Source organism: Emys orbicularis, chromosome 11, assembly GCF_028017835.1.
Source record: "Emys orbicularis isolate rEmyOrb1 chromosome 11, rEmyOrb1.hap1, whole genome shotgun sequence".
Taxonomy (NCBI): domain Eukaryota; kingdom Metazoa; phylum Chordata; order Testudines; family Emydidae; genus Emys; species Emys orbicularis.
The window spans coordinates 589,462-659,803 of NC_088693.1; the positions used below are offsets into that span (position 1 = coordinate 589,462).

At 53.8% G+C, this 70,342-nt stretch overlaps 2 protein-coding genes across 3 annotated transcripts; one reads left to right on the plus strand and one right to left on the minus strand.

Moving 5' to 3' along the window:
- Positions 1 to 699: 699 nt before the first annotated feature.
- Positions 700 to 18,354, plus strand: CHPF (chondroitin polymerizing factor). 2 transcript variants are annotated; one of them, XM_065413639.1, is made up of 4 exons: positions 700 to 953; positions 8,134 to 8,698; positions 12,556 to 12,738; positions 17,092 to 18,354. In XM_065413639.1, the coding sequence occupies exons 1-4, from the start codon at positions 700 to 702 to the stop codon at positions 18,352 to 18,354; spliced, it is 2,265 nt and encodes a 754-aa protein (XP_065269711.1). The 2 variants fall into 2 exon arrangements, with proteins under 2 accessions (XP_065269711.1, XP_065269713.1); XM_065413641.1 differs by lacking the exons at positions 700 to 953; positions 12,556 to 12,738 and having other exon boundaries at positions 8,291 to 8,698.
- Positions 18,355 to 38,750: 20,396 nt separating this feature from the next.
- Positions 38,751 to 41,100, minus strand: LOC135885913 (apolipoprotein L6-like). The gene is made up of 2 exons (XM_065413841.1): positions 41,032 to 41,100; positions 38,751 to 39,474 (listed from the first exon to the last, which is right to left on the minus strand). Exon 2 carries the CDS (start codon positions 39,462 to 39,464, stop codon positions 38,751 to 38,753), a length of 714 nt encoding a protein of 237 aa, XP_065269913.1. The 5' UTR covers positions 39,465 to 39,474; positions 41,032 to 41,100.
- Between the last annotated feature and the right edge of the window lie 29,242 nt (positions 41,101 to 70,342).

Genomic DNA, 70,342 nt, shown 5'->3' on the forward strand with positions numbered 1-70,342 from the left:
TGCTCTGCCCCAAGGGGCCCACTCCCACCTGGCCCCTCTGCCCCCCCAGCCAACCCCCCACTCTGCCCCCAGCAGCCCATGCCTGGCTAGCCCCTCTGCTCCCCATCCAGCCCCCCCAGGCCCACCCCCCGCTCTGCCCCGAGCAGCCCATGCCCGGCTAGCCCCTCTGCTCCCCATCCTGCCCCCCCAGGCCCACCCCCCGCTCTGCCCCGAGCAGCCCATGCCCGGCTAGCCCCTCTGCTCCCCATCCAGCCCCCCCAGGCCCACCCCCCGCTCTGCCCCGAGCAGCCCATGCCCGGCTAGCCCCTCTGCTCCCCATCCAGCCCCCCCAGGCCCACCCCCCGCTCTGCCCCGAGCAGCCCATGCCCGGCTAGCCCCTCTGCTCCCCATCCAGGCCCACCCCCCGCTCTGCCCCGAGCAGCCCATGCCCGGCTGGCCCCTCTACCCCCCCCCCTCCCACGGGCCCATCCAGACCCACCCCGCTCTCTACCCCCGAGGGAGGAGCCGGGAGGAGCCTGCGCGTTGCGGGACCCCCAGGCAGCGCGGCCCCGCCCCTCCCGCGCAAGCCCCGCCCCTAGCCCCGCCCGCGGGGAGCCGCCGGTGATGCCGCGCCGCGGGCGCGCGCCGGGCGGGGATTGGCGGGCGGGCGGTGACGCGGCGCTGCTGGCGCGGGGCGCGCGCGGACACGTCGCACCCGCCATGCGCCTCTCGCTGCTGCTGCCGCTGCTGCGGCCCGCGGCGCCCGTGGCCCTCGGGGTGTCGCTGGGGCTGACGCTCAGTCTGCTCAGCGCCGGCTGGGGCCAGGCGCCCTGCGGGCCGCGCGCCGCGCGCCGCCCCGCCTCCCCGCCGCGCGCCGGCCCCGCCCGCCAACCGCCGCCCGCCGCCGCCTGGGAGCCGCGCGTGCTGCCCGCCCGGCCCGCCGCGCCCGCGCGCGCCGCCAGCAAGGCCGTCAGGTGCCGGGGGGGGTTGGGGGGGCTGTGGGGTGAGTTGTTGGGGGGGTGTGGGTTGAGGGGATCTGTGGGGGATGTGGGTTGAGGGACTGAGGAAAAATGGGGGGCTGTGGGTTGGGGGAGATGTAGGGTGGGGGGGCCAGGGGACATGGGGGGGCTGTGGGTTGAGTTGTTGGGGGTGTGTGGGTTGAGGGGATCTGTGGGTTGGGGGGCTGTGGGAAGATGGAGGGTTGGGGGTGGGGGGGATGTAGGTTGAGGGGCCATGGGAAGATGGTGGGGGAGATGTGGGGGCCAGGGGGTTGTGGGGGCTGTGGGAAGACGGGGGGAGCTGGGTTTATGAAGTCACAAGTGAGGGGGGCCAGCTCTGCTCACCATCCGTGTCATGGATGGAGCTTCCCCTGCCTGGCGTCCTGCAGCCCCCATGCACCCAGTGCCCCCAGGGCTGCCCCCCCCCCCCGTATACGAGCCAGGCTCTGGGGCACTGGTACCTTCACTTACCATCCAATGGCACCTGCTGTGCCTGGCGCTTGCGCTGGGGTGCTCCGTGCCCGGGCTGGGCAAGCCCAAACCCCATGGGGCAGAGGGCACAGCTTGGGATGCTGAGGCGAATTGGTACAGGTGCCTGATGAGTCTGGCTCCCCGGTGCGGTAGGGTGGGGAGCGGGTGTGCCAAGCACCCTGAGGCTGCCTTCCTTGAACGGAACAGCCACTGCAAGGAGACGGAGCTCACCGGGAGAGATGAGGGGTGGTGGTGGTGGTGAGTGACGGGTCTGCCCCCTGGAAAGTAATTGGCAGCAGCCTGGCCCTGACCCTGCTGTTCCCCAGCCCATTTCATACCAGCTCCACAGCCAGACACCCAGCAGCTTTCGTCCCGTGTCCCGCGGCCCATCATAGTACAGGGATTGGGGTAATGGGGAGTGACCTTAAATGGGAGGCCTGGGGCAGGGGGAAGCTCAGAACTGCTGCACTGGGCAAGGTCTGTTACAGAACCACGGTACAGCTGCCTCTGGATGTGAAGCGCAAGGGTGATGCTGTGGGTCTGGGGGAGAAGTGCCTAGGTGGTGGCATGTAGCTTGTCCCTAGGGCAGTGGCTGCTGTGGTGGTTCATACTGGTGCAGCTTGCATGCTGTCTTGGAGCAGTCAGTGGGGACACCATGGGCAAATATGGGGCTCCGACTTGATGCAGAAGGGGCCCTGAAGGGGTTGGGCTTCAGCTGTGGCTCAGCAGGGTGAGTGCTGCTGGCTGGCCGGATGTGCTGCCTCCATCTGCTCAGTGAGACTGACTGGTTCAACGGTTTATTGGCCCTTCCAGGAGAGCGCAGGTCTCCGCTCCTGCCGCGCAGGAAGTCTTTCTGCAGAAATAGTTTCCTTTGGGAGCAACCTGGCGGTGCACAGCCGCTGCTGGCCGAGCTGGCAGTACCCCTGTTCCCAGTGCTGCTCCTCTGCATTCTCAGACTGTTCTTGCCCCCGTGCCTTGCCTTATCACAACATGTTTCCTGGCCTGGCGCCCGCCCCATTGTTGACTTGTTCTCGCTATTAGGAAGCTTTTTCTCTATCTAATGTCAACTTGCCCTGTGGTGGTTTGAGGTCATTCCACCTAGGGCTGCAATATCCCAAGCTAAGCAGGGTTGGCCTGGTCAGTATTTGGATGGGAGGCCTTTGTGGATATCCAGGTGCTACAGAGAACAGGGTGAGTGACTGCAGGAGCTGGTCCCTGGGCTCAGCGCTTGGCAGTGCTGGGGCCCCGGCAGGGTGCAGCACAGAGCGCCCAGGGAACGGGCCAGAGAACGAGCCCTCTTGTCCCCTGGAGGAGGCGAGAGGGCGGGAAGTGGAGGGGCTGAATGAGGCCACTGTGCGGGAGGCAGCAGCACGGGGTGGTTTCCTGTCTCTTGGCTGCACTGCATTGATTAAAACCCGAGTGATGTGAGAATCACGCAGCTCTGGCTGGGGCTGCTGTGAGTGGGGTTGGGCCCCCCAGCAGCCAGCACTGAGACCAGCTCTCTCTCACCCTCTTCACAGGCTTCAGGCGCCTTTCGTGCTGGTGCTGCCTTTCACAGCCTCCCACGTTTGGGCTCTGGGTCCGGTGCCCTGGGCTCAGGAGCTGAAATCCTCCCGCTTGGAGAACAGCAGAGGCCCTGTGATTGGGTGGGTGCTTGGGGAGAGCAGAGCCCAGCTGCCCCCCTCCATGGGCAGGAAGGGGCTGTCAGTGACTCACACTGCAGGAGTGGGTCTCTAGTCTCTCCCCCAGTGCTGGTGCTGCGTGGGCAGCGGGATGCCGGAGCTTGTCTCTTTTGAGCTGTAGGACTGTGACTTGACACAGCTCACTCTGTGTGAGGGATGGGTCTCCTAGCAAGGGGGAGCTGCAGCAAAGCAGGTGCCTGGATGGTGGGGGGCAGGAAATGCATGGGGCAGGGGTAGCAGAATGGGGGCTCTGGGAACTTGCTGTGCGCAGATCCTTTCCATGGGCAAAAAGCTGCCCTGGAGCTGGGATTCCTGCCTGAAACGTGGGCTTAGTGGTGAGGAGGTGCCATTGCTGCTGGGCTGTGGAGAGCCCCTCCCCTCCCTGCCCCTCATCAGGGGTCTGCCAATATCTTCCCACCAAGCAGACCGGGTCCCATCCCCAGCTGCCCCATCTCTGCTGCAGCAAGTTTCATAGATTCTAGGACTGGAAGGGACCTCGAGAGGTCATCAAGTCCAGTCCCCTGCCTCATGGCAGGACCAAATACTGTCTAGACCATCCCTGATAGACATTTATCTAACCTACTCTTAAATGTCTCCAGAGATGGAGATTCCACAACCTCCCTAGGCAATTTATTCCAGTGTTTAACCACCCTGACAGTTAGGAACTTTTTCCTAATGTCCAACCTAAACCTCCCTTGTTGCAGTTTAAGCCCATTGCTTCTTGTTCTATCTTTAGAGGCTAAGGTGAACAAGTTTTCTCCCTCCTCCTTATGACACCCTTTTAGATACCTGAAAACTGCTATCATGTCCCCTCTCAGTCTTCTCTTTTTCAAACTAAACACACCCAATTCTTTCAGCCTTCCTTCATAGGTCATGTTCTCAAGACCTTTAATCATTCTTGTTGCTCTTCTCTGGACCCTCTCCAATTTCTCCACATCTTTCTTGAAATGCGGTGCCCAGAACTGGACACAATACTCCAGCTGAGGCCTAACCAGAGCAGAGTAGAGCGGAAGAATGACTTCTCGTGTCTTGCTCACAAGTTAATGCATCCCAGAATCATGTTTGCTTTTTTTGCAACAGCATCACACTGTTGACTCATATTTAGCTTGTGGTCCACTATAACCTCTAGATCCCTTTCTGCCGTACTCCTTCCTAGACAGTCTCTTCCCATTCTGTATGTGTGAAACTGATTTTTTTTCCCTAAGTGGAGCACTTTGCATTTGTCTTTGTTAAACTTCATCCTGTTTAACTCAGACCATTTCTCCAATTTGTCCAGATCATTTTGAATTATGACCCTATCCTCCAAAGCAGTTGCAATCCCTCCCAGTTTGGTATCATCTGCAAACTTAATAAGCGTACTTTCTATGCCAATATCTAAGTCGTTGATGAAGATATTGAACAGAGCCAGTCCCAAAACAGACCCCTGCGGAACCCCATTTGTTATATCTTTCCAGCAGGATTGGGAACCATTAACAACAACTCTGAGTACGGTTATCCAGCCAGTTATGCATCCACCTTATAGTAGCCCCATCTAAATTGTATTTGCCTAGTTTATCGATAAGAATATCATGACCGTATCAAATGCCTTACTAAAGTCTAGGTATACCACATCCACCGCTTCTCCCTTATCCACAAGACTCGTTATCCTATCAAAGAAAGCTATCAGATTGGTTTGACAGGTTTTGTTCTTTACAAATCCATGCTGGCTATTCCCTATCACCTTACCACCTTCCAAGTGTTTGCAGATGATTTCCTTAATTACTCGCTCCATTATCTTCCCTGACACAGAAGTTAAACTAACTGGTCTGTAGTTTCCTGGGTTGTTTTTATTTCCCTTTTTATAGATGGACACTATATTTGCCGTTTTCCAGTCTTCTGGAATCTCTCCCGTCTCCCATGATTTTCCAAAGATAATAACTAGAGGCTCAGATACCTCCTGTATTAGCTCCTTGAGTATTCTGGGATGCATTTCATCAGGCCCTGGTGACTTGCAGGCATCTAACTTTTCTAAGTGATTTTTAACTTGTTCTTTTTTTATTTTATCTGCTAAACCTACCCCCTTCCCATTGGCATTCACTATGTTAGGCATTCCTTCAGACTTCTCGGTGAAGACCGAAACAAAGAAGTCATTAAGCATCTCTGCCATTTCCAAGTTTCCTGTTACTGTTTCTCCCTCTTCACTGAGCAGTGGGCCTACCCTGTCTTTGGTCTTCCTCTTGCTTCTAATGTAGTGATAAAAAATCGTCTTGTTTCCCTTTATTCCTGTAGCTAGTTTGAGCTCATTTTGTGTCTTTGCCTTTCTAATCTTGCCCCTGCATTCCTGTGTTGTTTGCCTATAAGTTCAGGCCTCTCGGCCTCACCTCCTTTGGGGCTGCCTCATGTTCATCACACCTCTGCTGCGCCAGCCTTACCCGCCGCGTCTCGCAGAACCTCTCCTTGCCCTGCCCTGCCCGGCATCCTCCCGTCAGTGCCCGCCAGTGGTGCAGCTGCCCTGTCATGGGCCTGCCAGTTGGTGTGAGCCACGCGGCAACCAGGAGAGCTGGGTTAATAGGTTTGGGACCCTTGAGCTGAGCCTCCTGCTACTGCCACCCTCCCCCATTGCACACCCAGCTGCCTAATTAGACTGAGCTCTTTGGGGCAGGGCCCACCCAGCTCTGGGTCTGCACAACCCTGGTGCACTAATCAGGGCGCTCTCTGCAGCCATCCATAAGGGACAGCCCCCAGCTGAGTGGGCGGGACTGTGGAGCTGTGACCCACCCTTGCCCCTGCCTGAGTGGGGCTGGCTGGTGTGCAGGGCCCACTGGAATCGGGCGCGTAGGCCTGTCCCTTACCAATGCCCTGGGGCAGGTGGGGGGCTGTCCCAGAGCTTCCCCTGGGCCTTGTGTCCGCCCTGGCGTGTGCTCCATTGAATGTGGGAGCCCTGGTGCGGTGACCAGGGGGCAGCTTTGCTGCATGTAGACGCCCTATCCAGAGACTCTCCTGGGCTGCCCCATGTTGCCAACAGGAAACTTCTGCACCCACCGAGGCCGGTGGGGGTGGGGGTCTCCATCCCAGGACATGCAGCTGCTTTGCTCCACTCAAGCTGCACCCTGCTCCCTCCCAAGAAGGGTTTGTTCGGGGTGCTGTGGTGCCCTGTCAGTGGGGGAGCATATCCCACCCCTCCTGCAGTCCAGTGGGCTCTGCATAGCGGCTCCCTGGCACAGACGGGGACCTGGCTCGGGCCCCCCTGGCACAGTTGTGGGTTGCAGCATGTGTCACAGGCCAGGCCCGTGGCGGCAACGGGAAGCCTGGGTTAGCAGTGGCTGGGTTGGTGCTGCCCGGGCCCATGGTGTCTGTGTCGCCCTGTGTGTGGCACGTTCCTTAACCTCTGGGGCCAAGGCAGGTCAAGTCCCCCTTCCCGGACGCTGGTTCGGGGGAGGGAAGGAGAAGCGTGGTCAGCAAACTCCCTTTCTCTCCACCCACGACATATATCCCGGGGCCACCGCTGCAGAGCTGGGAGGACACATGCTCACACACATCCCTCTCCCGGGCCCCACCCTGCCTTATCCTGCTCCTGTGTGGGGGATTAGGAATTAGCCTCTTTAGAGCACCACGTGGCTGCTGGAGCTGCAGAGGGCTGGGATGTCCCCTGGGCAGGGGAGGGGGTTCTGGAGGACCAGAGAGGCCCATCTGAAGGCTGGCTGTCGGCTGTTCTGGTCTGTATAGGTTTTATACTGTGCTTGTCCCTGCTGCATCTGGGCCCCTTCCAGTGGGGCATTCAGCCAAGTGACTCCACATCTGCCACGTGTTCGTTCTCTTGTCCGCTCCCCAAGGGAAGGGGCACGTGCTGCGGGGAGTCTGGATTTGGGTCTATTTTAATAATATAAATGTGCCTGTTGCTGTGTGTGCATTGGAGGAGGCGGGTCGAGAAAACATGCCTGATGCTTGGAGGCTTGTGAGAGTCCTTAGTTCATGGGGGTTCTGCTGGGGTTCCCCATAACCTGGGATGTCCCCTCACTTACTTCTGCCCTAGCTATTCACCCCCGCAATCCTCTTGGTGCCATGACATTCTCTGTGGGGAGGGAATCTCCATGCTTGGAGCTGAAGCTGAGACCTGGTGAGGGCACGTATTGGGTATCTGTGCTGGGGCAGTCTCTGTGCCGGGCTGGTGGGAGGGACCATTGGCTGCCCCTGTGTCAGTGTGGGAGTCCTGGGGGTCTCAGACACACGAGGGGCCCCTGCAGGCGTGGCTGGGGGATTAGCGGGTGTGGCCCAATGTGCAGAGCACTGGACTGGGATGCAGGAGCTCTGGGTTCTCTTCCTGGCGCTGCTACTGGCCTGCTGGGTGCTCTGGGGCCAGTCACTGCCCATCCCTACGATGGGATTGGTGACGCTGACGTCCTTGTGAACCGCTTTGAGAGCTGTGCAGGAAATGTGCCAGACAGGAGCAGGGCTAGCCAGGGCGGCGCTCTCTGCAAACAGGAGAAGGTGGCGAAGGGCAGCCGAGGTCACAGCGGCATTGGGGACTGCGGGAGGGGTTCTGCACCGGGGCGGGGCTGTGAGAACAGGGTAGTTCGCTGGTGATGTGAGGGGATGCCATGGGGGGAGGGGGCTTGTGGCTCCGGCTGGGGACTTGCTGTGTATCCTGCCCCACCCAGCCCCTGTCTCCCGCTCCCCAGCCCTTGCCCTGAATCTATCCTGCCCCCTGCCCTGGAAGGACCCCTGCTGGGCAGAAATGGGGATAGCTGGTCATCACCTACCCCTCTGCCCCGCACCCCTGCATCTCTGCAAGCTTCCTCACAGCAGTGCCCTGCCTGAATCCAGCCCTACTCAGTGGCTCAGACGCAGCTCATCTGTGGTTTGGGGAGAAGCCCAGAAATCCAGAGCTGTGCCTGGGTGCTGTGACTCGCATGGTCAGCGGGATCAGCCCTGTGGGGCTTGGGCAGGTTTGAGCCTGGCTGGCTGGTGGCAGGTTCCCTGGGCTGGGGAAAAGGTTCCCTGACGTGCACTCTCTGCCCTTCCAGGACGCGGTACATCAGTACGGAGCTGGGCATCCGGCAGCGGCTCTTTGTGGGCGTGCTCACCTCCAAGAACACGCTGAACACGCTGGCTGTGGCCGTGAACCGCACACTGGGGCATCGGCTGGAGCGGCTGGTGTACTTCACGGGCACGCGGGGCCGCAAGGTGCCGCACGGCATGACAGTGGTGACGCATGGCGACGAGCGGCCCATTTGGAACATGTACCAGACCATCAAGTACATGCTGGACCACTACGTGGGCGACTTCGACTGGTTCTACCTGGTGCAGGACGACACCTACACTGAGGCCCATCGTGTCAGCCGCCTGGTCGCCCACCTCAGCATCGACACCCTCCTCTATCTGGGCCGGCCTGAGGAGTTCATTGGTGGCGACACCGAAGGACGCTACTGCTACGGTGGCTTCGGCTACCTGCTCTCCCGCAGTCTGCTGCTGCGCCTGCAGCCCCACCTGGAGAACTGCCGCAACGACATCCTGAGCGCCCGGCCCGACGAGTGGCTGGGGCGCTGCATCATCGACTACACGGCAATCAACTGCGTGGAGGAGCACGAGGTCAGAGTGCCCCCCTCGCCCCCACCCTGGCCCCCTTCCCCAGTCAACCTCCACCCTGACCCCCTCCTCCCCATCAACCCTCACCCCTTCATTGATTCCCTGCCTCCATCAACCCCTGGCCCCTCACCCCCACACTGACCCCCCTGACCCCATCAACCCCCACCCTGGCCCCCTGCCCCAATCAACCTCCACCCCCACCCTGGCCCCCTGCCCCCATCAACCTCCACCCTGGCCCCCTCCTCCCCATCAACCCTCACCCCTTCATTCATTCCCTGCCTCCATCAACCCCCTGTCCCCTCACCCCCACACTGGCCCCCTTCCCCCATCATCCCTCACCCCCACCCTGACCCCCTCTATCCCCACCCTGGCCTCCTGCCCCCATCAATCCCCACCCCTACCCTGCCCCCCTGCCCCCATCAACCCTCACCCCTTCATTGATTCCCTGCCGTCATCAACCCCTGGCCCCTCAACCCCCCACTGACCCCCCTGACCCCATCAACCCCTGCCCCCTCACCCCCACACTGACCCCCCCTGACTCCATCAACCTCCACCCCCACCCTGGCCCCCTGCCCCCATCAACCTCCACCCTGGCCCCCTCCTCCCCATCAACCCTCACCCCTTCATTCATTCCCTGCCTCCATCAATCCCCTGTCCCCTCACCCCCACACTGGCCCCCTTCCCCCATCATCCCTCACCCCCACCCTGACCCCCTCTATCCCCACCCTGGCCGCCTGCCCCCATCAATCCCCACCCCTACCCTGCCCCCATCAACCCTCACCCCTTCATTGATTTCCTGCCGTCATCAACCCCTGGCCCCTCAACACCCCCCCTGACCCCCCTGACCCCATCAACCCTTGCCCCCTCACCCCCACACTGACCCACACTGACTCCATCAACCTCCACCCCCACCCTGGCCCCTTGCCCCAATCAACCTCCACCCCCACCCTGGCCCCCTGCCCCCATCAACCTCCACCCTGGCCCCCTCCTCCCCATCAACCCTCACCCCTTCATTGATTCCCTGCCGTCATCAACCCCTGGCCCCTCAACCCCCCACTGACTCCCCTGACCCCATCAACCCCTGCCCCCTCACCCCCACACTGACCCCCCCTGACTCCATCAACCTCCACCCCCACCCTGGCCCCCTGCCCCCATCAACCTCCACCCTGGCCCCCTCCTCCCCATCAACCCTCACCCCTTCATTCATTCCCTGCCTCCTTCAACCCCTGGCCCCTCAACCCCACACTGACCCCCCTGATCCCATCAACCCCTGCCCCCTCACCCCCAACCTGACCCCCCTGACCCCATCAACCTCCACCCCCACCCTGGCCCCCTGCCCCCATCAACCTCCACCATGGCCCCCTCCTCCCCATCAACCCTCACCCCTTCATTCATTCCCTGCCTCCATCAATCCCCTGTCCCCTCACCCCCACACTGGCCCCCGACCCCCTCTATTCCCACCCTGGCCGCCTGCCCCCATCAATCCCCACCCCTACCCTGCCCCCATCAACCCTCACCCCTTCATTGATTTCCTGCCGTCATCAACCCCTGGCCCCTCAACCCCCCCCTGACCCCCCTGACCCCATCAACCCCTGCCCCCTCACCCCCACACTGACCCCCCCTGACTCCATCAACCTCCACCCCCACCCTGGCCCCTTGCCCCAATCAACCTCCACCCCCACCCTGGCCCCCTGCCCCCATCAACCTCCACCATGGCCCCCTCCTCCCCATCAACCCTCACCCCTTCATTCATTCCCTGCCTCCTTCAACCCCTGGCCCCTCAACCCCACACTGACCCCCCTGACCCCATCAACCCCTGCCCCCGCACCCCCACACTGACCCCCCTGACCCAATCAACCTCCACCCCCACCCTGGCCCCCTGCCCCCATCAACCTCCACCATGGCCCCCTCCTCCCCATCAACCCTCACCCCTTCATTCATTCCCTGCCTCCATCAACCCCCTGTCCCCTCAACCCCACACTGACCCCCCTGACCCCATCAACCTCCACCCCCACCCTGGCCCCCTGCCCCCATCAACCTCCACCCTGGCCCCCTCCTCCCCATCAACCCTCACCCCTTCATTCATTCCCTGCCTCCATCAACCCCTGGCCCCTCAACCCCACACTGACCCCCCTGACCCAATCAACCTCCACCCCCACCCTGGCCCCTTTCCCCAATCAACCTCCACCCCCCACATTGGCCCCCTCTGCCCCATCAACCCTCACCCACTCATTGATCCCCTGCCCCCTTTGCCCCCACACTGACCTCTCTGCCCTGTGACGGGTTTCCCCCAGGGTGCCGCCTGGAACTGGGGTACCACTGAGCCCGCCTGACCCACCAGCATGGGTTCACTTTGCACTATACTGCTGTGCAGCCTGGCAAGCCCTCCCCCAGGCTTCAGCCTGCACTTTACCAGCACACACACAGGTAGGGACACACCCGCTGCAGGAACACACACACGCCGAAATCAGCTCTGCGTGGGAAGGCTCAGCTAAGAACATAAGAACATAAGAACATAAGAAAGGCCGTACTGGGTCAGACCAAAGGTCCATCTAGCCCAGTATCTGTCTACCGACAGTGGCCAATGCCAGGTGCCCCAGAGGGAGTGAACCTAACAGGCAATGATCAAGTGATCTCTCTCCTGCCATCCATCTCCATCCTCTGATGTACAGAGGCTAGGGACACCATTCTTACCCATCCTGGCTAATAGCCATTTATGGACTTAGCCACCATGAATTTATCCAGTCCCCTTTTAAACATTGTTATAGTCCTAGCCTTCACAACCTCCTCAGGTAAGGAGTTCCACAAGTTGACTGTGCGCTGCGTGAAGAAGAACTTCCTTTTATTTGTTTTAAACCTGCTGCCTATTAATTTCTTTTGGTGACCCCTAGTTCTTGTATTATGGGAATAAGTAAATAACTTTTCCTTATCCACTTTCTCAACATCACTCATGATTTTATACACCTCTATCATGTCCCCCCTTAGTCTTCTCTTTTCCAAACTGAAGAGTCCTAGCCTCTTTAATCTTTCCTCATATGGGACCCTCTCTAAACCCTTAATCATTTTAGTTGCTCTTTTCTGAACCTATACTAAAGGAACTGCCCAGTACTCAAGTGAACACCCCCCTCTAGAGGGTAAACCCAAAAATATACCGGCTTGCACCGCACAGAGATCTGTACAGCGTAAGCTCATGAAATTCGCCCCCTTCCTCAATGTGGAGAGGAATATACACAGCTTTCTGCCCCAAGTATGATTTCCCCACACTGGTTTTAGACAAAACAAAACCAAGTTTATTAACTACAAAAGATAGATTTTAAGTGATTATAAGGGATAGCAAATGGATCAAAGCAGATTACCTAGCAAATAAAACAAAAACACAAACTAAGCTTAATATACTAAAGAAATTGGATATGAGTAGCAAATTCTCACCCAAAGGGTATGTCTACACTTGCAGAGTTTTTGCGTTGTCAGTTTCACCGGTGATAGGGAACCAGTGAAAGTAAAGCGCTGGTTTGTGTACTCACTTAATTCCTCAGGCATCAGAGTGTTTACATTAGCAGCACTTCCATCGCTCCTCCCTGCTGTCTGGCTGCTTTCCCCGCCACATCTACAAGCAAAGGGAAAGGGAGTTTCAAACTTCCTGGGGCTTACAGGGGGAGGGGCGGACGTCCCTTTACCTGGCGTCAGAGCAGTGGAGATGCTGGCCAGAGTGGTCACTTTTGGAACTGTGGGATATCCTCTGGAGGCCAAAAAGTGTTTACACAGGTAGAACCCCATCTCAGGGCCTGCAGTACCAGTACTTGGAGCTGGGATTAGGGTGTGATTTGGGGCAAGCATGACCCCCTCTCTCTCCGGTTCAGGGCCTGCGGTACCAGTACTTTGAGCTGGGGAAGAACACGGACCCGGAGCGGGAGAGCGACCCCCGTTTCCAGAGCGCGTTCACTGCCCATCCCGTGCTGGACGCTGTCCAGATGTACAGGTTGCACAAGCACTTTGCCCAGGTGGAGCTGGAGAGGACCTACCAGGAGATCCAGCAGCTCCAGGTGAGGCCTGGCACCGGGGGAGGGGAAGTGTAGAGGGGACGGGCCCAGAGCTCTGAGTCAGATGGGCAGGGAGCAGCCTGGCTACGGCTTGTGTCACCTTGCTCCAGGGAGGCGTCTCATTCAATCTCAATCTGCTTTACCTGCCTTAACGAGGCAGCCAGAGCACAGAATCCCCACGGCCTGTGCCCTGGCGCAGGGGCCAGGCACCTTCCTTCACCCTCTGTGCTGGTGATCGACCCTGGCCGAGACGGTTCTGCCAGGAGAATGGGCCTGCCAGGGTGGCGGAGCATGCTCTCTGCGGGCAGTTACTCTGATGGATCTGGGCTGGCCTGATCTCTGAGCTCAGCCTGGCACTATTGCCCGGCTCAAGTGCACCCACTGCTGGCTGCCCTCCTCCTGCAGGGTTTCATCCGTTTGTTTATTTTAAAGGCAGAAAGGATCCCTGTGATGGAGGTTATGCTCTGACCTCTGCATAACACAGGCCGAGAATGTCCTCAAAACAGTCCCTGGCTGAACTAGAGCAGATCTTCTAGGAATGTCTAGTCTTGATTTAAAAACTTCCGGTGCTAGGGAATTTTCCATGACCCTTGGTAAAGAGTTCCAGTGGGTAATTACTGTCACTTTAAAATGTGCACCTAATTTCTAGGCTGAATTTGTCTAGCTTCAACTTCCAGCCATTGGATCATGTTAGACCTTTCTCTGCTAGATAGAAGAACCTTCTACTATCAAATTTCTGTTCCCCGTGTAGGTACTTGTAGACATGATCAAGACACCCCTTAACCTTCTTTTTGTTAAGCTCCTTGAGTCTGTCACTATAAGGCAGGTCTTCCAATCTGTTAATCATTCTTGTGGCTCTTCTCTGAACCCTCTCCAATTCATCAACACCCTTGAATTGTGAACAGCAGAATAGGACACAGGATTCCAGCAGCCATTGCACCAGTGCCGAATACAGAGGTAATATAATACCCCTTCTCCTACTTGATATTCTAAGGATGGCATTAGCCCCTTTGGCCACAGCATTTCACTGGGAGCTCATGTTCAGCTGGTTATCCACCACGACCCGCTGCTTCCCCAGATACAATTCCCCATTCTGTAAGTATGGCTACATTCTTTGTTCTTAGATGTATGTCTTTGCATTTGGCCGTACTAAAAACGCATTGTTTGCTTGCGCCCAGCTTACCAAGAAATCCAGGTCATTCTGTATTGATGATTTGTCTCTCTTCTTTCTTTATTTTCCCCCCAGTCTCTGTCATCTGCAAACTTTTTCAGTGATTTTGTTTTTTCAAAGCCATTGATAAACATGCTAAATAGCATAGGGCCATAAACTGTTCCCTGCAGGACCCCATTAGAAACACGCCGGCTCAATGGTGATTTCCCATTTACAATTACATTTTGACCTAGTAGCCAGTCTTTAATCCATTTAACGTGTGGCCATGTTGATTTTTTTTTGTATTTTTCTAGTTTATTAATTGAGTTGTCACGTGGTGCCAAATCAAACCCCTTACAGAACCGTGTAGATGTAATATATTTACTAACCGTTATCAACCAAGCTTGTAATCTCATAAAAAAAACATCGTTATTCTGACAAAATCTATTTTCCATAAACCCATGTTGATTGGCATTAATTACATTACCTTCTTTTAATTCTTTATTAATGGAGTCCCGTTTCAACTGTCCCATTATTTTGCCTAGGGCTGATGTCAGACAGATAGGCCTATAATTCCTCAGGTCATCCCGTTTACCCTTTTTGAATATTAACACAATAGCTTTCTGCCAGTCCTCCGAAAATTCCCCAGGGTTCCATGACTCGTTAAAAATCAACATTAATGGTCTGGAGACTTTCTGTGCCAGCTCTTCTAAAACTCTTGAAGGCAGGTTATCCAGACCTGCTGATTTAAAAATGTCTGAATTTAATAGTTGCTGTTTAACATCTCCAGAGTTACTCTTGGAATGGAAAGTATTTTGATCATCATGTGACATGACGACGACATCTGGCTTTTTTCCACCTCCCGAACAGAAATATTTATTGAACACTTCAGCTTTTTCGCATTATCATTGACAGTTCTACCATTTGCATCTAGTCATGGGTAGGGTTCCTTTGGCTCTTGATATACTTTAAACCCCCTCCTTTTTATTGTCTGTAACTCTGCTGGGCGGGTGCCACCTGCACTGAGCCGGCTGGGACGGAGCCGCAAGTCGCTCTGGTAACAGGAATCGCGACTGGGTGTCCGTCTGTACCGAAGCCAGAGCTCTTGGCCCTGGCCTCGGGAGATAATGCCCTGGCCCCTGACCTTCCCGGTGCCTGTGAATCCCCACGGCCATGTGGAGGCCCCTCTGAGTGTCCCTGTTGTTAGTGTTTGACGTGTAACAAATCCTGGAGCCCCGAGTAAGTACCTGGGGTCTGGAGAAAAGCCAACATGGCGCCAGCCTGCGAGTGTGTGTGGCTGAATCACAGGTTTCGATGATAAAGGTAACTGTGTTACCATGATATACCGAGATGCTGTAAGGCATGTTTTAGCCCCACATGGTGTTTTTGATTAAACAAAAAAACTCAGCACTCCACAAAATCAATGCAGCCTGTCTGAAATGGATTAAAAACCGGTGAACAGATCTCCAGAAGTCATTCTAAATGGGAAATTGTCATCCGCTGGGGGTCTGTCTATTGGGGTCCTGCAGGGCTTTGTTCTTGGCCCAGTGCTATTCAATATCTTTTATCGGTGAAGTGGAATTCAAATAAAATCACTGCTGGTAAAATCTGCAAATGACACAAATTGGTTGAGTTGTAAATAAGGATGGGGACAGGTCTGTGACACAGCCTGGCCTGGATCATGAACAACGTATGTTTTAACACCACCAAATGCGAGGTCATACACCTAGGAAAAAAGACTGTAGGTCACACTTACGAGATGGGGACTGTATCCTGGACACATTGAACAGGATTTAGGGGTCACGGTAGGTAACCAATTGAACGTGAGTGCCCAGTGCAGTGCTGTAGCTAAATGGGCGAACGTGATCCCTAGCTGTATAAGCAGGGGAATGCCAGGTGGAAGCAAGGAGGTGGTATTCCCTCTGTGTATGGGCGTTAGACAGCAGGACTGCATACTGTGTCCAGTTCTGGTGTCAACCCTTCAAACAGAGCATTGGAAAAACGGGGTCTCGGAAAAGAGCTACAGAAGGGATTTGAGATCTGAAAAGCTGCCTGACAGGGAGAGACTAAGGCAGCTCAATCTATTCAGTTCATCCAAGAGAAGGCTATGAAGTGCCTTGGGCACACGCACTGTACAAGTACTGACGCAGGTAGATTTCTCCTGACCGAGGTCTCTAATCCAGCAGACAAGGCAGAGCGAGACCCAGTGGCTGGAGCTGAAGTGAGACCCGTTCAGAGTAGAAATGAGGCACAGATGTTTAACGGGGCGGGGAATTAACCACTGGCACAGGTCACCTAGGGACCAGACTGAGTTCTAAAGGTCCTGCCCCAGCTCAGCCAGGAGTGGGAGGCTGGATGCAGGAGTTGCTGGGGAGGATCTCAGACTGGGAGAGGGGGTTGGACCCTTCTGGCCTGTCTGTGAATTTGTAAACGTTTTATGATGGTAGCGCCCACAGGCCCTGTCGTGCCGGGTGGGCATGGTCAGAGCCAGTCCCTGCCCTGAAGGGCTCAGCCTGAAGACCCAGCCGAGGGGGGGAGGCGGGAGCCGGGCCCAGGACGGCCGAGGGGGGGAGGCGGGAGCCGGGCCCGGGACGGCCGAGGGCGGGAGGCGGGAGCCGGGCCCGGGACGGCCGAGGGGGGGAGGCGGGAGCCGGGCCCGGGACGGCCGAGGGGGGGAGGCGGGAGCCGGGCCCGGGACGGCCGCGGGGGGGAGGCGGGAGCCGGGCCCGGGATGGCAGATGAGCTGGGGGGAGGCGGGAGCCGGGCCCGGGACGGCAGATGAGCTGGGGGGAGGCGGGAGCCGGGCCCGGGACGGCAGATGAGCTGGGGGGATTGGCCAACCAGCAGGGGTCACTGTAGGGTTTGTGTAACTTTGGGGAGAGCCGGCTGAGGAATAGTCGCAGCTCCTTATCGGAAGGGTTGGTGCTGCCATCTGGTGGGGGAATGTGTCCTTGCATAGCTAACAGACTGCGTCCCCGTCCCCTGGAGTGACAAGGTGGGGGAGGTCATATCTTTTATTGGACCAACTTCGTCTGGCGAGAGAGACGCTTTCGAGCCACACAGAACTCCCCTAGAAACTCTGGGATTTGATAGGAAACCGGGAGTGACTGTGTGCCTGGGAGGAGCTAGGCCAAGCCGTGGAGGGTTGGTGTGGGGGACTGGAGGGTGTCTTGTTCCTGCTTCAACTTCCCTCCCTCCTCGTGCAGCTGGAGATCCAGAACACCAGCAGCCTGTCTGCGGACGGAGACCACGGCGCCATATGGCCCGTGGGCATCACACCCCCGTTCCAGCCCAAGACGCGCTTCGAGGTTCTGCGCTGGGACTACTTCACGGAGGAGCAGTTGTACTCGTGCGTGGATGGTTCCCCCAAGTGCGAGCTGCATGGCGTGGACATGGCTGACGTGGCCGACGTGGTAGCCATGGCCATGGAGGAGCTGAACCGCAAGTACCAGCCCGTGCTGCACATTCGCAAGCAGCAGCTGGTGAACGGGTACCGGCGCTTTGACCCCACACGGGGCATGGAGTACACGCTGGACCTGCAGGTGGAGGTGGTGACGCAGAAAGGGCACAGCCGCTCGGTCGTCAAGCGCGTGCACCTGGTACGGCCCCTCAGCGAGGTGGAGATCATCCCCATGCCCTACGTGACTGAGGCCAGCCGCATCAACGTCATCCTGCCGCTGACGGCGCACGACCGGGACCACGCTAGCCACTTCCTGGAGGTGTACGCGGCGGCCGCCTTCGAGAGCAGTGAGAACGCCGTGCTCACCTTCCTCTTCATCTATGACCCCTTCGAGGCCCAGCAGGTGGCACAGAACGACATCTTCGCCCCAGTCAAGGCCAGGATCGCAGAGTACGAGCGCAAGTACGCCGAGTTGAAGATCCCCTGGATCAGCGTCAAGACAGACGCGCCCTCCCAGATCAAGGTCATGGACATCATCTCCAAGAAGCACCCCGTGGACACGCTTTTCTTTGTGGCCAGCGTGGACACCGAGGTTACCACTGACTTCCTGAACCGCTGCCGCATGAACACCATCAACAGCTGGCAGGTCTTCTTCCCCATCCACTTCCAGGGCTACAACCCGGCCATCGCCTACCACAACCAGGCGCCGCCCGCCACCCTGGATCTGATGCGGGACGCTGGGCGCTTCGACCGAGACATCTTCCACGAGGCCTGCTTCTACAACGCCGACTACATGGCTGCGCGCACCCGCATGGCGGGCGACGTGCAGGAGAACGAAGACATTTTGGAGACCCTGGACATCTACGACATGTTCATCAAGTACTCCAGCCTGCACGTCTTCCGAGCCATGGAGCCCGCCCTCCTGCAGCGCTACCGGCAGCACGTCTGCAACCCCCGCCTCAGCGAGGAGATCTACCACCGCTGCATGCAGAGCAACCTGGAGGGGCTGGGCTCCCGCTCTCAGCTGGCCATGGTGCTCTTCGAGCAGGAGCAGGGCAACAGTACCTGAGCTGCAGGAGGGGCTGGCTCGCCCAGCCTCCCCATGGCCTGCCCCACCTGCTCTGGCTCTGGTTGTTCTCCCCCTCCCACGTGGTGCAGCAGGCACTCTGCTGGTCGGAGGGGAAGCTCCCTGCAGACAATGGGCTGGATGGGGGCGGGGGAGTGTGGGGGATGGGCTCAGACCATCAGCTCTAGACTAGTGCTGGCACTGGCTGGGCTGGGGCACTGATAGGGGACCTGTGATCTCCTGGGGCTGGGGAGACTCACCTGGGAGCTGGTTAGAGGATGGGGCTGGGAGCCAGGCCGCCTGGGTTCTGATCCCAGCTCTGCTCTGGACCCTGTCTGGTCTCAGTGTCTCCCTCTCCCCTCTTTTCATGGGGCAGTGATACTGAGCAGCCCCTGGGAGGGGGGGTTCATGGGGGCTGGCACTTGCACTTGTCCTGACTCTGGGCTGGGAAGGCCCCCAGGGCAGGTCCAGGGTTTGCTCCAAAGTTTCTGCTCCCATGAAATGCCCTGGAAGGCTGAGAGTGGCTGGTGGAGGAGGCTGGAGACTGCAGTGGGGCTGGGGTCTCTCCCTGTCTCCTCCACACAGCGCGTCGGCCATGTTGGGGCTGCTACCTCCTGGAGCAGCGTGGACCCACTGCTCCTGTGTGCACAGGATGCCTGGCCCTGCCCCGCAGTGTGCAGCTTTGCCGGGCTTTGCGTGCTGGTGAGTGTGGGGCGTTGATGTGGGTAGAGTGACTCGTGGGGACAAGGCTGGCCATGCGACTCCATCCCACAGCAAGGTGCAGTCTGCCCCATGGACTCCGCTGGCTCCGGTGGGCTGAGGCTCCCCTCCCCCTCCTGCGGCTGGCAGGGTGGGGGGCTCCGGCCCTGGAGCACGTGGCTTTAAAGAGTAATTGCCTGGCTTTGCCCCCCAGGTGCTGGCCACTTGGGGTTGGAGGCTCTGAGAGCCCCGTTTGGTACGTTGTGGGGTGCTCCTGCCCTGTCACTCAGCCCCGCACCCACGGAGTCCCTGGGGTGCTGCAGGCCCGATCCAGGGCTCTGTGTCCCAGGGAGCTCAGGGTGCCGGCTCCTGGCCTGAGTTCCTGAAAGCGCAGCGTGGGCTCTGGGCAGGGGGGAAGGCTGGAGACCGGGGGGGGAGGGTTTCTCTGGTACGTATGGAGCAATAAGGCATTAATGTCAGTGCAGGGCAGCTCTGGCAATAACCTGCTGGCCTAAGCACTCCAGGCTTTGGGGGGAGGGGGAAGCCTACAGGGCTCGGGCCCCAGGACGTGTGGGTGCAGGGGAGACCGGGGGTCCCTCTATTCATTGACTGTGTGCTGCTCCCCATGGGAATCATGACCCAGGCTGGTTTGGCCTCAGCAGTATTTTAACAGGACGGGAGGAGGCTGCAGTCCTCGGACAAGAGCTTCCCATGGGAGGTTTGAGCTGACTGTGCCGCTGACCCAGCTGGCCTGACGCAGCTGCCCCTGCTGGTGCTGTCAGCCTCAGGGCTCTCCATTTCTCTGCTCGCGGGGCTGCATAAGGGGACGGGGTCCTGTCCCCACTGGCCGCAGGCAGAGCCCTGTGCAGGGACACGTCCGCTGGGATCGGGCCCTTCTCCGAGCAGGCATTGACTCCTGGCTTCTCCGTGAAGCTGTGCTCTCTGCACTGAGCTCGCTGGGTGGCCGTGCCCGGGGAGTGGGCAGTGCCTGGGGCTGCCAGAAAAAACGGGACAGATCGGCTGCAATGTGAGTCTCCAAGGAGAAAGTGACCGAGGGCCAGACTCGGCTCCAGGTTTATATTTAATGGCGGGGTTGGGTTATTGTGTGTGTTTACACTGCAATAAAACGGAGAGGACGAACTAGTCTGGCTGCGAATTCTTCCCTGCGGGAGGGATGGGCAGGGCAGCAGGCACCAAAGGAGGGGAGAGAGGGAGTTGTATCTGGGTGTCAGAGCAGGGCAAGGAAGGGGGGCCAGCGCCTGGTGGGGGAGGGTCCCAGGGCAGGGCTGTCCCTCCTTTGCTGTGCAGCTGAGGGGTGACTGGCTGTGCAGGGAGGTTGGGCGCCGATGCCCCCGTGTGCTGCCCTGGCGGGGGAGCCTTGGGGCTCTGCAGCAGAGCCAGGGTGAGGCTGCTGAGCTCTGCCTGCTAGGGAACTCTGGGGGCACAGGACGAGAGGTCAGCTGCTTCTGGGCTGCCTCACCCCTTCTCCCTGAAGCCTGACTGCGGGGAGCCACTCCTGGCCCATGCTCCTTTCTGGCTGTAATGGCCACTCCTGGTGCTGGGATGGGCCTGTCACCTCCCAGGGGGCAGCTTGGCGCTGGGTCGCTCCCCACGGCTTGTTCTATGTCCAGTCTAGTACTAAGGGCCCCGCTCACAGGGCCGCCGCCCCCCAGCCCCTGGGCTCTCAGCGGGTTCTCGCTGGGGAGCCTGGCCTAGTGGGTCTGACACAGGGACAGGTTTGCTGCGGGAGCTGAGAGCTGGGGAAGTGCGCACTGCTCAGCACGCTGGGGTGTGGAGCATCTGAGCGGGCGAACCCCGGGGGACGGAGGCTGGCTCGACCGGCGGAGAGAAGAGAACAGCTGTGCCTGAGGGGGATGCAGCTGATTCCAACCTCTGCCCTCCCAACCCTTACCCCCACCCCCCAGCCTGAAGGGTGCACCAGCCAGTGTCTCGACCATCTCCCCACTCCCCGCTGCCTGAGGGGAGCATGCCCCCCCCACTGACGGTCCCCCCCCACTTGCCTGGGGGGAGCATGGGCCACTCTCCCAACCATCCCTTCCCTGCCTGAGCCCCCTGACGGTCCCCCCCCGTGTCTATGAGGTGCTCTGCCCCACCCCCACTGACGGTCCCCACCCCCACCTGCCTGGAGGGAGCACCGGCCACTCTCCCAAAACCAGCAACTGTCTGAGAGCCGTCGGGCCCTCACACCTCGACGTGCAGAAGGCATTCCTGGTCAGACAGTCGTTTTCCCTTCCATGTGCCAGGGGGATTGGCATGCAGAGGCTGAGCAAGCTGGTGCTGTGGCCCCTCCACCTTTTACTGGGCTCCACAAGGACACATCACCATTTCCCCAAAGGGAAAACGGGACACTGCGTGGGGCTAGCCAAGGCCCCCCTCCCTGAGCCGCTTGTCCAAGCCCTGCCCCCTCCTTTCCAGGTGGGGCTGGTGTCGCTGCTCACCTGTGCCCTGCCTGCCCCCCCCCCCATATGGGGCTGGGGGTGGCATCACTGCTCCCTCGAGCCCTGCCTGCCCTCTGCCCAAGCCCTGTCTCCCCCCTGCGTGGGGCTGGCATCACCACTCCCCCTGGGCATTTGTCCCTTTGCTGTTACCAACGGATCCAGTCAGCAAGCGCAAACGGGACAAACGGCTACTTTTGCTAAAAAAGACGGGACGGCCAGGACAGGGCTTAAAAGAGGGACTGTCCCGGCCAAAAGGGGATGTCTGGTCACCCTATCTCAGATTCCCACTCATCCGAAAGCACCTTCCTGCCCTAATTCTTAGCAAGACACCAGCCTGCCCACCACAGCCCCCTCCATCCCTGGCTGTGAAAAGGGGGCCTGTGCTTACCTAGAAAAGACTACGGCCTTTAACAAAATCTAACGGGTTATTTGCAGCATGCGAGGAGCTGTGGCAGGGAGAACCCATCGCCAGGCAGGATGAGGAAATGCACGAACACTGTTACACCCAAGGCAGAAAGCCGGTTCCCCCCTGGATACAGATGGCTCCGTAAGAGCCACCGCTGCAGCCGTGCTGTGCTGCAGGGAAGCTCTCTCGGGAAAAACGGCAAAGTGGCATCTTGGACTGTGGTGCCTGTTTTCACTCTGGATTTAGCATCGTGCGCTGATGCTCAGTGTAGGAGTGCGACGTGCCAGCCACGCTGACCTAGAGCTCCCTGCCCACCATCCGTCGTGTGGGGCACTGCTTGCTAATCTCCCTGCAGGGGGAAAGCACCTCAGCCCCCAAAGCAGAGAGGCTCCTCGCCCCGTGCCCCATCCCCTCCCTCTCTACCTCAGTGTTCTCGTCAATGGCAGGACTCTGCAGTGGGGGAGAAAGAACGGAGCCGGCTGCATGGTAACGCAGACGTCCTCCCTTGTATCGAGTAGGGCAGTGACGTCGCCCTGGCAAGAGCCCGCTGGTGACAGGGCCCTGAGGACACTGTGATTTCACGGCCTGCGTGGAAATAGCGGCATTAGTGGAATTCCGCAGCTTTTTCCAATGCGGGGGAGGTGGAAGTGCACATCCCTGCTTTTGCACTGGTGCTGAGGCGGTGGCTGCTCGTGGAGCGTCACTGGGCTGGTCCTGTCCTGGAGGGGACAGGGAGGGGCAAGCGGGTCCTGTCCTGAGGCGTGGGGGCTGAACCCCACCTGGACGAGCAGCGAGAGCCAGCGCAGTGCGTATGTAACCTTTCTGCCCCTCTGAGTTGGCAGCAACAAGGGCCGGGTTCAGTATCTAGGGGTTCCGTTTCAATAACACAATGCAAAACCGTCTCAAGCCCCCACCCAGTGACCTGGGACAATTACATACCACCCCCCCGGGCACCTCTAGGAGGCAATACTTCCCCTTTCGCAAGCACAGAGTCTGAGTGTAGCAAAAGCCTTTTAATAAAGGAGGGAAACAATGCGGCATTATGTTGGGGAAACACCACAAACAGGATTTATAACACAAACCATGAGCAAAAGACCCACCTCCAAGTAAGTTTGGCAGTGTCCTTTTCCCCTTAGGGTCTTAAGTCCAATCACCCCAAAGTGCCGCCCCAGAGTTCAGAAGTTTATCTGCAGAGTTTTATCCCCCCAGGCTGGGCGGAAATGGGGGGGGCACACGGGATGTTAAGGGGCACTTTACGTGGTCCGAGGCTGACTGACCCACCTCTCTGTGGAGTTTTGCTGCAGCCTTTACCATGAATGGCTCCGCTCTACCAGCCGCGCTGCTCCGCTCCTCCAGCCGTCCCCGCAAACTGCTCCGCTCTGCTCCCCGTTTCGTGGGCCACTCCAACCGTCCCACAAACTGCTCAGCTCTGCCAGCCGCTCCACTCCACCAGCCATCCCATGAACCACTTCAGCTGTCCCCACAAATGGCTCAGCTCCGCTCTGCACCACTCCGCTCCGCTCGCTGTTCCATGGGCCGCTCCAACCATCCCACAAGCTGCTCAGCTCTGCCAGCTGCTTAGCAATATATCTTCAAGCTCCCCCACTGGTTAACACAGAACTCAGTGATCTCAGCTCAGCAATTTCAGCTTGTAGTAGGGGAACCCCAGTGCTGGTGCACCATTGGCCCAAAGTGAATTCAGTTCAGCCACTTTGAGCTAGACTTCTAATGGAAGCAAACATAGCTCTGCTATTCAACAGGGGGAGGGGGAGTGTAATACAATTGGTGTGCTAGACCCACAAAAGGGGCCCATACTGTCAGGTACACATACCTGTCCCCAACCTCTCTCAAGTCACTGGGTTTTGTAACCCATGCCCCTTGTCTAGCGAGTGCTACTTAGTTACTGGTGAGTCCCTCTGTCATACAACAGTTCCACTGGCCTTGATTCACAGAATCAGGGTAACAACACTTTATTCTTCCTGCCCCAATAACAGAGAAACTGGGGATCCCACACCAGCCAAAGTAACCACTTTTGGTTGTTGTTGTCCCAGGCTAGGCAGGTGGGTGTGCCTATGCAAACAAGATCAGGCTCTGAAGTTCTTTTCCACCCTCGCCATAATTCACCACCAGATGTCAGGGTAGAGCTCATCCTGACTCTGCTTACACGTACATCAGCAACATGGTGCCGGATGGGCCAGCCCGGGGCAGGGATCAGGGCCTGGCTCACCCTGCGCCCAGCTCCCGCTCAGGCTGCTGCTGCTGCTTCCTGCCCAGCTGGGGGGGTTCAGGGATGGCTGACGGCACAGAGATTCGGGGCCTGGCCTGGCTCACACCAGTGCCTGCAGGCCGGGGAGACACTGGAGCGCTGGCTGTGAGGAGCTGAGACCCTGCAGAGACAATGGGCACCCGCTGACCAGTGACGAACACCGAGCGGCAGGGGCAGCTGAAGTGTGACCACGGCAAGGCTGTGTCAGGAGAACAAGGAGGTGAGAGGTGTCTGTGCTGAGAACTGGGCTCACAGACACGGCAGCTCCCTGAGGGCACAAAGCCAACGGGAACGTACGTTTCTGAAGCCTTGTTAGGTTATTTTTAGCCAAGTTGCAGGTTTTTGTGCTTAATGGGCTGCTTGTCCTCTGGCCGCTTTTGTGTGTGTGCTTCGCTAATGCCCTGCCCCCCACCCAGTGTGACTGACTGACGTCCCCCACCCCTTTGCCACTTTCTAACCCCACCCTCGCCTCTGCCTCCCAGCCAATGGGCTGCAATGATTCCTTTAAAAAGTGAGCAGAGGCACATGATGGGCCATCCCACTCGTTTAAAAGAACCCATTAATTTCATGGATTGGTTCAGTGCGGCTATTTAAAGAGCAACGTTCTTCTCTCTTGGATATGGTGAGGTGGTGTAGTGGGGCAGTTGCCCCACTTTGGCAGAGAAGGGGTTAAAGCAGGCTGGAGGGAGCCTGTGCAGAACCCGGCCAATCAGAGAAGGGAAGAAAGGCAGCCAATCAGGGCCAGGCTGGGCCCTATATAAAGACTGCAAAGCAGAGGTGACAGAGAGTCTCTCCCTGACAAGCAAGGGAGGAGAGGGACTGGCCCCCAGGGATAGCACCTGAGATAGCGCAGCGCTGGGCAGGCTCAGGGGAGCGGAGGGAAAGCTCCAGCCTGATCCCTGCCGGGCTGAGGCCCCTGGAAGGAAGGGCCAAGAAAGTCCCAGGGGAAGTGGCCCAGGGAGTGCGAGCAGTAGGGGGGAGAGAAGCAGGGCAGGACATGGCTGCTGCCAGAGGGTCCCTGGGCCGGGACCCAGAGTAGTGGATGGGCTTGGGTCCCCCCCCCCTTACACTGCCCCTGGCCCTATACAGACTGGGGCTGGCCCCTCAGGCCAGTGGCTAGACTCTGGGGCTGCAGTTGGCCACGAGGGCAGGGCCAGGCTGAGGACTGCGGATGCCCCCGGAAGCGGGAGAACCGAGCGGGGCACGGCCGGAGGGCTCTGTCCAGAAGAGGAGGCCGCAAGCCAGGGAGCAACGTGGGTCCCAGACAGCACCGCAGAGCAGACAACGCGTGAGACGCCACCTGCAGAGGGGGCTCCACGGCTGGACAGAGCTAATTCCTGGAGCAGCCAGCAGGAGGCGCTGCGGTGGTGAGTCTGCATGCGTTACAGGTGGGTTGGGACTGAGGCGTCGCTGCTGCTACCCTGAGTAAACTGCATCCGCGCCCCTGCTGGGAGGAGTCACCTGGGGCGGGTGGGGGGTGGAATATGTCCTCAGTGCCAGCGCTGCCGTGAGCGCTGCCAGACAGGACTCGTGGAACGGTGCCCTTGGCACTTACACTTATGTACTTACAAATACGGGGACAAGTCTGGTGTGGAAATCGTGTTGCTTACGTATTTATATGTAAAAGTACAAGTGTGTGTGTGTGACGCTATAGTGCACAGACCGCATCTCATTCCACGAAATGGGCATTCTTCTTCAATAGCATGTAGTCTCCAACAGATCATCCTGAAGATGGTTCCTTCTTGGCAAAAGGGCCGAAGCTGAAGTCCGAGCCCCACCGCCCGAAGCGTGAGCCCCACCACCCAGGGCGAAAGCCCAAGGGCTTTAGCTTTGGCCTTCCTGCCTGAGGTGGTGGGGCACAGGCAGGCTCGGGCTTCAGTCCTCTGTCCAGGGGTCACATCGCAGTGTTTGTTGGCAGAAGGGGGTCGCGGTGCAATGAAGTTTGAGAACCCCTGGACTAGAGCATCCCCATTTCTGTTTGTTCTTACCTTGGCCTGCATGCCCCTAGTCTGTCTCCATCCAGCCCTTCACTTTCATACCTGTTCTGTATCGCTCACCTGGCCCCACCCCCTCCCTGCAGTCTTGTATTGGAATCAAATGTGACTGACTGGAAACCCTCTGCTCTTCCCCCGTCCCAGTGCTTGTCCCTCCAGAGCGATGAACGGTTCGAAAGCCACTCGGCTGCTGGCTCTCATGTTGGCACAGCTAATGCAGGAGGAGATGCCTGTCCTGTTCTCTGCCTGCCTTGTTCTGCTGACATCAGCCATGTCTGCGCTGAGCCCTGCTCCTGCTCTGGGCTGCTGATCCCTGGGTGACTGGGCCTGCCCCTGGCACCAAGTGCTGGGGATTTCTGGTGCCCAAGGGGTTCCCAGGAGTGGGTGGAGTAGCTGGGTCCATCCAGCCCCAGGGGTCTCCCTCTCCCACAGTGTTCAGTCAGAGGGGGAGGTGGGGTCCTACCTGGCCAGCTCTCACCCCGCCCATGGAAACGGCTTACCTGTGTCTTGCATCTGGGCCACAAGTACAAGAGCCCTTGCATGTGGGTGCCTGAGGGCACAAGGCCTGGCCCTGCGGGGAGCCGGGCTATCGTAGGTCACCCCATTGTTCCTGTAGGCTCATCAGCGGGGATCAGCTGGGCCCTGGGGGGATGGGACAGGCACCCACTAAATCTATCACTGTGTTTATGAAGTGACTCCAAATGTGAACATCTTACTGCAAAGCCAGTGACTGAAAATCACCCGGATCCCAGGTCTGGATCAAGCCAGAGTCGTGTGCCCAGGCTCAAAAGGCCTGCTGGGCTGAGGGACAAGAGACTTTCCAGTCCTCTTCCCTTCTCCATGAACTACCAAGATTAACCACTGCCACGGACAGCGGATTCTCCTCTTTCTGGGGAGAGGCTGGGAGAGCAGTATCCTTGGTAGGTCATCAGATATCGGCCCTTAAAAATCAGTCTGATTTACATCTCTCTCGCTCCCCCTCCCCCCGCCCGGCAGGTTCTTTATGGCCTTTAGCAGCTGTTGAGAAAATCGCTGCCCCTAGAAAGCAGAGCTCTATGGCACTGGAGCAGCTTGTCACAGGGTCCTTAGGGTGGAAGGGCCCTAAGGACGTTAGGTGCCACATTCAGAGGTTCTAAGGCCAGAAGGGACCATTAGACCATCTGGTCTGACCTGCTGTCTGGCCCGGGCCAGAGAATTTCACCAGTCGCCAGGAGTGCTGCCAGCCGCCCTAGGCGGCGGAAGGTCCCGCCCCCGAAATGCCGCCCCCGGCAGAGGCAGCGGAAGGTCCCACCCCCGAAATACCGCCGACGACCGGGGCGGCCGAAGATCCGGCCGCCGCGGTTGCTGCCCCCCAAATGTTAGCGCCCTAGGCGACCGCCTAGGTTGCCTAATGGGTTGCGCCGGCCCTGCCAGTCGCCCTGTATTGAGCCCAATAACTTGTGTTCAGCTAAAGCATCTGCCAGAAGGGCCCCAGGCTGGATCCGCAGCCCTCAGGAGATGGAGGAGCCCCCGGTTCCCTGGGGAGTGTGTGCCAATGGGTAATGACCCGCCCTGGTCACAACTCTCGCCTAATTCTAGCTGGGATTTGTCTGGCTTCAGCTTCAGTGGGATTTGGGTGCCTGGCTCCCTGCGGTGCCTTTGAACATCCCAACCTCCATCTTGGCTCTAGCAGTTCGTGAGCTTTGATCTGCTCAAATTATCTCAGAATTGAAGTAGGGACAGAAAAGCTTATTCCAGTCTCCAGTTACCTGGTCAGTTAGGTCTGAGAACAGTCGTGGGAGTTGCTGAGGAATTACTATTTCCAAGGGCTGGCACAATTCAAACCAATGAGGAAACAGTCGCTGCCCCAGGGAGCTCCCAGTCTCAGGTAAATTTAAATCAGTTCCCAGGAATCCCCCTGTCTCCCGGCTAACGGCGTTCCTGATTGCAGAGAGCTGGGCTGGGGGTGAGCTAGTGGCAGCCTGCCACCTTCTCTAAGCTAGAACAGGCTCCATCCAGTCCTTTGTGGTCCCTTCACTCAGATCCCACAGCCAAAGCGAATTGATCATTTGTTGAGCTGAGCATGTAGCATCACTTACGCTGGACCATGAGCTCTCTGGGAGAGGGCTGTCATCTTCTTATGTCTTACTGTGCTAGCACCCCGCATTGTAACAGTAGTTCATGTGTAAGCCGGGTCTGAACGAATGCTTCCCTGACAGCGCGCTGGGAGGGGAAGAGACTATGGGTGTGTTTATGTAAATAGTTTGCTCCTGCTCGGTTTAAATATTCAGCACATACAGTGGTGTCAGTGATCAACTCTAGGCTCGTGTTGGGTACAAATCACCTTAGTACTGAATGCAGGGTAATGAAATACAGTTACCAATGTTGTAATTATTGTAGGAATACAGGAAAGCAGGACGGTGCTTAACCTGTCCCAAATGAGGGGGCCTCCCTCCGTTGTAAGAACCTCATTAAACCAAGGGCTTGAATGTAAGAGCCCTGTGAAGCTAAGAGAGGTGGCCTCAGGCATTCTCAGCCAGGAGGCTGCTAAACTCTCAAGGATCCTCCCTACTGCTCAAGAAGTAGAGCTCAATAGGCTTCATTAGGGGCCTCTTTGTTATGTTCAATGCCCAATCAGAGCTGGACTCAGTTGTGGTAGGACTGTGCTCCTGCCCACCCTGAACGTTACTAAGAGCTGTGCAGTGGTCACAGCAGGTGGTGACTGATAGTCAGCAGGTGAACAAGTGGTTGGTGCAGCAGAAAGGCCTGATGAACAGCCAGCTGGTAAAGTGGGGTGGTGAGCAGTGAGTAGGTGGCCGGCAGGAGCGGCTCTCAAGGTGGCTGGCAGAGAGGTGATGAGAGAGGTGAGCAGGCAGGTGGCAGGGTGGCTGGCAGAGGGCAGTGAGTGATTGCCTGAGCAGCGGAGCGAGTAAGGTTCCTCTTTACCCCACTCCCCAGGGGAGTTGAACTCTGCAGATGCCCCTCTGAACTCTGGGTCTGCACTGACCAAGGACAGTGACTGTGAGTGGGGGGCAGAGATGGGTTGGGCACGTGAAAGGGACTTTTGGGTGGCTGGACTTAACCTGAGGGGAAAAGGACACTGCCCAACCTATGTGGGGGTGGGTCTTTTACTCATGGTTTATGTTTATGAGCCCTGCTTGCGGTGTGTCCCCAAATTAACACCAAGTTACTTCCCTCCTTTAATTAAAGTTTATTTTCTACGCTCAGACTCTGTGCTTGCGAGTGGGGAAGTTTTGTGCCTCAGAGGCGCCCGGGGGTGGTGTGTAAATTTCCCAGGTCACTGGGTGGGGGCTCGAGCCAGTTCTGTGTTGTATCGATGGAAAGGAACCCCTAGAACCCGGCCCTGGGTGCTGCTGGCTCCACCTGGCAGATGGGTTACACACAGATTAGATTTAAGGCCGAAGGTGACCCCTCTGCCTGTCCAGTCTGACCTGTATAACTCCGGCCAGAGACTGACTCGGTAACTTCTGCATCGAGCCCAGTAACAGCTGGTTGGGCTAGAGCAGAGCTTAGGAAAGGCATCCAGGGCGGATTTAAAAACTTCACATGATGGAGAATCCACCATGTCCCTACGTCAGGGGCATCAGAACAGGGGGGACCAGCGGGCCATGGCTACGCTCTCCCACTTCTTACCGACCGTAAAGGCGAGCGACGGGGGAGAGGGCATGGAGGGGAGTGAGTGTGGGACAGGGTCTTGGGGGGTGGAGGGGCGGTGCAGTGGCTTGCTGAGAAGGGGTGGTGTGATGGCGGGACCTTTGAGGGAATGGGTAGTGTGAGGGCGAGTCTTGGGCAGAAGGGGCAGGGGCTTGGGGGAAGGGGTGGTGCTGGGGGGGCTTCAGGGGAAGGGGCAATGTGGGGGTGGTGCCTTGGGGGGCAGGGTGGGAGCTGGGGCCCCGGTTTGGGTGCTTGTGCCCTCCCCACTTTTAGGGCGCTTCCACCGCTCCTGCTCTAGGCCAACGGTTCCAGTGGCAGGTGAGCATTATTGTTAAATGTTTACACCTGATTCCTAGTCTGAATTTATCCAGCTTCAGCTTCCAGACACTGGCTCTTGTTCTGCCTTTTTCTGTTAAAGAGCCAGCTACGGTCTGAAATCTCCTTCCCATGTGGGGGCTTCTAGACCCTGATCGAGTCACCTCTCCCTTGGCCCTCCCACAACACGAACTCCCTTCGTGGGAGTCCACAAAGTGAGGCGTTGGCTCACAGACGCTGCAGCTGTTCAGAAATGATCGAGCAGCTCCCAGCTCCACAGGGCCGTTGAGCTTGGCTCCCCTTCGGGGGCTCGAATATGCCCCTGGGCTCTGTTGGGCTCCTCACACTTGACTCTTGAGGAGTTTATGAATGGGATCCTATGCCTGGGTCGCCGGTTATAGCAGGGACTGGACTCAGTGACCCGGGGTCCCTTCCAGTCCTACGTTCCTATGTTTTCATGGGGTGGAGAATAAGTAGTGGGATCTCCCAGATGCTTGTGGCACTGAAATGAGACTCCACTCACAGTAGACGGCACTGGCCTGTGACCTTCCCGCTCCTTTCTCAGCTGGTTTCCAGAGAAATTAAATTGTTAACAATGTTGACAATGAAATAATCATGACTAGGGGCTGAGTTAACCCCTCACTGGGATGAATGAGACTGTTTGTTTATTTTAGCAGTTACACCTTGGATCATGTTTATTGGTTATACAGGTTAATATAATGATCATTCCATTATAAAATATGGTAACCACATTGGCAAAGCTACTTGTTACAACATTAAGAAACTCACACAATAAAATTAAAACACACGTTGTATATGGCATAATATTGCATCACTTCAGCTGAAAGCAGTTACATTGTTATAAATGCCCTTGCGGGTTACATATACACATTGCGTATGCAGGTAAAACATTGTCTGTGTGTTTAAGTACACTTATGTTTTATAGCTTGTATTCAATAAAACCAGGGATTGTTTAAAAAAAGAGAATTTCTTCCATGAAAAACTTTTTCTTTTAATATTTTTATAAAATTTTATTTTTGATTAAATTATTTGAAATTAAAATTTAAAATTTTTGAATCAAATAGAATCAATGGGAAAACGCTGAGATTTTGTTTATTGGTTTTCAGAACAAATAAATACACTGACCAGCCCTAGCTGAAACCTTCGGGCCCAATCCTGCACGTGGCGGTGCAGCTGAAGTCCATGGGGCTGCATCCAGCCCAGGCAATATGCCCACACGCAGTCACTTACAGGCTCAGGGTCTCACTTTGTTTAAGCACTGGGGGTGGTTGAAAATGGTACTTAATGTTGAAAGCGTGGACCCCTGTACCCCCGGAATGGGACTAACAGACCTTGCTTGATTGGCTTTTATAAAAGTTACAATTAAACCTTCAAAGACTTGAAAAGGCTGAGCCCCTACTGCTTGCCACATCTGTAGCTCAAACAGACTCAAGGTTCTTTTATTGACATGTTCCAATGAGGCTTTGAGAACAGTCACCTTCCCCCATGGGGGGGTGCGGTTCGGGGGCTGCGAGGGGGATGTTGCTTTTTCCTTTTGCCTGACACCTAGAACACAGGTGGATGGAACTTCCCTTCCGTCCTACCTGCAAACTTTAATTAACACACACTTTGAAAACCCCTATAAACCTGGCCTTTAGGGGACTATAACCCAAGATACGGGTACTATATTGTGTCACATGCAGACATCAAACATTGTCATAAAAACAAGACAATTAACCAAATACTCCAAATAGAAAATTACGTATTGAAACAAATCACCATCACAACAAGAAGTGTCCTGTTTGCAACAGCCCTTATTTCAGCTGATTTAACCCTCAATTTATGGCCAGTGTCCAAACAACCCAAAATCAAGAGGTCATTTTGTCAACAAGTTGCTGGCGAGGGTTATGCATCTTGTTGGTTTTTGTATGTTTGTTGTTTAACTATCCAAAAACTTAGGCAAAAACTTTTAAAGTGCCCAGCACGTCTAACAATCCAGTTAACACTTGATGATTTGGAAAAGACTTATCTTGCGCTGGATTCCAAAGGATTAAGGTGTACTAGATTCCAAGGCCAGAGGGGACCATCCTGATAATCTAGTCTGCCCTCCTGTATAACACAGGCCAGAGAACTGCCCCCAAATCATTCTTGTTTGAATTAGAACATGTCTTTAAAAAACCCATTCAATCTTGATTTAAAAATTCCAGTGGTGGGTTCTGATGGATTCTCCTTGGTAAATTGTTCCAGAGATTAATTAACTTCACTTAAAATTTTACACCTTATTTCCAGTTTGGATTTGTCTAGCTTCAACTTCCAGCCATTGGATCGTGCTATACGTTTCTCTGCTAGATTGAAGAGCCCATTATCAAATATTTGTTCCCAATGTAGGTGCTTACAGACTGTGATTAAGTCACTTGTGATTGGCCTTCTCTTGCTAAGCTAAATGGATCGACCTTCTTGAGTCTATCACTCTAAGGCATATTTCTCAATTTTCTTAATTCTTGGGGCTCTTCTCTGAACCCTCTCCATCCTTCTTATCAACATCCTTCTTGAATTGTGGACACTAGAACTGGACACAGGATTCCAGTGCCAAATACTGAAGTAAATCACCTCTCTACTCCTACTCGAGATTCCCCTCTTCATGTACCCACGTTAGCTCTTTTGGCCACAGCCTCACACTGGGAGCTCATGTTCAGCTGATTATTCACCATGACCCCCAACTCTTTTTTCAGAGGCTCTGCTTCCCAGGAGAGAGTCCCCATCCTGTAAGTGTGGCCTGCAGTCTATGTTCCTAGATGTATTCATTTGCATTCAGCCATATTAAAACACCTATTCTTTGCTTGCACCCAATTTACAGACTGATCTGGATGACTCTGTATCAGTGACCTGTCGTTTTCATCACTTACAACTGCCCCAATTTTTGTGCCATCTGCAAACTTTATCAGGGATGATAAAAAAACATCAAGTTATTTTGACAAGATCTATTTTCCATCAACCTAAATTGATTGGCATTAATGTTACCCTCCATTAATTCTTTATTAATAAAGTCGTGTACCAACAACTCCATTAGCTTGCCTGGGAACAATGTTAGGCTGAAAGGCCTATAATTATGTGGGGATTCCCATTTACCCTTTTTAAATATTAGCACAACATTAGGTTTCCTCCAGTCCTCTGGAACTTCCCGAGTGTGCCCAGACTTACTGAAAATCAACATAAACGAGCCAGTGAGCTCTTCAGCCAGCTCTTCTAATTGTCTTGAATGCAAATTGTCTGGACCTGCTGATTTTAAAAATACCTAACTTTAGTAGCTCCTGTTTTACATCCTCCTGAGTTACTATTGGAATGGAAAGTGTTTCCTCCTCATATGATGTGATGACATCTGCTTTTTTCCCCAACTACAGAACAGAAATATTTACTGGACTCTTCTGCCTTTCCTGCATTATTATTGACAGGTCTACCATTTCCATCTAGTAATGGGCCAATACCATTGTCAGGATTCGTTTTGTTCCTAATATACTTTAAAAACCTCCTTCTTTTCCTGAACTGTTGGCCATAGATTCCTTCTTGTGTCCCTTTGCTCCCCTTATCAGTTTTCTACAATTCCTAGCTTCTGATTTATATTCATTACTATCAATTTCCCCCTTTTCCATTTGTTTTATATAAAATATATTATTTTACAGGGCATTAATTTCCACTTTAAGCCAGGTTGCTTTCTTAACAAATATGACCTTTCTTGATTGTGGCTTTTTGGGCAGCTGTGGTTTGGAGTTTGCATAAAGTTACACTGCCTACTCCCACTGCAAACCACCACCATAATCATCATTTCTCTCTCAAAGCACTTGAAACTAAGACAGATAAAGGAATAACAGAAATTACTAAAAGTAAAGTTTTACTTAAGTTCTTTTACAGGTAAAATCCTACAGATGGGAACTGAGGAGAGACTGTACAATGTGTCCAAGGTAACACAGGGTGTCTATGGTAGGCTAGGAATAGAATCTCAATCGCTTCCCAGTCAAGGGAACAGCCACAAGGCCACTCTTCCTGACCCATCTGGTTCCTTCTCACCAGGTGTGTACATCTTTCAGGGTCGGGAAGATAGGATGACGGTAAATTCTGGGGCTCAGCAAGTGGTGGTGGTGACAGCTACGAAGGTGAAACTCATTAAAATGTAGCAGCACCTTCGTATTGTTGCTCCCTAGCAAGTTGTCAAGTGCTCCCTCCCAAAAAACTGGCTGTAAACCGAGCAGAAACCCTGCCCCTCAAAGAGAATCAAAGCCATCATCTGGCGGTCCCATGTATGGGCACTTATCGTAACAATGTCTCAGCCAGTAGCTATAGCTGAAGCTCATGAGGAACTTGAAGCTCACTAATCACAGCTCAGTAAAGGCATCCAGCTCTTACTTCAATTTTTGGGTTTTTTAATAAACAATTTTTATGGTTCCAGGGTGGGAGTGAACTTTCCATCTTTCCCCCGGAATCCAGCCCCCTTCACAGTAAGACTAACCTTGACACCATGCTGATTGGTGCCACATTAGCACCTTCCTAAGTAGATGGGACTGTAACTCCCCCAGGTAGTGGGGAGCACAAGTTGTGACGGGCTGTCACGCCCGGGCTGCAGTCTGGGAGCTGTGGGAACTGCTTTGCCCCCAACCATACAGCTGAACTGGTCTCTCTCACTGCTCTGCTGGTAATTCAGCCAGCCGCGCCGCCCCCCCCCCCCCGGCCCTGTTATCCCCCAACATGACAGCAGGTGGCACCACACACCCAATTGAGCTACCTAAGTGCTTTACCTAAGCCACTCAAGGACAGACAGAAGCCAATTTCCCAGCTCCCCAGCCTTGCACCCTTGCTGGAGTATAAACCCAGAATTATACTGTCTTGCACTGCACAGGGACCTGTACAATGCAAGCTCGTTAATGTAGTTCGCTTTCTTCTCGATGTTGGAAAGGTATGCAACGGCCTTTGTTTACAGAGCGGAGATTTTCCCAGACACTTCACTCAAAACACACTGGTTAAGATAAAACATAAAATCTATCTTTCAGTAGTTAATAAACTTTTGATAAGTGATAGCAAACAGATCAAAGCAGATTACCTAGCAAATAAACAAAAACTCAAACTAAGCCGAACATACTAGAGAGGATTTAAATTAGCAATTTCTCACCAGGCTGATGATACAAGCAGTCCATCAAGTTTCCATACACAAGCTAGAAATCCCTTTAGCCTGTGACCAGCCCTTCCCCCCAGTTCAGTCTTTGTTCCTCAGGTGTTTCCAGGAATTCTCTTGTGTGGGGAGTGAGGCCCCGAGATGATGTCACTCCCCACCTTATATAGTTTTTCCATAGGGCAGGACCCTTTGTTCCAAGCCCAGTTGGCAGAAAAATACAGCTACCAAAATGGAGTTCAGTGTCATGTGGTCTGGTCACATGCCCTTGCTGAGTCCTAGCAGCCATTACTCACAGGCTGGCTGAAACGTTCCCAGGAAGGCCAAGCTCTTCCGTGGTTCATTGTCTTTGTTGATGAGCCATTGGCACTGTCTGGCTTCTTCCTTGTTGTACCTGAAAAGCTAGTTGTGGGTGTTACCCACGTGTAACTACACTTGAAATACAGATCCATAGTCAATATGCATAACTTCAGATACAAACATGATACATGCACGCAAATAGGATAATCCTATTCAGCAAGTCTTAACTTTTCCAATGACACTGCACATGACACATCGTGTACAAGATGCATCATAATTATATCATAATCATGCCACTATGATGAATATGGGGTGCCGTGTCACACAAGCTTCCTTCTCTCAGGCTGATCACTGGTTAATTTGATCAAAACACCTGGAAGCAAATGATGTGTGTTAGAAATGAAGCAATCCGCCCTCTCTGAGGTGATGTGGTTTGGGCAGATGCTGAAGGCTGTAGAGCAAACTTGTGCACTTGGTTTGAAATATTCAGGGATTGCTGAACTTCAGGGACCACAGCACGGCCCCTCTTTTTGCCTGAGCTTCTGAAAAGAGGGTGCCTGATAGGGCAAATATTTACAGCGATTGGAGGCTTTATGGGAAAAGTCCCACCTATTGGCTTGTATCAGGGGAGGAGGGTTTTTTGGGGGGGGGAGTGGCCGCTGATTGTGTGTATGGTTTAAATGACACAGGTACCCCAATCAGTAAATGGTGCCTTTTTATGTTACAAATCTAAATAATAAATAGATTCCTTCACTTGTGACTGGGGCCAAATGTAAAAAGCTGATTGATCGTGCACGGCTGCTCTGGGCAGGAAGTGAAGAACACCACGTCTAACTGCAGCTGCAGGAGGAACGGGGGAGACAGCATTTTTAGAGGTTGAGTTTGGCTGAAACACCCTAATGGCTGCCATGAGATCTCTAAAGACCACAAGTGACCAAGACCTGGATTCTATTCCAGGCAGGTTCTAATACCACCCATATCACAGCTGTATTTGAGAGCCTTCCAGAAGAGCACCAAGTGACGCGACAGGTTCTTTCTTCCTCTTATCTTCTCCCCAGGGGAGAATTGCATGTGGATTTAAAAATACAGTTCTATATTTCTGTGTGCTGTCTGCTGCCACTAGTGAGAGCCGGGGGAAGTGCGCCTGGCACTTGGAGTAGGAGGTGGTGAGGTTTCTGATGGTCCTTAGTTCCTGTTGGAGTTCAGTCCACAGTCTTGGACCAGCTCCAGAGAAAGTTCTGTCTCCTGCAGGATGCATGTTACCTGTATGGCAGGGAGTTCCGTTGTGCAGAGGAGCAAAGCTGTCAATCATGGTCTTCGTTTGGAACTTTAGGCTACTTTAGACACCTTGCGTCTATCTGTGGAACGCCTCGAGTATAAGGACCGAGAGCCTGAACTTGATTTGATATTCTACGGGAAGCCGGTGTAGGGAACAGAGGGAAGATGTGCTGTGCCTGCGGTAGCCTGTATTGCTGAGGAGATGTGCTGCAGCGTTCTGTACTAGTTGGAGTTTTGTGAATGCTGGAGGTTTCATGCCCAGGTATGTTGCATTGCTGTATCCATCCGAGAGGTGACACAGTCCTGTATTACTAAGGCCAGGTCATCATCCACCAGGCTGGAACAGTCTCTTAGCCACCTGGAGACAGAATGGTTTTACCTCTCCTGACAGACAGCGACAGTGCCTCCAGTAGCATCGTGCCTCATTGCACCTCGTGAGCAAGGTACAACTGGAGGAAGAAAGCTGGGGAGACCTCCAAGACACTATGTATCTGATTCATTTATAAAGCTCTCTGAGGCTTAAAAACCAAGCCACGTGCTTCAGATCAGGTCCTTCATCATTATTTGGCAATAGGTGTATTAAAAGACCAGATCATAGAATTTCACACTATTAAATTCCTTTTTGAACTCCATTGAACTACTCGGCAATGAGGTAAATTAATTCCCTGTGGTTGGAAGTTGTGGTATTATCAGGATAAAACAATTTCCTTGCCGGCTTCTCAGTAAGGGCTCAGTCCAGAGCGCTCTGATCCTGATCCAACAAAGCATTCAAGTGTGTGTTTAATTTTCAGCATCCATGTGGTCCCACTGACCTCCCTGGACCAGAGTGCTCGGCGCTGGATCAAGCCCTAAAGCAGCCATCCAGGGTCAACAGTTCCTAACTGAGTGGCGTTACAGTGATATTGATGCTCATGTGATGTTTCGTCCTGAAGCAGTTGACATTGTTTAAATGCAGAACCACTGAACTGCAGTGGCCTCTGGTCCGAGGGCAGCAGCCAGCTGGTCCTCAGGACACTGCACAATAGCAAAGTAAACGTTGTACAATGGCATTGGGCAAACAGCTGCGTATGAGAGGCATCATTTGCTCTCTTTAACGGTCAGGCAGAGCAGGCAAGATTTCAGCTTAAGCTCTTGTCTGAAAAATCCACTCACCATGCAGTCACCTCACTAATTCCTCTGAAGGAATAAAACTTCTTATTGGGCATTATGAGTAATGGTAAATGGTCATAACATTAAGACGGTATAACTTACTTTCTTCAAACCTGGCTGTTAAATCTCAATGAGCTCTACAAAGCAAGCCAAGTTTGAACAGAATGGATTCAGCTGTTTTAGAGAAGTGTATGGGGCTGCTTGTGGTTTTCTTAATACACATTGAACTCAAATAGCTGAGCCAAACTTCTCAAATTTTCCAAAATTCCCCTCTGGGCTGAGACCAAAAATTGAAACATTCAGAATTTGCTGTAAAAAAACAAACCAACCTCTTCTGGGGAGAGAATGAGGTTAAAAAGGAAGTTGGAACTTAACTATAGCATGCACTGTGCACAGCTGTTACAATTCTAATTGTGGAAAACTTCTTTAGCCACTGCTGCTACTAAGAAATTCAAAGAGTAATTTTAGGCCTTGTTTTAATAATATACATAAGATGTAATAATCCTGCATGTGAATAGATAAAAAGCGTGTGGGGACTGGGGGTGGGTGTGTTCTGTAGGAACATCACTCTTGCTAGGCGTAAGAGCAAGATGACGTGGGGTGCTGAATCCCTCCAGTCCCTGGGGAAGGCCGTGGGGATGGACGTTCAGCATCTTACAGAACTGAGCCATTTATTTTTGCCCCAAATTCACTCTTGTTTATCTGCAGTTAGGGCTGTTCACATTTCGTTGAATTGGTCAATCATTTGCTCCATTTTATTGGCTATTTCTCGGATTTCAGCTGCCAGCTCCGTTTTTGCACCTTTGTGGAGATCCATAGAATCTTTTGCTACAAAGAAAATATCTAACCCCAGGGTGAGAGCTGTTAGAACATGGGTCGCAGCTCCTGCAAATTTTGCAATTCTACCAACATTAGCCAGGAGCTGACCAGCTTTGACCATTTTCATGGCGTTAAGAACAGCTCGTCCTGCCCCTGAACCTATCTGTGGGATTGCAAACACAAAACCTTTCTTTTCATTATCTTTCAAGTTTTGGATTTTTTCAGTTATGCTTTCTGCATAGCCTTTGATATGTTCCAGCTCAGTCTGACACTCCTGAAAGAGCTTCTCTACTGTCTCCCTCTTGACTTTACTTGCAACTATATCTGTGGTGGTTGCGGCAGCACTGGTCAGTCCCCCTGCTGTAGAAACAGCCAGTCCTGTAAGAGAGACTATCAGGGATGCTCCAAATGTAACAGGAATGAGAGCGAGGCCTACGATGGTTGTTATCCCCCCGGCAATTCCCACTGTCCCTCCAGCAATGTTTGCTATTGTCGCTCCTTTGTGGATCTTGTCAATAGCATCTGCAATTTCCCGAAGCTCATCTATGTGTCTCTTCACTCTGTCTCTTGCTGGCAATAACGACTCCTTCAGTATTTCATCAATGTCCTTCATTATTGACAAACTGACAGAAATGAGGGGGAAAAGGAAAAATTAGTCTCCAGGTCTAAGATCCCTGCTCCTGCACCTGCTCCCATTGACTTCCATGGGAGCTGCATCCACTTACACCAGGGCTGAGTTTGGGCCTTGGTGACGGGTGAACCTCAGTAGGTTTCATTTGGATAAAGACCCAGAATTTAACTTAGGACCGTTGGAATTGCCACACTGGATCAGATCAATGGCACATCTGCAGAAGACTTGTGTTCTGTCTCCAAGAGGGACCAGTAGCCGGTGATTTACAGGAATGTGAAAACACCCTTAAGGGAAAATTGTGGAATAAACTGCCCAGAGGTTAACTTAAGAGTCGATTCCACGGAGAGGGTTCGACTCCAACACACACCCAGGTAAGGAAACACAAACAACCCCCCCCACACACACCGCTTTAAAAATTAACTTAAAAAAGAAACCAGACGTTCTGATTTGTGGGGCCCAGGCCTGATCATCTCCCCCTCAGGCTCGTTCAAACCCTCCTCCTGGGATGAGCTTCCCAGCTCTCTGCTCCAACCACATCACCCCGTTGTCACTCCTGGTTCCCTCTCCTCCCCCATGTCAAACCCCGCCCCCCCCCCCCCCCCCCCAGTCAGTTATAGCAGTGATTCTCAACGAGTGATTCTCGCGAGTAGGTTTCAGGGGATCCGCCAAGCAGGGCCGGCATGAGATTTGCTGGGGCCCAGGACAGAAAGCCAAAGGCCGACTGCACGGGGCTGAACCCCGGGGCTGAAGTTGAAGCCGGAGCAATGTAGCTTTGCGGGGCCCCCTGTGATGTGAGACCCTGGGCACTTGTCCTGCTTGGTGCCCCTAACGCCGGCCCTGGCTTTTATATGCAGAAAAACAGTTGTTGTGGCACAGGGGGGCCGTGGAGTTTTTATAGCATGGGGGGGGGGGGGGGGGGCTTAGAAAGAAAAAGGTTGAGAACCCCTGAGTTACAGTACCACAGCGCAGACCTCGGCCTTCCCTCTACCGGTTGCTTCATCCCTTACTGCTGGCTAGTCTTTCATCCACCAGCACCTTCATACTGTCTCCTAAACGCCCACCTCGTCCTCTGCAATCCTCCTTCAGCTTTACCCTTGCCCTGGTGCCCAGTGAAACAATGGCTGGCTGGCAGTGGCTGTAGTCTGACAGTGGCTGTAGTCTGGCAGTGGCTGGCGCGAGGAAGGCTGAGATGTGTGAGCTGTTACGTAGAGATGTGAGCAGGTCTCAGCTAGTGCAATTGGCTCCATTGCAGTAAATGGAGCTATGCCACCCTGGTCTGCACCAGCTCAGGGGCTGGCGCCTGGTGTTCGTTTTACTGTCACCGTTTCACCCCTTGCCCTGGTTGTCTTTCTTCCACCCACTTGCACCTTATTATAATCCTGGATTGCGAGCGCCCTGGGGCAAGGGCTGTCTCTCCACCATGAGTACAGCCCCTAGCACCATGGGGACACAATCCCTGTTTGGGGTCCCTAGGCACCACTGCCATACAGTCAATAGTGAGGGAACCACACACAACATGAACTGCCCATGGGAAAGGAGAGTTGCTTACCTTCCCTGGAAATCGCAGGTAAGAAACTCATCAGGCACAGCTCTCTCACAAACTGAGTTCACGGCTTTTTCCCCACAGCAGGTGTATTTTCCATTCTTGTATCTTCCTTTGTGATTTAGGGTAATTTCAAATTCACACTCAATGTTGTTAGCATTTAATAGTGCTTTCGCAAGGGAATTCAGATCTGGGACACTGGGTTCTGAACCAACTTTCAACTTTGCCAACTTCCCTCTCCAGGCAAAGGCAACATCGATACTCTCCTTGGAATGGTTGATATCTCGTATCCCCAGGAAGTGAGATGCTTCATGGATAAGAGTCCCTGGCTGAGACCCTTCTCCAAGATATGTAGAAGCCTTCCAGAACAGTGGGCACAAATACACTGTTTTGTCACCAGACTCTGCATAAATATATGCGTCATTATTTTCCCTGGTTAGATCCTCCTTAAACTTCACAGCTTCCAGCTCTGAGATGAGATCTCGAACTAACGCTTCTGTCAGTATCACATGGCGTTTCATCCAGGATTTGGGATCTCCACTATCATCCAAAAACAGACCCTGGGGTTTCTCCATCAGCACTCGGTCCTTCTTCTTCAGGGCATCTCTCAGAATCTCAATTGCTCTCTGCTTTGCTGCTTCTGCAATTTGTCTCCTTTCTTTAGGTAGGGATATGTGGTTACTGGAAGAGTAACTTGCTTTAGAAGTAGAGCACATTCTTCCATGTGATGTCACGCTGCTCATGATTATTTCCTGGCAACTCATCTTTGCACCTACGTAGCACGTTCACTTCAGCCAAGAGTAATTCTCCAGGTGAGCTCTCTCTGTTAAAACACAAGATTTGGCTTTGATTACGTTGCCTTTCGAGGTAAAGTGTCTGACACATTTCGATTCACTCTAATGGGAACACAGGAAACACCCGACCAGGTCAGACCAGGCATCCATCTAGCCCCCTCTTCTCTCTCTGAAACTGGCTGGTTCAGGGGAAGGGGCAAGATACCCCCCCCAATGGACAAGTGCAGAATAATTCACCCTTAGAGAGACTTTCTTCCTAACTCCAGATAGTTAGTGCCTGGGAGGCTTGTGCCCTGAGGGGGAGGGTTTAGATCCCTTCCAAACACTGGAGACTTGGTTTTGTGTTTTCATTCTCTCTCGTGTAACTGTGGAGGTGCTGCCTGTCTGTCTGAGTCTCCAATTCTCCTCTGAACCCCGCACATGACAACCTGTGGCCATGAGCTCTACAGCCGAGTTACATGTTATGTACATGGGTGTCCATGTGTCAGTTTTACCTTTTCTTCCCTCCACTTCATCGCATGTCCCATTGTTCTTGCATTATGAGAGGGAGTAAAGAGAAGCCCTGACCGACCTACTCTCTGCCATTCCTTAGTTTGTACATTTATCATTGTCTCTCTAAACTAAACAGCCCCTTCTCATTAATCTCTCCTCACACAGCAGGTTTCCCAGACCCAAGTGATTTTGTTACTCATCTTAACCTCCTTTATCTCTGCTCTATCCTTGGTGAACAAAACTGGGGACAGAACTGAACTGAGGCCTGGTCTACACTCCAAAGGCAGGTTGACATCAGCCAACAGGATCTACCCAGATCCTGGTGTGGGTTTGCAGAGACTGTAACTTGCAATTTCCACTTACTGATATCCAGGCTGGGGGGACCATCCAATGTGAAAGGTGCCTGCTGATGGAATCTCTCAGGCAGCAGGTGGGGGAGCTACAGGAGGAGGTGGCTAGGTTGAGGAGCATCCGAATCCACGAGCAATTCCTGGACAGTGTCCATGTGGAGACAGCTGAGGTAGCTGTCCCAGTACACAGGACTGCTGATACACCACTGGTGGAGGAGGAGATGGCTCAGGGTGGGCACTGGCAGCTGGTTACTTCTGGCAGCAGGCAGTGCTCCACCCCTGCTCCGAACCCTCCCTCCGTGGTAATAGGTAACCGTTATGCTCTTCTTGACACAGGAGAGAAGGAATCACCCCCTGCAGTAAAGGAGGAGAAGCCTCGTACCCCTAAGGCTGGGAGGTCTGCTGCCACCACTGCGAATAGGAAACGTAGGGTAGTGGTGGTCGGAGACTCTCTGCTGAGGGGGACGGAGGCGCCCATCTGTCGCCCTGACATTTCATCTCGGGAGGTATGCTGCCTGCCGGGGGCCCATATCCGAAATGTTACGGCGGCATTGTCGAGGATTATCCAGCCCTCTGACTACTACCCCATGCTACTCATCCATGTGGGCACAAATGATACTGCGAAGTGTGACACTGAGCGGATCAAGAGTGACTACAGGGCTCTGGGAGTACGGGTGAAGGAGTTTAGAGCGCAGGTGGTATTCTCTTTGATTCTTCCTGTCAAAGATAGGGGCCCGGGCAGAGACAGGCTGCGAAGATGGTGTCGTCAGGAGGGCTTTGGCTTCCTCAATCACAGGATGCTATTCGAGGAAGGACTGCTAGGCAGAGATGGCGTTCACCTTTCAAGGAGGGGAAAGACCCTATTTGGACACAGACTGGCTAACCTAGTGAGGAGGGCTTTAAACTAGGTTTGACGGGGACAGGTGAGCAAAGCCCACAGGTAAGTGGAGAACATGGAGACCTGGGAGATGGGTCGGAAATAGGAGGGAGCATGGGCTATAATGGCAGAGAAAAAGGAGGGTCAGGGCAAAACTGGGAGGCAAGATCAAATCAGTATCTTAGATGCCTATATACAAATGCGAGAAGTATGGGTAATAAGCAGGAAGCAGGGCCGGCTCTAGGCACCAGCAAAACAAGCTGGTGCTTGGGGCGGCACATTTTTAGGGGCGGCATAGCCGGCGCCAGAATGCCGCCCCTAAAAATGTGTCCCGGCCGCCCTAACTCACCTCCGCTGCTGCTGCCACGGCGCGCGAATCAGCTGTTTCGCGCGCTGTGGCCGCTCGGGGTCTCCCCCTCCCTCCCAGACTCTCAAACCGCTGCTCTCCCTCCCAGACTTGAGAGCCTGGGAGGGAGGGGGAGAAGCAGCGCCCGCGCCGCGGCCACTTGGAGTCCCTCCCTCCCAGGCTCTCAAGCCTGGGAGGTAGGGGGAGCAGCGCTGCGCGAAATGGCTGTTTTGCGCGCCGCGGCCGCTCGGGATCTCCCCCTCCCTCCTAGGCTTGAGAGCCTGGGGGGAGGAGGCAGGGCTGGGGATTTGGGGAAGGGGCGGAGTTGAGGCAGGGCGGGGGGGGGGGTAATTAAAAAACGGGGGGGGGGGGGGCGGCCAAAATTGTTTTTGCCTTGGGCGGCAAAAATCCTAGAGCCGGCCCTGGCAGGAAGAACTGGAAGTGCTAATAAATAAAGACAACTATGACATTGTTGGCATCACTGAAACTTGGTGGGCTAATACACATGATTGGAATGTTGGTGTGGATGGGTACAGCTTGCTCAGGAAGGATAGACGGGGAAAAAGGGAGGAGGTGTTGCCTTATATATTAAAAATGTACACACTTGGACTGAGGTGGAGATGGACATAGGAGATGGAAGTGTTGAGAGTCTCTGGGTTAGACTAAAAGGGGTAAAAAACAAGGGTGATGTCCATGCTAGGAGTCTACTACAGGCCACCTAACCAGGTGGAAGAGGTGGATGAGGCTTTTTTTTAAACAACTAACAAAATCATCCAAAAGCCCAAGATTTGGTGGTGATGGGGGACTTCAACTATCCGGATATATGTTGGGAAAATAACACAGCGGGGCACAGACTATCCAATAAGTTCTTGGACTGCATTGCAGACAGGGCCGGCTCTAGGATTTTTGCCGCCCAAGGCAAAAACAATTTTGGCCGCCCCCCCCCCCCCATTTTTTAATTACCCCACCCCCGGCCCCGCCTCAACTCCGCCCCTTCCCCAAATCCCCAGCCCTGCCTCCTCCCCCCAGGCTCTCAAGCCTGGGAGGGAGGGGGAGCAGCGGCACGCGAAACGGCTGTTTTGCGCGCCGCGGCCGCTCGGGATCTCCCCCTCCCTCCCAGGTTTGAGAGCCTGGGAGGGAGGGCGAGTAGCGGCGCGCGAGCGGCAGCAGCAGCGGAGGTGAGCTAGGGTGGCCGGGGCACATTTTTAGGGGCGGCATTCTGGCGCCGGCCATGCCGCCCCTAAAAATGTGCCACCCCAAGCACCAGCTTGTTTTGCTGGTGCCTAGAGCCGGCCCTGATTGCAGACAATTTTTTATATTGTTGAAAAAGCTACTGGGGGGAAGGTGTTCTAGACTTGATTTTAACAAATAGGGAGGAACTTGTTGAGAATTTGAAAGTAGAAGGCAGCTTGGGTGAAAGTGATCATGAAATCATAGAGTTCGCAATGCTAGATGTAAGCAGAGTCAGGATGAGCTCTACCCTGACATCTGGTGGTGAATTATGGCGAGTGTGGAAAAGAACTCCAGGGGCTGATCTTGTTTGCATAGGCACACCCACTCGCCTGGCATGAAACAACAGCAACTGAAAGTGGTTACTTTGGCTGGTGTGGGATCCCCAGTTTCTCTGTTATTGGGGCAGGAAGAATAAAGTTTTGTTACCCTGATTCTGTGAATCAAGGCCAGTGGAACTGTTGTATGACAGAAGGACTGAGTGAGTCCTTCACCATTACCTAAGTAGCACTTGCTTGACAAGGGGCCTGGGTTACAAAACCCAGTGAATTGAGAGAGGATGGGGACAGGTATTTGTACCTGATGGTATGGGCCTCCTCTGAGGGTTTGAAACACCAATTGCACCATCTTCTCTCTCCACTGTTGAATGTCAGAGCTAACTTTGATTCCATTAGGAGTCTAGTTACAGGCTGCTGAGCTGAATTCACTTTGGGCCAATGGTGCACCACTACGAGCTGAAATCACAAAAGAGCTGATGTTATTAAGAGCTGAGATCACTGAGTGTTGTGTTAACTAGTGGGGGAGCCTGAAGCTATATTGCTCAGCAGCTGGCGGAGCAATTTGTGGGGACGACTAGAGGAGCGGCGTGGAGCCTTGCGGGGCTGGTTGGAGTGGCCCAAGGAACGGCGCGAGCGGAGCTGTTTGCGGGGACGGCTGGAACGGCTCACAGGTCGGTGAGCGGAGCAGCTTGTAGAGCGGAGCAGTTCGTGGGATGGCAGGAAAGTGGACTGGCTTGTGGTGAAGGCTGCGGCGGAACCCCCACGGAGAAACAGACGGCTGGCCAGCCTCGGATCACGTAAGGTGCCCCTTAACACCCTGCGTGCCCCCCCCTTTTACTCTGGGGCTGCACTGACCAGGGACAGAGACTTTGGGGGTTGTTGGACTTTTGGGACTTTGGGTGGTTGCTGGACCCAAGAGACTTTGGGGGTGTTGGACTTTGGGGACTCTGGGTTATTTTTGGTTGTTGGATTCAAGAGCCAAAGGGAAAGGACACAGCCCAATTTGCTGGGGTGGGTTTTGCTCATGGTTTGTGTTATGAATCCTGTTTGTGGTGTTTTTTCCAATTTTATGCTGATGTCGTTTACCTCATGTTATTAAACATTTTCTGCTACACTCAGACTCCGTGCTTGCAAGAGGGGAAGTATTGCCTCTTAGAGGTACCCAGGGGGGTGGTATGTAATTGTCCCAGGTCACTGGGTGGGGGCTCGAGCCGGTTTTGCATTGTGTTATTGAAACGGAACCCCTAGATACAGAACCTGGCCCTTGTTGCTGCCAACTTAGATGGGCAGAAGGGTTACATAAGGAAGGGTAGAAGGGAGTACAGCAAAATAGAGACAATGGATTTCAGGAAGGTGGATTTTGGTAAGCTCAGAGAGCTGATAGGTAAGGTCCCATGGGAATCAAGCCTGAGGGGAAAAACAACTGAGGAGAGTTGGCAGTTTTTCAAAGGGACACTATTAAGGGCCCAAAAGCAAGCTATTCCGCTGGTTAGGAAAGATAGAAAATGTGGCAAAAGACCACCTTGGCTTAACCACGAGATCTTGCATGATCTAAAAAATAAAAAGGAGTCATATAAAAAATGGAAACTAGGACAGATTACAAAGGATGAATATAGGCAAACAACACAGGAATGCAGGGGCAAGATTAGAAAGGCAAAGGCACAAAATGAGCTCAAACTAGCTACAGGAATAAAGGGAAACAAGACGACTTTTTATCACTACATTAGAAGCAAGAGGAAGACCAAGGACAGGGTAGGCCCACTGCTCATTGAGGAGGGAGAAACAGTAACAGGAAACTTGGAAATGGCAGAGATGCTTAATGACTTCTTTGTTTCGGTCTTCACCGAAAAGTCTGAAGCAATGCCTAACATAGTGAATGCTAATGGGAAGAGGGTAGGTTTAGCAGATAAAATAAAAAAAAAAAACAAGTTAAAAAATCACTTAGAAAAGTTAGATGCCTGCAAGTCACCAGGGCCTGATGAAATGCATCCTAGAATACTCAAGGAGCTAATAGAGGAGGTATCTGAGCCTCTAGCTATTATCTTTGGAAAATCATGGGAGACAGGAGAGATTCCAGAAGACTGGAAAAGGGCAAATATAGTGCCCATCTATAAAAAGGGAAATAAAAACAACCCAGGAAACTACAGACCAGTTAGTTTAACTTCTGTGCCAGGGAAGATAATGGCGCGAGTAATTAAGGAAATCATCTGCAAACACTTGGAAGGTGGTTTCAGAGTAGCAGCCGTGTTAGTCTGTATCCGCAAAAATAACAGGAGTACTTGTTATTATAGTACTTGCACCTTAGAGACTAACTAACTGTTAGTCTCTAAGGTGCCACAAGTACTCCTGTTATTTTTACTTGGAAGGTGGTAAGGTGATAGGGAATAGCCAGCATGGATTTGTAAAGAACAAAACCTGTCAAACCAAACCAATCTGATAGCTTTCTTTGATAGGATAACGAGTCTTGTGGATAAGGGAGAAGCGGTGGATGTGGTATACCTAGACTTTAGTAAGGCATTTGATACGGTCATGATATTCTTATCGATAAACTAGGCAAATACAATTTAGATGGGGCTACTATAAGGTGGGTGCATAATTGGCTGGATAACCGTACTCAGAGTTGTTGTTAATGGTTCCCAATCCTGCTGGAAAGGTATAACAAATGGGGTTCCGCAGGGGTCTGTTTTGGGACTGGCTCTGTTCAATATCTTCATCAATGACTTAGATATTGGCATAGAAAGTACGCTTATTAATTTTGCAGATGATACCAAACTGGGAGGGATTGCAACTGCTTTGGAGGATAGGGTCATAATTCAAAATGATCTGGACAAATTGGAGAAATGGTCTGAGGTAAACAGGATGAAGTTTAACAAAGACAAATGCAAAGTGCTCCACTTAGGAAAAAAAAATCAGTTTCACACATACAGAATGGGAAGAGACTGTCTAGGAAGGAGTACGGCAGAAAGGGATCTAGGGGTTATAGTGGACCACAAGCTAAATATGAGTCAACAGTGTGATGCTGTTGCAAAAAAAGCAAACATGATTCTGGGATGTATTAACAGGTGTGTTGTGAGCAAGACACGAGAAGTCATTCTTCCGCTCTACTCTGCTCTGGTTAGGCCTCAGCTGGAGTATTGTGTCCAGTTCTGGGCACCGCATTTCAAGAAAGATGTGGAGAAATTGGAGAGGGTCCAGAGAAGAGCAACAAGAATGATTAAAGGTCTTGAGAACATGACCTATGAAGGAAGGCTGAAAGAATTGGGTTTGTTTAGTTTGGAAAAGAGAAGACTGAGAGGGGACATGATAGCAGTTTTCAGGTATCTAAAAGGGTGTCATAAGGAGGAGGGAGAAAACTTGTTCACCTTAGCCTCTAAGGATAGAACAAGAAGCAATGGGCTTAAACTGCAGCAAGGGAGGTTTAGATTGGACATTAGGAAAAAGTTCCTAACTGTCAGGGTGGTTAAACACTGGAATAAATTGCCTAGGGAGGTTGTGGAATCTCCATCTCTGGAGATATTTAAGAGTAGGTTAGATAAATGTCTATCCGGGATGGTCTAGACAGTATTTGGTCCTGCCATGAGTGCAGGGGACTGGACTCGATGACCCCTTGAGGTCCCTTCCAGCCCTAGAATCTATGAATCTATGAAAACCAAAAAACGTGCATCAACCTCGTTACGCATTTATCGACATTAACATTTGCCTCCCACTGACATGAACTCCCGGTTTCGGAGCTGCAGTGACACCACGTCCCGAACGGCGAAAAGCCACAGCCACCTACATAGGTCACCGCAGTGTGAGTGCAGCTGCTGCAATTCTTGTGTCCTCCAGCCACTGCCCCACAATGCCCCAGGCCCTGCGCCAGTGACCGGTCTGAACTCCACTGCCCAGGGGTCAGACACTGGAGGCCTGTCCCCACCTTTCAGAACCCCTGGGCGTTTTTGAAATGCTTTGTCCTGATTGCCCACCTTGGCGAGCACAATTCCCTGCTGCCTTTGTGTGCGTCCAACCCTGCTGGCTCCACACACCCAGAGCTGCTCCATGGGCTCCTGGCGGGAGCAGGAAAAAAGCCTTGGATCTATTCTGCCTGGGGGAAAAGGGACTCTGCAAGCTCAGTTACGGAACAGCCGTAGCAGGACCGACATCTACGTGCAAGATGCAGAGGGATTCACAGAGCCTGGGTTCGGTTCCCAGGATTCCTAGACAACGAGTGGTCTTCCCAAAAGCCAGCACCCTGGGCGGGGAGCCACCGAGCTAGCCAACGGGAGATGCCGAGGAAAGGGGGGTGCTAAGCCCTGCTCCTCTCCTGGCGTTTGTTGCCCAAGTCTGGGCTGGAGGGAGGCGCCTCCCTCGGGATGGGATTCACAGCTGGGAGCCCGGGCCTGGGGTCAGGCACCTAAGCTGCGGTTTGCAAGAACAGCCGCCAGCAGCACTCGCTGTTACCCAGGAGTTAGCGCACTCATCCAGCAGGGGGGAGAGTGGGGTTCAGTCTCCCCCACCCCCGCACGATGGGGCGAAGGGATTTGACTCTGGATCTCCCCCCGCACAGGAGAGCGCTCTCACCCCTGGGCCACGGGACAGGCTGATGTGCGGCTCTCCTGCTCCCCTGCGTATAAACGTTTAAAGAGTCACTGAGCCGGTGACATGACACTATAGCCGTGGGGGTGGGGCACTTACCTGGGAGGGTCAAGTTCACGTGCCCCTGCTCCAAGGAGTCGTTAATTACTTACGCCCAGTTGGAACAGCTTCCACAGGGGAGAGTGAGGGAGCCCCCGCATCAGAACCCCCCCAGCTCAGCGATTCGGGCACCCGCGTCCTGTTGTGAAATGTTTTCCCTGACCGTTCTGGTTAGATTTTGATTTCATATCATTTAATATCAAATAGAAGTGAAAATGAAACGTTGTGTGTATCAAACAAACATTTCCAAAACGTTCAGACTGTTTTGTGAGCAATTCTGCTATTCTGGCTTCTCGTTCTGGTTCAGAATGAAAACAACTTTGCATGGGACAGAAATTTCAGGTTTCCACCAGCTCCAGGCTCGTGGGATGATGCTGGTGAGTAGCTACAGGGCACCAAACTAAGGGTGACAGGAACCTTAGTGTTGGCCCTTCCTGAGTTCTGAGTGCTTGGCTCTGTGACTTTACTAATGTTCTTATCATGCACTTTGTATGGCTGCAATATGGGATAAATACCCGCCTGCTTCAGAGCGTGAGTCGAGCATTAACTGATGGGCGGGAGGGGAGTTAGGAAAGACCCTCCTCTTTGAGCAGGTTATTCCGTAATTATTCCTCTGAAGCAGCTGGTCCTGGCCACAGCCAGAGACGGGCTCTGAGCAGGAGCACGGATCTGGTCCGGCACTGTGCGTGTTTCTCCTCAGTGTCTTTTCTCTCTCTCCTTCTTCCTCTGGTGAGGCCCCTCTGTCTCAACCCCACTCTCGCGGGTGACACTAAGCTGGGGGAGAGGTAGATACGCTGGGGGGGAGGGGCAGGGTCCAGAGGGACCTAGACAAATTGGAGGATTGGGCCAAAAGAAATCTGATGAAGTTCAACATGGACAAGTGCAGCGTCCTGCACTTATGTAACCCTTCTGCCCAGCTAAGTTGGCAGCAACAAGGGCCGGGTTCTGTATCTAGGGGTTCCATTTCAATAACGCAATGCAAAACTGGCTCGAGCCCCCACCCAGTGACCTGGGACAATTACATACCACTCCCTGGGCGCCTCTAAGAGGCAATACTTCCCCTCTCGCAAGCACAGAGTCTGAGTGTAGCAGAAAATGTTTAATAACATGAGGTAAATGACATCAGCATTAAATTGGAAAAAAAAAGCACCACAAACAGGATTCATAACACAAACCATGAGCAAAAGACCCACCCCAGCAAATTGGGCCGTGTCCTTTCCCTTTGGTTCTTGAATCCAGCAACCCAAAAATCACCCAGAGTCCCCGAAGTCCAACAACCCCCAAAGTCTCTGTTCCTGATCAAGTATCAGGGGGTAGCCGTGTTAGTCTGTATCTACAAAAACAACAAGGAGTCTGGTGGCACCTTAAAGACTAACAGATTTATTTGGGCATAAGCTTTCATGGGTAAAAACCTCACTTCTTCCGATGCATAGAGTGAAAGTTACAGATGCAGGCATTATATACTGACACATGGAGAGCAGGGAGTTACTTCGCAAGTGGAGAACCAGTGTTGACAGGGCCAATTCAATCAGGGTGGATGTAGTCCACTCCCAATAATAGATGAGGAGGTGTCAATTCCAGGAGAGGAAAAGCTGCTTCTGTAATGAGCCAGCCACTCCCAGTCCCTATTCAAGCCCAGATTAATGGTGTTAAATTTGCAAATGAATTTTAGTTCTGCTGTTTCTCTTTGAAGTCTGTTTCTGAAGTTTTTTTGTTCAATGATAGTGACTTTTAAATCTGCAATAGAATGACCAGGGAGATTGAAGTGTTCACCTACTGGCTTTTGTATGTTACCATTCCTGATGTCCGATTTGTGTCCATTTATTCTTTTGCGGAGGGACTGTCCGGTTTGGCCAATGTACATGGCAGAGGGGCATTGCTGGCACATGATGGCATATATCACATTAGTAGATGTGCAGGTGAATGAGCCCTTGATGGTGTGGCTGATGTGCTTGGGTCCTCTGATGATGTCGCCAGAGTAGATATGGGAAAATGATCCCTCCCTCTCACAGACCTTGGGAGGCAGGCCAGTCCTCGCTTACAGACAACCCCCCAACCTGAAGCAAATACTCACCAGGAACTACACACCACACCACAGAAACACCAACCCAGGAACCAATCCCTGTAGCAAACCTCGTTGCCTACTCTGGCGACACCATCAGAGGACCCAACCACATCAGCTTATGCCCAAATAAATCTGTTAGTTTTTAAGGTGCCACCAGACTCCTTGTTGTCCCTGGTCAGTGCAGCCCCAGAGTAAAAGGGGGGGCACGCAGGGTGTTAAGGGGCACCTTACGTGATCCGAGGCCGACCGGCCGCCTCTCCGTGGGGTTCCACCGCAGCCTTCACCACGAGCCAGTCCACTTCCTGCCGTCCCACAAACTGCTCTGCTCTACGAGCCACTCCAGCCATCCCCGCAAATGGCTCTGCTCCCCGACCTGTGAGCCGCTCCAGCCGTCCCCACAAGCCTCCGCGCCACTCACTGCTCCTCCAGCCACTTAGCAATATAGCTTCAGGCTCCCCCACTAGTTAACACAGCACTCAGTGATCTCAGCTCTTAGTAACTTTAGCTCTTTTGTGATTTCAGCTCGTAGTAGGGGAGCCCCAGTGCTGGTGCACCATTGGCCCAAAGTGAATTCAGCTCAGCAGCCTGTAACTAGACTCCTGATGGAATGAAAGTTAGCTCTGACATTCAACAGTGGAGAGAGGAGGTGGTACAGCTGGTGTTTCAAGTATCAGAGGGGTAGCCGTGTTAGTCTGAATCTGTAAAAAGTAACAGAGGGTCCTGCATCTGAAGAAGTGAGGTTCTTACCCACAAAAGCTTATGCTCCCAATACTTCTGTTAGTCTTAAAGGTGCCACAGGACCCTCTGTTGCTTTTAACTGGTGTTTCAGGCACTCAGAAAGGGGGGCAGAGGAGCCATACACAGGTACAAATACACATCCCCGTCCTTTCTCAATTCACTGGGTTTTGGAACCCATGTCCCTTGTCTAGCGAGTGCTACTTGGTGATGGTGAGACCCTCTGTCATAAAACAGTTTCACTATCCTTGATTCACATAACCAGGGTAACAACTCTTTATTGCTCCTGCCCCAATAACAGAGAAACTGGGGATCCCACCCCAGCCAAAGTAACCACTATCAGTTGCTGTTGTCTTGTGCCAGACGGGTGGGTATGTCTATGCAAACAAGATCAGCCCCTGGAGTTCTTTTCCACACTCGCCATAATTCACCACTAGATGTCAGGGTAGAGCTCATCCTGACTCTGCTTACACTTAGGACAGAAGAATCCCATGTACCGCTACAGGCTTGGGACAGACTGGCTAAGCAGCAGTTCTGCAGAAAAGGACGAGAAGCTGGATATGAGTCAGGAGTGTGCCCTTGTTGCCAAGAAGGCCAACGGCATATTGGGCTGTATTAGTAGGGGCATTGCCAGCAGATGGAGGGAAGTGATTATTCCCCTCTATTCGGCACTGGTGAGGCCACACCTGGAGTACTGTGTCCAGTTTTGGGTCCCCGACTACAGAAAGGATGTGAACAAATTGGAGAGAGTCCAGCGGAGGGTAACGAAAATGATTAGGGGGCTGGGGCACATGACTTATGGGGAGAGGCTGAGGGAACTGGGATTGTTTAGTCCACAGAAGAGAAGAGTGAGGGGGTGTACAAGGGTTTGCCGGGGCTCGACCCTCTCCGGGCGGCGGGGAGCCACACCAGCTCACTACACCACTGGGGCTGCGGTACTTCGTCCGGCCGCAGGGTCTCCCTCAGCAGCCCTTGTGGTTCTGGAAGACACAGGAAGCCCGACCCTGGCGGCAGGCTGGGCACCAATGTTATGTCAGGGCTCAAGCCCTCAGTCGGGGCTGAGCAACACACAGGAATATTTAGCCCAGGCCCTCGGTCAGGGTGGGGCAACAAATGCTGAGTCAGAAGCTCAGACCCTCAGTCAGGGCTGAGCAACAAACAAGAAGTCCCAGCCTCTTCAGGCCTGGGAAAGGGGGAGACTGCCACCCACAGGTTGGGTGGCAGGGGGGACGCAGGCCCTCCCACTCCACTGCGTCCAGCCCGGGGCCCTAGCAGCGGCACACGGCCCGCTGCTGTCAGTGGGGATCCTGGCCGCAACACACTGACATCGGCTCTGGCAGTGGTGCAGCCAGACTGGGGTCGGCTGCCCCCGGGCTACTTCCACACTCCCCCTCGGGGCCTACTTGGGGCCTGGTGTCTGCCTCAGGGAGATCCTGGACCATGGGTTTGTCAGGCCAGGGATCGTTCGGCAGGCCCGGCGGCTCCTCCGGATGGCGGGCGCGGGGCAGGCCTGGCGGCTGCCCTGGGCCGCAGAGTTTTCCCAGCCTCGAGCTCGGCTGGAGACGTCTGGTCTCTCCGCCTGACTGAGGTCTGAAGGCGAGCCTTTGTACTTCCGGGTCACCTCCTGACCCCCTGAGGGGCGGGCTCAGAGCTCCTAGCTCCGCCCACTCCGGCCTCCGGATGGGCTCTTCCCCCTCCGGGGCGGCGGGGAGCCACCCCGCCTCACTACAGGGGGGATTTGATAGCTGCTTTCAACTACCTGAGGGGGGGGGTTCCAAAGAGGATGGAGCTCGGCTGTTCTCAGTGGTGACAGATGACAGAACAAGGAGCAATGGTCTCAAGTTGCAGTGAGGGAGGTCTAGGTTGGATATTAGGGAAAACTTTTTCACTAGGAGGGTGGTGAAGCACTGGAATGCGTTACCTAGGGAGGTGGTGGAATCTCCTTCCTTAGAGGTTTTTAAGGTCAGGCTTGACAAAGCCCTGGCTGGGATGATTTAGTTGGGAATTGGTCCTGCTTTGAGCAGGGGGTTGGACTAGATACCTCCTGAGGTCCTTCCAACCCTGAGATTCTATGAGTCTAAGATTCTCTGCCCTGCTGTCCCAGTTCTGTGCTCTGCATATGGGCACAGATTCATAGAGTTCGGGACCAGCAGGGACCATGAGATCATCTAGTTCAGGGGTGGGCAAACTACGGCCCGTGGGCTGGAACCGGCCCATCAGGGCTTTGGATCTAGCCTGCGGGATTGCCACCTGTGGTGCCGCGGGGCTAAGACAGGTTCCCTGCCTGCCCTGGCCCTGCCCCGCTCCTGGAAGCAGCCGGCACCACGTCCCTGCGACCCCTGGGGGAGGGGAGAGGGCAGAGGGCGCCGCGTGCTGCCCTCACCTACAGGCACCCCCCCACACACAGCTCCCATTGGCCGGGAATGGGGAACCGCAGCCAATGGGAGCTTCGGGGGAGGTACCCTCAGGCGAGGGCAGCGCACGGAGCCCTCTGCCCCCTCCAGGGGCTGCAGGGCCGTGGTGCTGGCCGCTTCCAGGAGCGGTGTGGGGCCACGGCAGGCAGGGAGCCTGTCTTAACCCCGCTGCAGGCCGCTGCCACCCCAAAGCCGGTCCAGGTAAGCAGTGCCCGGCCGGAGTTCCCACCCCAACCCCTCCTGCACCCCTCACCCCAAACCCCTGCCCTGAGACCCCCTCGTGCACCCCAACCCCTCCTGCACCCCTCACCCCAAACCACTGCCCTGAGACCCCTCGTGCACCCCAACCCCTCCTGCACCCCTCACCCCAAACCCCTGCCCTGAGACCCCTGCCTTGAGCCCCTTGCTGCACCCGCCCTGCACCCAAACCCCCTGCCCTGAGGACCCTGCCGCACTCCACACCACACCCCTCCCTGCACCCCAACCCCCCCCCACCCCAGCCCTACATTCATGGCCCTGCATGCAATTTCCCCACCCAGATGTGGCCCTTGGGCCAAAAAGTTTGACTACCCCTGATCTAGTCTGAGCTCCTGTACAGCCCAGGCCAGAATATTTTGCCCAGTTACTCTTGTGCTGAGCCCCCAGGACTTTGTGTTTCACTAACCCCCCCCGCCCCCCCCCCCCCCCCCCCCCGGGAGGCCCCAGGCTGGATGTGAAGCTACCAGGAGCTGGAGACTCCAAGTCTTCCCTTGGGAGCTTGTTCCAAATCGGTGCCTTATTTCTGATTTCAGTTTGTCGGGCTGCAGCTTCCAGCCGTTGGCTCTGGTTCGTCCCGTCTCCGCTAGATGAGAGAGCCAGAGCTAGTGCCTGCTGGTATCTGCCTGGGGAGGGGCTTCCACACGGATCACGTCACCTCTCCCTCTGCCCCCTGCTCAGCTGGGCAGACCCAGCTCGGTAAGGCTCACACGGCACAGCTATTTCGGCAGCCCTCCAGTCATTTCTGAGCCTCTTTTCTGCACCTGCCCCAATTTTTAAATGTTTTATTTTAATGTGGAGCCCAGAACTGGAGGCAGGATTCCAGTATCGGTCTCCCCAGTGCCATATTCCGGGTAAAATCACCTCCCTGCTCCCACTCGCTTCTCCCCTGTGTATCCAGCCCAGGCAGGCACTGGATCTTTGTGCCACTGCATCGCACGAGGGGCTCACGGTCAGATGCGTCTCCACTCTGACCCCTACGTGTCTGTCAGCGTCTCTGCTTTCCAGGGTACAGCCCCCCAGTCTGTAGCTTACCAAACACTCCGTACAGCAACCACGGGGCTCTGCCAGTGCCCCTGCACCATGACCCCCAGCACCTCCTGCTATTCACGTCTGTGACCCACGGACCTCTCGGTGCCAGCTGGCAGAGGGTACAGGGCACATGGGGTACAGGGATCCCCTGGGTTCACCATCGGGGTCATGTAACGTCTGCCTGAAAGCCTGTGTCACACTGGTCATTGTGAGATGTAAGTGCGGCGAATATGTGGGGACGTCTGTATATCTGCTGGAAATTGTGTTCTCCAGCCTTGCAGGTAAAGGCAGGTCACTCAAAGGCAGCGCACGGTGAGACAAGCTGTTCCTGACAGCGGGTGGGAGACACTCATCTCCCCGGGGGCCGGTGGGTTTTGTGTGTCTCACAATAGAAGTCTGTTAGTGTAGTGAGTCAAAAGCTAACAAAGAGCCGGTGGAGACTGACCACACTGAGGGATGGACAGACAGACACCAACTGGCATGTGGTCCCTGGGGAACAAACAGACAGAAGCACGCAGCCCCCCGGTGGACAGAGAGACAGACAGACGCATGTGGCCATGTGGTCCCTGGGGGAGGGACAGACAGAGAGATGCATACAGCCATGCGGACCCTGGGGATGGACAGACAGACGCACACGTGGTCCCCTGGTACCGGGGTGTGATCCAGGCGCCCGTAGAGCGTGGGGCGAGGGGGAGGCCGATGCCCCAGCGCCCATCAGGGCCCTGCCCCATGTGCAGGCTGCCTGCTGCTGCAGCCGCTCCCACCCAGAGCCAGCAGCTCCCTGCCCGTTCCCCGCCCCACGCTCCACCCCAGGGCAGCTGGCTCCAGCTGTGTGGGAGAGAGTGCCCCCCGCCCCGTATAGGGAGAACAGCCCCTGCCCAGCCTGGGGCATGTTGGGGGGTGTTGGGCTCCTGGGGAGTGCCCCAGGGGACCCCACACTGCCAGGCCAGGTTCGCCTGGACAAAGGAATGGGGGGGGGGGGGGAGAGAAGAGGCTGCCAGGGCCAGGGCTGGCTCTAGGTTTTTTGCTGCCTCAAGCAAAACAATTTTTGGCTGACCCCCACCCCAGCCCTGGGCTCTCCCGGCCCCCCACCCCCAACTGCACCCTCCTGCCGCCCCAGCCCTGGGTCACTGGTAACTCGCTCCCAGGGCGGGTCATTCAGCAGGAATTTTGGATGTGCACAGAACACAGACAGGATTGGTTCCCATATGGTTACAGAACTGCAGTAAAGTGGAACAATTTTCAGCTTGTGTGATTGGAGGATATCTGGTTGCATATTATAAGACTGTCCTACATAAATGAGGAAAAGTTGAGGTGCCTTTATTATTCTTTTGTTCCATTCTTTGTTTCTATGGGGAATTTGCCAATGCACTATCACTGTCTTCCTTTAAAACAAATAAAACTAAAACTAAAAAAAAAAAAGGCAATGGCTGTTGAAAATAGCAATTCCAGTCCTAATAACCACTGGGAAGCATTTCTTGCTCAATTTATTCTACTTTTTCTACAGCAAGTTACAGTGGATCAGTATATTTGATTTGGGAGAAATGAAGTAACAGCTGCCCAAATTGGGCTTGAGCACTCCTGAATTTTGAGGGTGTTCAAATCTGGAAGGCAGGTGCTGGATTCCCTTTCTGAATAGTAGCTAAATCTGGAAAAGTCAATTTCTGCTTCCATGGCTCAGAAGTGTAAATCCTCCTACGTGCCTGGTACTGTATCTAAAGCTGCCCAGGTCCTAGTAGAGCCTCCCCTCCCTTACTTTTCATTTTAAATTCTAGTGGGATCCACGTACCTCCCTTGCTAGGCTTCAGATAGAGAGGGGCACTGTCCATTTAGTCCCCCCAATTCTTTCTTTGGGGGAGAGCCCAGGGCTGGGGCGGCAGGAGGTGCAGGTGGGGGGGGGGAGAGCCCAGGGCTGGGGCGGCAGGAGGTGCAGGTGTGGGGGGGAGAGCCCAGGGCTGGGGCGGCAGGAGGTGCGGGGGGGGGGGGGACCAGAGCTGGGGCAGCAGGAGGTGTGGGTGCAGGGGGGAAGAGCCCAGGGCTGGGGTGGCAGGAGATGCGGGTGGGGGGAGAGCCCAGGGCTGGGGCGGCAGGAGATGCAGGTGGGGGCCAGAGCTGGGGCGGCAGGGGGTGCAGGTGTGTGTGGGGGGGAGAAGAGCCCAGGGCTGGGGTGGCAGGAGATGCGGGTGGGGGGAGAGCCCAGGGCTGGGGTGGCAGGAGATGCGGGTGGGGGGAGAGCCCAGGGCTGGGGCGGCAGGAGATGCAGGTGGGGGCCAGAGCTGGGGCGGCAGGAGGTGCGGGGGGGTGGGGAAGAGCCCAGGGCTGGGGCAGCAGGTGGGGGCCGGAGCTGGGGCAGCAGGGGGTGTGGGCGGGGGAGAGTCCAGGGCTGGGGCAACATGGGGGTGCGGGGGGGGGGGCGGCAAAAAACCTAGAGCTGGCTCTGTCCCTACCATTCACAGCAAGCTGCAGGTTTCAGTTCCACACTCCTTCCCCCTCCCTTTCCTGTTAATTGTGGCCGAGGGAATGCTGGGAAATGTAGTTCTTTCCGTGCTCCAGGGCTGGCTCTATAGGCAGGGAGCTAACCAAGGAACTACAGCTCCCAGGGCCCCCTGTTGGTTCTCAGCTCCCAGGCTGGATTCTTGCGCCCCTGCAAATGTGCCGCCCCAAGCACCTGCTTGCTTTGCTGGTGCCTAGAGCCGGCCCTGGCCAGGGCCCCTCCTTGTGCTGAGCTCAGTGGGGGCCCTGAGCGCGTGCAGGGAGGAGTGACCCCCATTGCCCTCCCGCCACGTGAACACGCTGCCATCACACACACACACACTCCACGCACGCGGCCCTGACGAGGGGCAGCACCGACACCCCGATCACAATTCTGCCCCCCCACACCTCCCAGGAGGCACTGGACGGGCTGCGGGGGGAGCCCACTGTCACGCTGTCTGGGGTGGCGCAGGACCGTGAGTGCCAGCCACAGAGCAGAGCGTCAAGAAGCCGGGCAGACGCCCCGAACTGGGGTGTCTATCACAGATTTCACCTGCCCAGTAACAGGTGTGAACACCCGAAGCACTGCAACAGTCTGACCGGCGTCACACACAGTCCCCGTGGGCTCTCCGTCCAGCTGCCCACCCAGCAAGCTGACTTCGGGATCGCTGGTTGCCAGGCACCAAAGATCACAAATGATTCCGGTTACTCCCCGTCTCCGAGATCAGCCAGTTGCCCCAGGTCAGTTTGTACCTAGATCACACCCCAGAGACAGGGCCTGGAGCCAGCCCTATAGTAACTGACCAAGGATTTACTAACTAGGGAAAAGACGTGAGAGAGTTTGTTCCAGGTCAAAGCAGGGCGCGTCTACACACAACTGAGTGACAGTCTGTGGGTCCAAAAGGTGACACTCGGTCAGCGCTGACTGTCTTTTAGGGCTGATGCAGGCTGACCCCGGGATCTCTGCTTCGGTTCGGTAGCTCCGCCCTGGGAGCCTCCAAAGGGCAGAAGAGAGGAAACATTTTCTTGTCAGCTGTTTTTATTTCCTTCCTCCGGAATTCAAGCTCATGGGTGGAGGCTTTTCCTGCAGCCTCGTCAAGGGTGTGAAGGGACAGTTAACACAGGCTATGGCTACACTTGCAGAGTTTTTGCACTGTCAGTTTCACCAGTGATAGTGAACTGGTGATAGTGAAGCGCTGGTTTGTGTACTCACTTACTTCCTCAGGCGTCAGAGAGTGTTTCCATCGGGGATGAGAGCAGCGCTCTAGGGCAGCTGTCCCACAGTGCAGCTCGCTCCAGTTTGACAATAGGTTTTGTGGGAAGGGGGGAGGGTGATCACAGGGCACCCTGGTCCCTGCAGGGCCCTCTCTCCCCAGACACTGATCAGCCCCAGGAGCTCAGCATTGCTCCAAGCAGGGGATCCTTTGCTCCGAGTTTCAAAGTTCCCGGGGCTTTCCAGGGGAGGGGTGGACGTCTGTTTGCCTGGCCGCAGAGCAGCAGAGCTGCTGGCCAGAGTGGTCACCCAGGCACTCTGGGAGACCCTGCAGAGGCTAAACGCTCTGTAAACAGGAAGAACGTGTCTTCACTTGCACATCACCGCAAAAGCAGCCCCGATAAGAGCCGTCCGCCTCGCGTGGAGCTGGTTTTCTGTTTGCGGTGAAACTGCTTTAGCGTTGCCAGTGCAGACTAGCCCTTAGTGTCCATCCCTCTGGCTTTCCTCTCCCTGTCCTGACCCTTCCTGCAGCTCCCAGCCGGCTGCTGCAGCCTGGGGACTCTCACTCCGGAGGGGACCTAGGAACTTAAAAGTGAAAACGCCTCCAGCCTGCCAGCCCTATCAGCACAACACTGAACCTGTTCAAGAGCCAGTCAAGGGGGAATGCAGCCATTTCACAGGCACCTGCCAACGCCCAGGGATCTACTGTCAGGTTCTGAATTTACTGACAAAACCAGCTGTGCGTCTCTGTCGTATTTACTCAGAACATGTCAGTCTATAGGACCCTTCGTTTAAAATTTGCTTTAAAAATATTTCATTAGTGAGTTGGTGACAATTCTAATATCACATCTCTACAAAATCCTTGCATAGATTTTTAGATGCACAATCATCTTTAGCCTTAAACGCTTGCATCTTCAGACATAGAGGTTTTTAAATAAATCCTTCAAAAGACCCCCCTTCTCTAAAATACACATTTTAATTTTAATTACTATAGTAAAAAAAACTTGCTTCCAAAGTCTTTCTGTCCTTTCTGACCATCCCTTTCTCCATTCATTCCCCACCCCAAACCAGTTGAAGAGAGCCCTTAAAGGGACAACACCCCTTTCCTTCCAGATAGATGGACAAAGAGTTTCCCTGTCTTTATTTCTGACTATCTGATGAACAAGTTTTAAGATAACCCTCCAGCAAAATCAGTACCCAGTAAGATATAAAATCCTTTGTTATGCCTAAAATTTTTGTAAACATATTTTTTAAAGTTGGTGAAATTTCAGAAACACGTCTATTGTTATGGAGATCACACACAGTAAATTAGTGTTCCCCTTTTCTAAAAGCAATGAACATTGTTATGAACACACTAAACCTCTGTGACCGATTAATTTAAAATAATGTCTGTTTCAGTGAGTTAAATATGTAGTAATCTGGAATGATTGCTTTATGAAGGCTTAAGGGTACATTTAAAATATAAAATCAGCTTAGAAATACTGATTAAGAAAATGTAAAACAGAGAAGAGCTGCATCATGAATTCCATAATATTTAATGTTGTATTCAGCAGGACAGCTGCCTCGCCCTTACTACAAAGTTTTTACAAATAAATGTCTGACAAAGTTCAGGGCATATCAAAAAACCTGTGACTGACATTTCTTATTCCCAAGTTTAGTGCTTTTAATTAGGTACCTTCTGCATGTCCATTCTGCGTGAGGGAGAGGGTACGGGGGTCTCTCCGGGGAACTGTGACTCTCTGCCACCGTGAGGCGGGCTGGGCATTCGCTATCCTTTGCTGCCTTGTCGTCTCCCCGTCTCCCCCCCCCCCCCCCAGTCTGGGCCAGGGCTGCCATCGGCATAGGGGCACCATTTGCCTAATACTGCGCAGGGCCCCATAAGTCCTAAGGCCGGCCCTGGGAGCAAGTCACTGCTGAGCTGGGCTCTGCACTCACCAGTTGCTGCTGAGTTTGTGTCTCGTCTGGTGTCTCACTTCAGGGGCTGCAGCGACGGCTGTTCTGCGTCCTCTGAACAATCTGATGCAGCTTAGCCCCTTTCCCTCACGCAACAACAGGAAATCCCTGTGATGTGAAACCTTTCGCTTTTGGTTTCTTCATATTGTATTACAGGGATTATGGTTTTGGGTGAGTGGAAAAGCCTGTCCCCTCTAGACAGGATTCATGGGCGCACATCGTTTCTAATGATTCAGCTGTCAAACGGGAGCAGCCAGAACTTTCTGGGCTTTTCTTCAACGCAGAGTTAATGCCAGAGTTAGGCAAAAAGCTTTTCACACACTTATTTTCGGCAAAGAATGGAGATTCAGTGACACCAACATGGTTTGTGACTTTGTGTTGATTTTGCTGAATTGTTCATTTAAAAAAAAAAAAGTCAAAATGGCCAGTTATGATATTTTCAGAATGAACCGTTCATTTTTTTGGTTTGAAATGAATTCTCATTTAGAAAACTCCTTTAATTTTATTTTTTTCAAAAAGCTTGAAATCAAAATGAAATTCATCCAAAAATATTTCTGGTTGAAACAAATTTTGTTTAGGTTTTGATTTGCTCAAAACTTTGAAATTTTTTAACTTCTGTTCAGTTCAGATTAAATTTTCTTTTTATATTTCAAAATTCCCAACACATTGATAAATCTGTTTGGGTTTCTATTGCCCAGTTCTAGTGAACTCACGTTATAGCTCAAGTGGTTGCTCTTAAGTCAAATCCCGTCCACACACAAATTCCTTGTTCACGCGCAGGGCTGCTGTTAACTCAAGCTGGCTGGGCCATCAGGGGGTACAGACTAAAGCTTGAGTGAGCACAGTTCATTAGCTGCTAACTTGCCCATTGTGTAATGTGGATCCAATTTTAAGAGGAACCCCTAGATCAGGGGTGGGCAAACTTTTTGGCCTGAGGGCCACATCTGGGTGGGGAAATTGTATGCAGGGCCATGAATGTAGGGCTGGGGCAGGGGGTTGGGGTGTGGGAGTGTGACGATGCTGTCCGTGGGAGCCAGCTGAGGTCACTCAGTTAGGGTGAACTGCAAACAGAACGGGGCAGACAAACCCCAAAAGCTGGTGGTTATTCCAATACTTAGATTTACCAAACCAGCACAAAACAGCTTCTATAGTACCATACAGGTTACTCAGAGTCCAAACAACACAGTTCCCTTAAAGTGCCCAGCCTCAGGCCTCTGTCCAGACACACACGTCAGATATGATGGTGATTACTGAAAATCTTATCTCATGATATAAAAGAAAAGGTTCTTCCAACCCCAAAGGATCAGCCACATACCCAGGTCCAATTATAACTTAGATCTTACCCAAAATACACGCTATAGCCAATTCTTATTAACTAAGCTAAAATTTATTAGAAAAGAAAAGAGAGAGTGTTGGTTAAAAGATCAATATACAGACAGACTTGAATTCAATTCTTGAGGTTCAGATGCATAGCAGAGGTGAGCTTGTAGTTGCCAAAAGTCCTTTTAGAAAGAGTCCATAGGTTATAGTCCAATGTCCATATTCAGGGTGACTCCAGTCAGTGACTGGGGATCTCAATCCTTGTGGCTTAAGGTTTCCCCCTCTTGAAACCCAAAGCAGATCTGAGATGAAGCAGGATTGTGTCCCAGGGTTTTTATACATTTCCAGCAGCCTTTTGGCCTGCGAAAACAATAGGCTTAACTCTCCTTCTCCCAAACATTTTGGCAATTAGCACAGGGTAATTTATCCATTAAACAGTTCAGATACAGGTTACCACAACCTTCAAAGAGACATAGAGACAATAATACTATTTAATTTAAGTGTCTTCCTAAATGTTAATATTCCTTTTTTGATCTCTGAATCAAAGCTGTAGCAATAGACAAGACTTGTTTGCTTACATCACAAGACCTGAGCAAACATCTCCCCTTCTACATCTAACAATGCTGGCTGCATTTCAAAGCTCTATTTATTTACAGATCTTCCTAACCAGTCTTTAAAGTTCGGCCATGGGTCAGGTCAGTTAATTAACTCTTTCTGGCCCTGTCACCTTCCAATGAGATATTATATTACACTCATAAAGTCACAGGGAGGGAGTGCAGAGTGCAGGAGGGGCTCAGGGCAGGGGGTTGGGGGGCAGTAGGGGGCATGGCTCAGTTTTTACCAGCCAAGCCACATTCCAGGGAAGGCTCCGATGTGAACTGGCATCTTCAAGTGCATTGTTGGCTTAAGTGGTTTTTGATTGGGCACTTAATGTGCACTTTTCTCAGAAATTTGACCAAATGCTCTACTAGGCTAGTTAAAATCAAGCCAGTACACAGCCAATATTCATAACTTGGAATATGAAAATGGTACATGCATTCAAATAGGATGAATAGATTCAGTAGATCAGAACCTTTACAGAGATATGTTACATGGCATACGTAGCATAAAACATATTCCATAAAGCCTTATGGGGGGCACCGTCACAATGGGAATTGCGATAGCTGACATGAGAGGTCAGGGCTACAATAATGGTGCCAGCATGAGAGGAAAGAACAGAGGAGTGCAGACACAGATCTGAGAGTTAAACCCTGGAGCTTTTTTTGTCCCATGCAGTTCTCAGTCATTGAACTTGGTGTCAGTGATGCAGCATCAGCTTCTAGTGAGGCTGCTGAATTTTTTAATGTAATTCAAAGCATCTGTGTATTTTTCTCTGCATCAACTCATCGATGGCAAATTTTGAAGCAACATCTGGGAACATCCTCTCTGACACTGAAACCACTGAGTGCCACACGATGAGAAAGTCGAGTGGAGGCGATAAAGCCTATCAAACACCAAATTGGGAAGATAGATGATGCAATAGTTGCCATTATGGAGGATGATGCTATGACAGGAACTGTTTGTGGGAGAACAGTGGCAGAGGGAAATGGAATCACCAGAAACATCCATAACTTCAAATTTCTGTGTGGCTTAGTGTTGTGGCATGACATACTGTTTGAAATAAATGTTGCAAGCAAGAGACTCCAAGGTGTTGACGTTTCTATATCTGGAGCAATGGAACAACTGGACAAAGCAACGTCATACCTACAGTCTTACCGGTCAGATGAGGGATTTCAAAACGTTCTGAAGAGTGCACAGAAGTTGGCAGAGGAACTTCACACTGAAGCTATTTTCCCACCCATTCAAGAATACAAGAGTCACCAAAGAAGAAGACCTTTTAATTACAAGGCACGGGATAATCCCATAAGAGACCCCAAACAACAATTCAAAGTTGAATTCTTTAACCAGGTGCTAGATTGTGCAATACAGTCAGTTGAAGAACGTTTCATGCAGCTTAAGGAACACAGCAGTATATTTGGGATGAAGTATGATATTCCAAAACTCCTCACTATACCTGAAGAAGATCTACACCAGCAATGCGGGCACTAGAGACAGTGTTGACACATGATGACATGCGCAATACATTTCAGCAGGATCAACTCCAAAGGCTGTTCTGGAATATATGTGCACAAATAAGATGACCACCCTCTTTCCAAATGCTTTTGTTGCTCTGCACATACTTCTAACACTTCCTGTAACAGCTGCCAGTGGAGAACGCAGCTTCTCCAAGCTGAAGTTAATAAAAACACATCTACGCTCCACAATGACACAGGAGAGGCTGGTCGGCCTTGAAACCATTTCAGCAGAGCATGAGCTGGCCCAGACTGTGGACCTTCAGCAGAAGCAGTTCAAATCTTTGCAACCAAGAAGGCCAGGAAAGCACCACTTTGATTATCCAAACAGATAAAAATGCCAGTGTTTACTATGCAGACAAGAAAAGTTACATTTGCTGTTCAGGCGTTTGAAAGTTAAGTGTTACTTACAATTTTTGAACAAGGCATTTTAAGTTGTTAGTTCTCCTTTATTGGGGTTGGCAGCAGAGCAGTACCATGAGAGGAGTAGAACAGGAAGAAGGCAGAATTAAGATCTTTCAAAGTTTTGGCCCAAGCGAGGGGACATGGGGGCGTCATTTGAGCTCCCCGCCTCAGGTGCCAAAATGTTGTGGGCCGGCCCTGCTCCTGTGTGTGTGTGTGTGTGGGGGGCAGAATTGTGATTAGGGGTGTTGGTGCTTCCCCTCCTCAGAGCCGTGTGTGTGTGGGGTGTGTGTGTGACGGCAGCGTGTTCACGTGGCGGGAGGGCAATGGGGGTCACTCCTCCCTGCACGCGCTCGGGGCCCCCACTGAGCTCAGCACAAGGAGGGGCCCTGGCAGCCTCCCCCCTCCCCTTTGTCCAGGCAAACCTGGCTTGGCAGCGTGGGGTCCCCTGGGCACCCCCCAGGAGCCTCACACCCCCTCACACACCGCAGGCTGGGCAGGGGCCACTTTCCCAATGCGGGGGGGGGGGCGCTCTCTCCCACACAGCTGGAGCTGGCTGCCCTGGGGTGGAGCGTGGGGCGGGGAACGGGCAGGGAGCTGCTGGCTCTGGGTGGGAGCGGCTGCAGCAGCAGGCAGCCTGCACATGGGGCAGGGCCCTGATGGGCGCTGGGGCATCGGTCTCCCCCTCGCCCCACGCTCTACGGGCGCCTGGATCACCCCCCGGTGCCATCGGGGCGCTGCCCTCGCGGCCGGCCCAGCTCCGCGGCAGGACACCACGCGGTGCGCCCGGCTCGGGGTCTACTTGTGCCTCTTTATTACGGAGCAGTTTGTACATTTATAAAACGGGGACTCGCGTCTCTGACATTCAGCAGAACAATGGGGTGACTGCGCCCCTCCCCCAGGACCTCGCCCCTCACAGGCTCCAGGGTTGTGTGCGTCTGTCTGTCCATCCCCCTTGGACCGCATGGCCACATGCTTCTGTCTGTCCATCCCCCAGGGTCCACATGGCCATGTGCATCTGTCTATGCGTCCCCCTCGGACCGCATGGCCACATGCTTCTGTCTGTCCATCCCCCAGGGACCCCATTCCTGTTGTCGTCTTCTGTCCATCCCCCAGGGACTGCGTGGCCGTGTGCGTCTGTCTGTCCGTCCTCCAGGGACCGCATGGCTGTTGGCATCTCTCTGTCCATCCCCTGGGGGCTGCATGGCTGTGTGCGTCTGTCTGTCTGTGCCTCCTCCTCCCCGCACCCCTGCACACAGGCCCCTGGGAACTGCCCACACTGCTGCTCACCTCATAGATGACCCCTCACTCTTCTCTTTGTGGGGGAGGGATAGCTCAGTGGTTTGAGCATTGGCCTGCTAAACCCAGGGTTATGAGTTCAATCCTTGTGGGGGCCACTTAGGGATCTGGGGCAAAATCAGTACTTGGTCCTGCTAGTGAAGGCAGGAGGCTGGACTCAATGACCTTTCAAGGTCCCTTCCAGTTCTAGGAGATGGGATATCTCCATTAATTATTTATTTATTATTTCTCTTCGGCAGACTAAATAGGCCCAGTTCCCTCAGCCTCTCCTCATAAGTCATGTTCCCCGGCCCCCTGATCCTTTTCTTTGCCTTCCACTGGACTTAGATTTCCAAGACTTGAGTTTTTTTCTCAGTTTCAAAGTCTTTCCACTAACTTTCAGGGCCTCTGTTGCCTCTTCCTGGCTGGACAATGGATGGGACTTGAAGTTAGTTAGGAGATAAGATCGGGAGAGCTGGCAATCTTGGGGCTCAGCCTTTGACTTTGAAAACGTGTATTTCCTGTCATTCAGCCGTGAACGTAGCAGCAGCCGCAGTGGGGCACTAGCCAGCTGTGGGAAGCCAAAAGTAAAACCTCACTGCACAGAAATCAGCTGGTTTATTTGAAAGGGTGAGTCTGCCTGGGTGGGGTGGAGTCAGGGCGAGGTCGATGTTTGTTTGTCTGTTAATGGCACCAGGAACCAGTGACAGTAGGTTTATAATTAACGAACAAATCTTTAAGTGCAAGTTGGCAAATAACACGACCATTGTGTATTCGTTTGTGCTGTGGTGGCATCTGCGGAGGCCCCAGTCGGGCTCAGGGCTCCTCTGTGCCGGGTGCTGCACAGACACTGGGAGACCTGGTCCCTGCCCCACAGAGCTCACGGGCTAGTTGAAAACAAAAGACAAGGAGAGAGTGATGGAAATGGGAATCAGTTCCCACGGTTACGGTGGTCGGCTGGGTGCACAACTTGATAGTTCACATTTAAACCTGAATCTCTGGCTCCCAAACCACCGCCAGGCGTGGGGGAGCTGGTTGCTAACCGTCCTTGTGGCAGCAGTGGGGCTGGAGCGGGGATTGACCAAGCCACCGCCAGGCCTGGGGGAGCTGGGTGCTAACCGTCCTTGTGGCAGCAGTGGGCCTGGAGCGGGGATTGACCAAGTGGCACGTGGAAGCATTAAAGACGAATGATCTAAAAACATTTTTAAATGTGGCCTTGTGAGGTTTTGTGCGCCTGTGGACACATAAAGCAGGCCGGGTGGGGGTGGTTCTTCTTTGACTTATCCTGACGCTTTTCATTGATTTATTTTTTAATTTTTGTTGGAAGCCCAAAGGGGGAGAGACGCAGCGGGGAGGGGACATGGACTGTAGTTGAATCCCCTGGGCAGGTTAGTTAGAAGGTCTCAGTGTCCCCTGGAGCAGGGCTGCCAGAGTTACTAGATAGGTTCAGCAGCTGTTTCTGATGCTGGAAAGTTTCCATTCAGGGCTAGCGGTCTTGCAGAGGTGCATCTGCTGTGAAAGTTGTGTCCCAAACCTGTACCGCTCTGGGACAGTGGTTTCTGTTGGTGGGGGAGGGAGGGCTAAGAGGGGTCCCATCCCCCCTTCTTGTTTCTGTACTTGCTCAAAGTTCCCTAGGCTGGGATGCCATGGCCTGAGTGCATTTAAGCAGTGGTCCTGTACTGAGTCAGCACCACTGCGGCCAGAGGAGGGTCCCCACCTGACTGGTATTTGACCAGCCTGGCCTGTTTTTTTTACTGAGTTGCGGGACTAAAGAAGTGCATTGTTCTCCCAACAGACTGGGGTAGCTAATGTTCAAAGTGTCTGTGCCCAGGTAACGATGCTGCATGTTCCCCCTCCGCAGTTTCAGCCATAACAGATCAAACCTGTTGAAAATACAGCCGCTGTCTGCCCAGCACCACGCAAGCGACTGCACATGTGGGGCCTCGGGGTGGAGGTGTCACCACTTAGCCCAGTTCTTAGCAATTTCACCTCTAATGACTTCACCGGGCAGCACCAGTGTCTCCTCTGGAACCAGCCCTAAGGCCCAGCACTCCACCCCACGGTGAGTTCAGCTCCAGGGGTCCCTGAGAAGAGATCAGAACTTTTAACTAAGTCTCTCTAGACTTATTTCTGGATCTGAGTCCGGACCGGCTTCAGGGGAGAGAGGGAGCCACGGTGGGGCCTCGGGGTGGAGCATGGGCCGGGCCATGGCCGGATTGGGGGCGGCTTAGCCTGACCTGGCCTATGATACCTGCCACCCCTGCTCAGTGTCTACTGAGATTGGAATCTGCAGCCTGTCTCCAAAGCAGAGGTGCCAATTCCAATACTTCCTGGGGGGACAAATTCCAGTCCCTGCCCCTCCCCTGGCAGAGACCCCCTTCTGGTCCCTGCTCTTCCCCCCATCCCCATTGGCCGGGGAGTCTCCCCTCTGCTTTACCCACAGGGCATCAGCGGGTGGCGCCAGGAGTTGAGTTCTCTGCAGGGTCCCTACACTCTGCTGGACAGGGACGAGCCCCATGCACCAGTTCGCAGCACCATTGGGCTGGGCTGGGCTGGGCTGGGCTGGGCTGGATGGAGGGGCGTCCGGGCCAATTTCAGTGATGTTGCAACCCTGCGAGTGGTCTCCAGCCAAGTCAAATTACTGTAGCGTTAGGACTGTGAAGCCAGAGCGACCCTCCAGACCGCTCCGGCGTAGCGTTACCACCATTGAAATGCAAAAAACCCAGCCCCCCACCCCCAAAGCAAGCCCACCACAACCCCATCCTCCAGGCCTCTCTGCAACTTCCCCTTCAACAGCCGGCTAGAGAGATAAGGCAGATAGCTACGACTGAGAACATCGCAGGTCTGCTCACTCACGTGAGTCAAACCCTCTTGCACGCACATGTGCAGTCGCTTGCGTGGTGCTGGGCAGACGGCTGCTGTATTTTCTACAAGTGTAAGCAGAGTCAGAATGAGCTCTCCCCTGACATGTGATGGTGAGCTGTGGAAAAGGACCTCAGGGGCTGATCTCATTTGCATGGGCACAC

Coding starts and splice junctions, on each gene's coding strand:
- LOC135885913 (XM_065413841.1), bottom strand. CDS start 39,464: ATGAAGGACATTGATGAAATACTGAAGGAGTCGTTATTGCCAGCAAGA.
- CHPF (XM_065413639.1), top strand. CDS start 700: ATGCGCCTCTCGCTGCTGCTGCCGCTGCTGCGGCCCGCGGCGCCCGTG. Junction 8,699..12,555: donor ACTGCGTGGAGGAGCACGAG/GTCAGAGTGCCC, acceptor TCTCCGGTTCAG/GGCCTGCGGTACCAGTACTT. Junction 12,739..17,091: donor AGGAGATCCAGCAGCTCCAG/GTGAGGCCTGGC, acceptor CTCCTCGTGCAG/CTGGAGATCCAGAACACCAG.